Source organism: Alosa pseudoharengus, unplaced genomic scaffold (assembly GCF_046254945.1).
Source record: "Alosa pseudoharengus isolate Yale_2024_CS ecotype anadromous, Long Island Sound unplaced genomic scaffold, YU_APseudo_1.1 YU_APseudo_1.1_scf_7, whole genome shotgun sequence".
In the NCBI taxonomy this organism is placed as follows: Eukaryota; Metazoa; Chordata; class Actinopteri; order Clupeiformes; family Clupeidae; genus Alosa; species Alosa pseudoharengus.
Window position 1 is genome coordinate 33,028,781 of NW_027468859.1, and position 63,610 is coordinate 33,092,390.

Genomic DNA, 63,610 nt, shown 5'->3' on the forward strand with positions numbered 1-63,610 from the left:
TTTTTCTCAGAAATGCCAAGACCCAAGGCCAACTGTTAATGTGTGTCTGTGAGTTAATTATGACAAAGAATTACATCCTATTTGAGTCCCTGGAAACAACAGATCCTGTTTTACCACAGTTTTATAGCCTTGCATGTAAATTTTCCCAGACTCAAATTCTGTGGGCAGGGTAATTTATGGCTGGCTTTCAGACTGGGCTATAATATATTCAACAAACTTTGATCAATGGACCTCATGCACAGAGAGCTCTTAAGCCAGTTAATTTATTTCCGGTGGAGCGTTAGCGGTGTTGTAACGTCATCTTCTGTTATATTCGGCTCCTGACTTGTTCACTCCAGCACTGAATATCTGAAAACACACGCATGCTTCTACATCCATTAATCAATACAATTCATCAGTACTAGAGATGCACCGGTTTTTCATAGAGTTTGACCTGTCAATACCGATTTTAGTCAATTCATTTTAATATAGAAATTGAATCAACTTTTCAATAATGGAATGGCTGTTCAAAAATGTAACAGGTGAAGAAGACAGATTATTCTTCAAGTCTAACTTCAGCTGCAGTATCAAACTATAATGCTTCCCAGTGTGGGACATTGGGAACTAAATGCAACAACCATTTTCTTGTTCTCACATCCAATATCCAACTAAAAATACAAAAACAATTTCCATGAAGCATTTGAACATGCTACCATTGAACATATTTTCATATGCATTAATGCACATGCATATGCAAACAAAGGGGAGGAGGTACACTGCCATGTGTAGCGAAAAAGTCCGCCTGTTAAAAACAGATATCCAAATTCGGTTAAATGCGTCAATTAGAAAAACTTTCAGAGACAGCTGAATCAGTATTCAGAGCATCAGTTTTCTTCATTGTAGGCTACTATGTCAAAAGCAACTTTAACTTTGGTTTGCCTTTCTAATATCATATTTTCACTTTCACAACATCCACTTCCCAATCTGCTAGACTGGGTATTCCGTCATAGCTCTAGTCTAGCCTACGTGCAGTAAATAGTTTAAGAACTACTACAGTAGGCCATACTCTGTATGCACCTGGTGTGAAACAGGCCTTAGCCTATTCACTGCATACCCTCACACGGAGATGAGAAGGGTATGTATCGACTTATCTAACTCTGGGGAATAAGCTTAAGCCCCAAAAAGTCGGCTTGTTCCTTTAAGAAACATGTTAGCAACAGACACTAACACCCATAGGGTTTGGCCTCCTTGCTAGCACCCTTTCCTCCCAGTCGGTACTGTACAGGGCTGAGCTGTGCAATCGACACAACAATGCAAGTTACACCACTTTATTCTTTTTCAGAAACACATTTGGTGCAACATCTCCGCCTTTTATAGACTACTTGAAAGATATCCTTAGAAGATATCCAGACGGAGGACAAATATTAAAGGTAAGGTTTGAATTGTTTTGTGTTTAATGGCAGTATTGGTAATGACAATCTAACCTGTAATTCCATTATCTGGCGGATCTTTGAACAGGAGCTGATACAGAATGCAGATGATGCTGGAGCTTCTGATGTGGTGTTCATTCATGATGAGAGGACATATGAGAAGGACAGCCTGTTGAATGAAGACCTTGGAAAGTATCAAGGTACCTCATACTCAGTTTTGTGTGGTGTACAGTGGGCATTACTTCAAATTGGCCAGAAATATGCCTGCCCTGCCCTAATAAAGAAATATTTGCTTAACTGTGAGTGAATCCCGTTTGCAGCCGTAGAAGAAACGCAGGACGAATGAAACATGCCGGTTTTCTCCGAGTGCAACGATGATAGACAGACATCACTTCCTGTTACGTCCTGTTATCACGGAGTTACAGGCGATAAACGATTTTTGATGGTCACAAGTTTACTTCATTAGCGGTTTATTTTTTTATTATTAAAGAGTGTTTTTCATTTAAAGCTAATGTTTAATTATGCATGATTTATTTTGTTATTGAATTCGTAGGCTGGGATTCCTCTCGGCAACAAATATGTTTAAAGGTAGCCTCCTGCTTTTTCAGAAGGGGCGGCAGGCAGGCTACTGACAGAGCGATGTACAGTGGCAGAGCGACGCACAGTGACTGAAAGTGGTACTAAAGTTTCACGCAGCTTCACGCCGCGTAATGCGCGTCTGAAGTGGCCATTTGAAAATAATGCCCACTGTATTCTTACTCAGTTAATTTATGCCTTACACCTTTAAAGGTTTTTATTGTGACTGCCTCTAGTGCAATGCGGTCATAAAGTGTAATGCATGCTGACTCACAGGCCACATGCGGTTATAAAAAAATAAAGAATATTTTTTAAAGTACGAAATCAGAACATTAAGCACCAGAAGCCACATCTGGGCATCCCAGCATACCTTTCAAATACATAAGGGATAATGTATGGAATGCCAGTCGTTATTGGGAAAATAAGTCCCGACAGGGCGAACCGGACCCTGATGCGCTAGTGGAGGGGTCTTGCTTCACCATGAGCACGAAAAAATTAACTCCACATGATATGTCACTTTACATTTATTTGTTGTGGCTTTTGCTGAGAAACAAATAGTTTGCAACACACGCTGAACTGAAACATTCTTTAAAACACAACTGATCAACCGTCTGCTTTCACTTTTGAATGAAGTTCTATTGCAAGAAGTGACCGGACTACTTGTGGAGTGATATGAAAGACGTAAATCAGAAGCACAAAACCTGTTGCCATTGACAGTGGTCATTATATGTTTCAGCGGTAATTGCATGAATTTATTTTACCGTAGAACGTTTGGAAATCCCATTCAAGTCAATGGAGCATTCTACTAGCATTATGAAGAGCCGTATAATAAATCAAATTAAAATACTGCCTATATCTGCCACCACACCTGCTGCAAGAGAAGTGCACAGAGTGGATGAAGCCAGTGCCGACTTGGCCGTTTGTTTATTTATTTATTTTTCAGCAATTTTCTGTTCACAATTCTCGAAGCACATTAAACATTAAACTCCCGGTGCACATTAAACAGGGTGGGCATGTAGTCTCACTAGGCTGATAAGGAATAGACGCTTTTGGTCCCTATGAGCCACTACCCCTGTGCTGGGCCCCCTGGAAGTCAGGTAGACTAAAAAGCAGCTTTCATGGAATAACTCGAGAACCATTGTGCCCAAGATAACAAAATGTTTGTGGTATGTTGGTCTCAAGGAGCTGTATCAACCCAGCCCATTACAACTCATTTGTGGTGATTGGTGAAGGGCCACATAGTGAAAGGTATAAATGCAAAATATGCAAAATGCTAAAAATTGTCAATATCTTGTGCGGAAATTTGACATGTACCGTAGGACCTCTGCAAGTCATGTGAAAGTCATTGGTGGGCGCTGCAATTTCCATATGTCTATCTAAAGAACTGCTTGAGCTATGATTTTGAAATTTGGTGTGTATATTTGGCCACATCTCCTAATGCTTCATTTGGTTCATGTAAATGACAAATAACTTATTTGTTCCCATTGGCAACCTATTCATGCCACAGATATGATATCATAGTCAAGTCAAGTTTATTTATATAGCGCATTTCATACAATACACAGAGGTCATTCAATGTGCTTTACATAAACAAAACCAAACAATAATAACAAATAATAAGACAAATCATAAGATAAACCTGACTCATGGCTATTAGCTGTGTGCTCCAATGCAAACTTACTTCAAGCACACCTTCCACATTGCACGTCTGCATTCACTACCCAAATACAATTCTTTACCCATCATTGGGGTTCTCATAGATCCTTTGTGGCATTCACTAGCCTGGCCCCGCCCACCTAGATCTTCTTTCAGGAAGATCTAGTCTGGCACATCACAGTTCATAACCGTTTACCTCAGACAAGAAAAATGTCAGGCCAATCAGCGACGAGAGGGGAAGACGAAACTGAAACTTATTGTGATAAACAGAAGCAGCAACGCCTGCAAACGTCAAAAAATGCAGTTGGAAAAATGCATACATTTATTTACAGCAAAGGTACATTGTTTCCTGACTGTTGGTACTGTTTATTGTCAGTTTGTAAAGTTTAGGCGAAGTAGGAAGTAACTTTAATCTCTGATTGGTAAGGCTGGACCAATCATTTCAAAGTTAGTGCCCGTCGCGATGCAAGAGTTGCAAAGGTTTCCCAATCGAGAGTTCCCACTTCCCAGACTCTATTCACTTCGTGAAGGCATTCATAGCACAATCCTGTGATTGCAGTGACACCTTTCCTTGTTCACCAGTCTTGCCTACACTAAGAGGACATTAGCCAACAAGTTGGCCAAGTTGGAGTATGAATTAATTAATAAAGACCTTCCCCATTTAGACACGTGTAATGTTTTCGTCCTCCATTTACAGACGTGCATACATTTTTATAATTTTCACACCTTTGCAATAAAGTTAACTTATATCAAATGCTGTTTGAAGTTACACGACTTAATATTGTTATCTTGATCAGGTCCTGCCCTATATGCATTCAACAATGCTGTCTTTACTGAAGAAGACTGGCAAGGTATTCAGGCCACAGGACGAAGCATCAAGCGCAATGATCCAAACAGAGTGGGGAGATTTGGGATTGGATTCAATTCAGTCTATCATATTACAGGTGAAAATGATATGCCATGTACTGCATACATAAATAATATATGTTGTTTAAAACATTGTAAAGTGAAAGTCTTATATCATTAAATGATAATTTCCTATACTGTAGATATGCCATGTATATTCAGTTCCAAATACCTCGGGCTGCTGGACCCACAGGAGAAGATATTTGGAGACGGAAAGGGAGGTTTCAGATGGTCTCTGGATGATGATGAAGACAGAAATGTCCTTTTCACCTTGAGAGATCAATTTCAACCTCTTCGAGACCTTGTCAAACAAGTCAGTGACCGCACATGGGAGAAAACCATAGAAGAGGATCAGTTTTTCGAAGGGACTCTTTTTCGGTTTCCTTTGCGCTGTGAATCCTCAGAGATTTCCGATAACTTGTATGATTCAGACAAAGTTGTTCAGCTTTTTGACAGTTTCATTGCAGATGCAGACATCAGCCTTCTTTTCTTGAGACACGTGTCTAATGTCTCCCTGATGCACATTGACCCCTGTGGATCTGCAGTTGTAAAACTTAAAGTATCCTTGTCAAGCTCCCCAGCAAGTTTAGATTCAAGTGACACAGACGAACCCCTAGTGGGGTCAACAGTGTTTAAAAACATTTCTACTGCCTCACTCAGTGATGGAGAGAGAAATACCCAATGGCTTGTTACATCATACTGCTTGGAAGAGGGAGAGGTGGCAAAGATTGACTTGCTTGCTGAGAAGCTGTGCTACCAGCCTCAAGTTGACTTTGCTTTTCCCCGGTGAGCCAGTGAACTTTATTTCTGACGGACGACTGAGCTGTTTCCTTCCACTTCCAAACAATGAGCCAAACAGGACAGGGCTACCAGTTCATATCAATGCATGTTTTGGCCTGACTGATAACCGGCGCCATATTAAATGGCAAGATGAGGACCAGAAGAATGATGAAGCAGCTCAATGGAATGAACTTCTGATGACTGACGTTCTTCCTCACACATACTTGAAGATGATTCTTGATTCCATCCAGTGTTGCAGAAACTCCATCCTTCCTGCAACATCAGTGTTCCAGTTGTGGCCAGACATTATCCAAATGGAGCATAAGGAGAAATGGCACGGAATAGCAATGTATATCCTGGAACGTCTACTGAATAACAAAGCCGTGTTCTCTCTTGCTAAAGATGAGAAAGTCTGGGTGACCCCATCAGATGCTGTATTTCCAGATGATGATATTGAAGAGCCTGTCTTATCTGCAGTGGCCACAGTTTTGATGAAAGAGAATAAAAATCTGTCGATATGTCTCTTTACATTTTGCTGAGAAACAAATAGTTTGCAACACACGCTGAACATTCTTTAGAAAACAGCTGATCAACCATCTGCTTTCACTTTTGAATGAAGTTCCATTGCATTAAGTGACCGGACCTACTTGCGAAGTGATATGAAAGACTTAAATCAGAAGCACAAAACCCGTTGCCATTGACAGCGGTAATTATATAGAAAACAATTGTACCTCCGCGCTACTGCGGGTCACATCTAGCGCATCGACGGGAGTGGACCGAATCCAGTAAGAGAGAGAGAGTTCACCGGAGCGACAAATATGTGGAATTTAAGTATTTTTTATTATTTAAGGTGTCAACATAAGGACTAACGTTTCGACGTGTGCCACGTCTTTGACTCTGATGAAGACGTGGCACACGTCGAAACGTTAGTCCTTATGTTGACACCTTAAATAATAAAAAATACTTAAATTCCACATCTTTGTTGCTCCGGTGAACTCTCTCTCTCTTAAGCGGTAATTATATGTTTGAAGCGGTAATTACATGAAAATAATTTACCATAGAACAGGGGTTTTCAACCGGTGGTCCGCTGCCCCCTGGTGGTCCGCGGCGTCATTGCAGGTGGTCCGTGACGCATTCTGCGTAATTTCACAATTAACAATTTTTTCCATCATTCATTTTTCCAAACCATTTCCCGAATTTTTGCTCATTGGTGTGAATACTGAACTTATTGAAAATATCGAAAATACTATAGAGGAGATGAGATTCAAACTGACACAGGATATGCTAGCTTGTAGGCCTATAGGTCTATCCTGTGCTTTGCTAATGGTGTGTTTTGCGTCCCCAACGTCACACACGCACATTCATAAGGTAGGCTACAGTCTCTGCGCGAAATAGACCAGCATCTCGGACGGAGTTCACGTTAGGTTTCGTTGAAAATAAGCTTAATAGTTTGGTGAAATTTGGAGAGGAGTGGAGCTGTTAACTAACGTTTATAACTAAGGTGAAGTTAGCTACTGTAGTCAGTACCAGCACGGATCGCTATTTAGTAGCCTAAGGAAAGTAACAGATGTCAGGACAGATGGACAGGATTCTGCTGCTTGCTCTTCAGACAAAGTTCCAACTTCGGAGGAAACATATTGGAAACGAGAAAGAAAATACAGTGACGATTAAATGTTAAATATGGATTGTTAAATAACGATTGACAAAACTGGAGAGGAGGTACCACTGTTTCGTATGTTCAACGTTGAGGCTGAAACTACGGAAACTTGCGTCATATGGAGACACACAGTTTCTTGAGTAGCCTATATGCAACATATTTTGCTTGATGTCAAAGGACAGCCACTCATGAGAAAGAGTGCTGTGAGGTGTCTTTTACCCTTTCCAACAATACTTCTGTGAGAGCGGTTTTTCCACACTGACATATCTAAACTATCCCCCCCCCCCCCACACACACACACACACACAATAGTGGTCTGTGGATTACTTGTTTGTCAGGATGGTGGTCCCTGGCACAGAACCAGTTGAAAACCCCTGCCGTAGAACATTGGGAAATCCCATTCAAGTCAATGGAGCGTTCTACTAGCATTGTGAATATAAGTATAATAATGTTTTGTAAAGAATCTAAGGTTACATTTTGTTTGTTTACACTTTTCAGAGAATTGCTACCATTTTGCAAAGGAGCGTTTATATCTCAGGAACTGAACCTCAACAGCCTTTGCCACCTGAAAAATATAGCCACAAAAGGTTGGTTAATTTTGATACTATGAATAAAGAAATATCAACACGAAGAAACAAATATAACAGTAGTATTCACATTTAATAATTAGAATCTGTGCATGCATCATGGTTTTTCTCTCTAACATTAAACTCTCTAACTCTTGTTTTTAATAATTGTAGAAACATTCAACATCATCAACCTGGATGCACAAAATGTGGCTGATTTAACCAAGAAACATTTACCACATGAATGGAAAAATGAACTTGACCCTGTGGTGTTGGATAGAGATAATCCAGAACATCCTCCCAGGGGGTGGTTAATAGAGTTTTGGAAATATTTGAGTTCCAACTGGGAGGAGTTAGGCTACTTTGTTAATCTGCCATTATTACCTGTGGAATCACCCGAAAATGATTCCGAATCTGTGTTGTTGGCAAAGCTACAGAGAAAACCAACCCTGGTATTTCAGCAAAGCAAACATAGCAGCCTATCTAAAAACATTCAGAACGTAGTAAAGAAAGTTGGGGGAACTATCATACAACAAGAGCAGTACCTCAAACACCATGACATAGAAGCCTTTGTTCTTCCACCATCACCTAAAAGCCTGCTGAAGGTCTTCTTAAACCTGAGCAGTGATCAGGTCATCAGAGGAATCCACTCTGCATCTTGCACTGAAAAAGAGGAAATCAAATCCTTCCTCTCTTCTGTGGACTCTCTTTCAGATAAAGAGCAAAGCATAGTCTCTAAGATGCCTCTGTTCCAGTTGATGACTGGCGAGTATGTATGTGCCAAATTAAAGCATGCTGTGGTTTTAAACTCCTCACCGACCATTCCCTCTGACCTCCCTATTCCTAATTCTGTGGTCCAGTGCGCTACTAGAGCCGATCACAGACTTTTGTCAATCCTCAAGGTTCAACTTTGGGACACAGCAAAGCTGGCCCTTCATTTGGTGGAAGGCATTGAGGCAGGTTATTTTAATCAGCAGAATGAAAAGAAAGCAATGATCTGGATACTACAACATGGCTGTGCCCTCTTCTCTCAGAATGAGACATTATACAAAAAATGCAAAGATCTGACCTTCATTGAAATGGAAGGACAATGCCAGAAAGCCAAAGCTCCAAGCAATGAGGCCTTCAAAAAACTCTTTGAGCCAAATTTCTTTCCTTCTGCCGACTATGTAATGACAGAACAGATGCTCCAGAGCTTACGCCAACTTGGCCTGCAGTCAGAAGAGAAGGATATATCACCTGGTAATGTGCTAGATGATGTCAGAAGTCTTGAAAAGTCCTTCGGACATTCTGAGGATAAAGCATGGGAGAAAGCAGATGTTCTTCTCCGAGTGCTGAATGACAATGATATAATTTCTAAATTTGCTCCAAGCCAGCTGGAGCAACTACAAAAGATACAGTGGTTTCCTTGTGAGAATCCATATGCTGTGACCTGTATGGATTCAAGAGGAAAGAAGATCAAGAAAATCAAGAAGAAACAGGAAAACAGACATTTTTATAAACCATGTGAAATTAGACATTAAATTTACTGTACTGTTGTTGGGCATGTTATGCCAGTTGTTGCTGAGCTAAATGAGAAAGTATGCAAACAACTGGGACTATTGAATCCACCACCAGCTGAGAAAGTCATTGAGAATCTATCGGTACTAAACTCAATGTCACAAACTACACCTGACCTGGGCAAAGATGTCAAATTCTAAACAAAGTTGCATGACACATACAGATTCATGCAGGACCATATTGGGCCTTTCAGGGAGGTGTTGAAAAAAAAATCTGTGCCTTGGCTCTGGATTGACAACCACTTTGTACCACCTTGTGATGTGGTTTTAGCATATCCCCCTGAATTAGATCTGAGTTCTTACATTGAGAAGGTCCCAGAGGAGTACCTGCCATTTGAGGTCTTACTGAAAGAGTTTGGAGTGAAGTTAACCCTTTCAGAAGATGAGATTGAGAAAATACTTCATGATGTCAAGCAAAGGATTGATCAAAGAAATCCTCTCTTTGGAAAACCCACTGAGCTGAGGTTGTCCATAAATATCCTGAATTGGTTGCGCAAAGAGAAAAAATCTGCCAGGGATGATACTCCAGTACCAGTAATGGCTGAAAACCAAACATTCACTTTGCAGCCTGCCTCTAAGACTTTGTTCTGTGATATGAGTAAAGAGGGGTTAACAGACTTGAAGGAAGACCAAGAAGAGTTTTATGTCATTCATGAAGAGGTACTTCCTGTGATGGAAGAGTAAATGAGATGGAAAGTAAATACGGGCCCAATCCTCTTTCCGAAGTTGATCTAAATATCTGTCTGGACATACTGAGAAAAGGACTCCGTAAGTGTGAAGATGCAAGTTCACAGAACTATCTGATACAAACTCTGTACTGAGACCCAGCTCTGATCTTCATTACAATGACAGCCCATGGATGCCAGTGTCAGCGGATGTTACTTTGTGTCACGAAGAAATAGCAAGGAAAGTTGCATGCCATTTTGGTATCAGGACAACAAGGAACCACACACTACAAAGTCATTTAGTTGATGGTCCTTTATCTCACGCAAAAGAATTTGGACAAACTGAAAAACTAAGAGTACGAATAAAAAACATCATAGAAGCATATCCTTCCAAAAAGGACCTCATCAAAGAGCTCATTCAGAATGCAGATGATGCAGAAGCCACAGAAATACACTTAATTTGGGATAAGAGACAACATGGGACTGAGAAAACATTTGGGGAGAAATGGAATTCTCTTCAAGGTCCAGCTCTTTGTGTGTACAACAACAAGGCTTTTACTGATGCAGACCTGCAAGGCATTCAGAAGCTTGGGGAAGGTGGGAAACATGGACAGCGTGGAAAAACAGGAAAAAATGGTCTTGGATTCAATTCTGTTTATCTTCTCACAGATTGTCCTGCCATTGTAACAGGAGACAAGTGGCTTTGCATATCTGATCCACATGTGAAATATGCAGAGATGGCGTCCAAGCAGAAACCAGGTTGCATGTACTCATTGGAAGAAACATTTAAGACTGTATACCAGACATTTCTGCCCTCAGATTTCAGCCTTAAATCTGGAACTATGTTTAGGCTTCCTCTCCGAACAGAGAAAATGGCAGCTAAGTCTGAAATATGCAAAACAGGTGTCAGACCCAGTGACATGGATGAAATGTTACAAGTCCTTGCTGAAGACCCAGATGGTTTGATCCTCTTCCTGAAACATGTGAAGAAAATAGAGTTCCATACAATCAGCCCTGACTCGGACAAACTTCATACAGAATATTTGATTGAAAAGCAGTTATCTGAGGAGAGCAGCATTAAGAGAGCAAACTTCCAAGATCAAGTACAAAAGTCCCCTGTCCCATGCCAGGTCATCTATGACATGCATATATCCTCATCAGATTCAAAAGACGAAACATGGAGTCAATGGGTCATTGCAGAACAGTTTGGCTCCTTTAGACCCACCTCTGATCAAATCGATGAGGCGTTTGATGTTTCACAGACCCCGCAGGCAGCTGTGGCAGCTTGTATTGAATCAAAGCCCTTTGAGCTTGACTTCACTGGAAGGCTATTCTGCTCCCTTCCTCTGCCTGGGGAGACTGGTCTGCCAGTTCATGTCAATGGGAATTTTGAGGTTGACCCTTCTAGAAGGGACCTATGGAAAGAGGATGCAGTGAGTCCTAAGACTGAATGGAATGAGTCACTCAAGCTGGACATTATTTCACCCCTGTATGCGGATCTGTTAAAGCACAGACAAATGACCATTAGAACAGGAACCCCTCTGAATTTATGGACATTAGAATCACAGTTAGATTCCTCATTTCTGACATTTTTCCCATCTATCTCAGAAGACGTTAAGCAAGAATGGCATGCAATGATCAATCATGTATACAGATCTATACATGAAAGAGATCTCTCTGTGATACCTGTTTTATGTACTTCCCATCAGCAGTTGGCAGAGGAAACACCTTCAATGGCATTGAATTCAAAAAAATACACAGTCAACTGGTCAAATGTTCACAAGCACAATCCTATGGATTCTCCTCATTTTAGTGATGAGTTGGAAGCAGATCTTTTTGAAATTTTAGAGGACACTGGAATGAGTGTTGCTCCTTGGTCTCAGAAGATGAAGAAGATATCTACAGGTTTTAAGACGGCAGGTCTGGAAGTGATGATGCTGTGCCCCAAAACAGTGCGGGAGTACTTGAAGGCAAAACCTCTAAATGATTCTTCAAAAACATTGGCAGCCTTACCCTTACCTGTTGATCACACACTCATTAAAGAAAATTGGCGATGCCACTTACTCCTAAAGTTCTGTATGGAAGATATTGATGAGAACAACATTAACTCTATCAATGGACTTCCTCTTCTCCTTACTCAAGATCAGACACTAAGGGTTTTGAGGGACAAAGGGCAGTCTTTGCAGATTATCACATTAACGTATGGCACAGTGAAATACTTCAAACGGGTGGTTATCTTCAGAAATTGACAATACCTGTTGCATCAAAATACTTGATACCTGTACTGAAAGAGCTTCAAATTGAAGACAACCCCCTGCTTGGCTGAAGCACCTATGGGAATTCTTTGAGGAACAAATCAAACTAGAGGTCATCAAAGATGGAGAATCAAATGACACTTTCAGTGAAATCAAGAAAGCCTTCTTTGACTCTCCTGTTCTTCCAGTCATCAGCCTAAGCCAAAATAACAAACATTTTCTGAAACCAATGAAGGATCTTTCAAGGGTTATTTGGAAATTAGATGGGAACATTTCATCTATCTTAGTCAAATTAGGTCTCATAACATTAAACTGTTCATTTTTTCAATGTTTCAATGAAGTGCTTCATGATCATTTGGTGCCTGAGCTCCTCCAGCCAAGGAACAGCAATGATGTTTTGGAACAAGTTTTCCAGATTCCACACTCAATATTCAAGAACCTGTCTGAAGATGACTTGGTTGATCTTCAGGAATTTCTTCAAACTGGAATTAACACTTCCAAAAACTCCCAGGAATACCTGAGAAGGTTTAAGTCATTGCCACTGTTTCAGACCGTGCAGGGTGAGGGAGAGAGCATTGAGGGACAGGATGTGTTCGTCTTGAATACAGACTACAATACCACATTTCCAGATTTGTTTAATATTGATGTAGAAGGGCATGTAAAGGGTCTTTGATTGAAACAGAACCTGATCATCAGTATCTCATTTGGTCTTCCATGCCAATACTGCCCACAGACGAACTTTCTCAATATTACCACACTGATTTGGTTAAAGCAGGAGCTTTTCAGAAGCCACCCTGTGATTCAGTGGCCCAGAATCTGAAAAACATCTGTCGGTCAGAATGTCCAAACACTGATATGAGAAACCTCAGAAAAACAGTATTTCACCAATCATATGCCTACTTACAATCAATCAAAGATTTCAGTGGATCTCAACTTCAACAACAGCCAGTGGTTCTTGTTGAAAATGATACTGTTCTTGTGCAAGCCAGTCAAGCAGTGCTTCTTCTTGAACATTACAAAGAGTTCAGGCCGTATCTGTATAAAATCAGTTCACAGCATGCACTCTACGCTGAATTCTTTAAAAGGATAGGTGTGGAGGAAAGGCCAACAATTAGGCAGTATTGTAAACTCCTCAAGGATATTTACATGGACTCTGAACGAAAAGAAACTCTCAATGCAAATCAGCAGTTGACGTTCAAACGTGCTGTCCAGCACCTGTTCCAACTGATAAAAACACAACCAGAGCAAATACAATTCCAGGAGAATTTGTATTTACCATCAGCAGATGGCAAACTGCACGAGTCTACAGATCTCTACTTTAATGACACAGTCTTCCAGACAAAAAGATTGGAGGACTCAATAAAAGACAAGCTCAGCCTCCTAATGAACCTGGAACATTGTTATCTGGGTGAGGACATCTTTGAACATCAGAAGATGCTGTTGTTGCTGCCTGAAGACAGTCGACCCACAATGTTGTCTCATGTCACCTCTGAAAGCCTTGTGGGTAGTAGTGTGAAACTATGTCGATATGAAAACAACTGTGAGTTCAATGGTTGGTTTGAGAGACATTTAAACTCCAGAACATTTTTGGATGGCCTTACAAGTTTGATTATAGAACAAAGTAAAGGCACCATCTCTTCTGCTGATGCCATTAAATTATGTCAAAATGTCTTCGGAAAACTTCAAATTGTATGCTGTGAAATCCTTGAGACAGAGCTCTTCTTAGATCAAGATCCACTTGTCAATACTACCTCTGAAACACAAGTGTATGTTGCAAAAGAGACACAGGGTTGCACCCTCTACCTGAAGCACAGTGATGATATGAACATTAAGACAATGTATGAAGTGGTCATCAGATTAACCAAAGAAATTAATTCACTGCTGCAGAACACCCTCTGCCCAGATTTTCTGCTCTCTTTTGGCCAGCTTCTGTTATGTGATACCCTGGAAGAGGTTAGGAAAGCATTGGAAAAGTATGAAATTCGTAACAGTGCTAGCAAAGGAGAAAGGCTTCATCATCCAGACCCTGGAAGTCTAATACCTGAGGAATGGCATGATGCCCTCGAGATGAACTTCATAAATAATTATGAAAGAGGTGAATATGTTGGCTTCAAAAAGATGTCAGAGAATACAGAATATTACTATGCAGTGGTCGTTGAACATTTAGATACAGCAAGTAAAACAGGTCAGTATTGTTGTAGATACAAAATACAGATCAGCAAGGATGAGTTTGTTGAGGTAAGATCCATTGATCTTTACCAGTTTAAATGAGAAAAAAACATCTGCTTTGTTGAGAAATAACACTGGTGGAGGGACCTGTGCCATCACCTAAGGAAAACTTCCCTAAGAACTTTAAAAACATCAAAAGGGAAATTGATAAGTGCCTGAAAGAAATCTGGACCATGTCCAAACACAACCAACACCGAACTCCTGTATCTCAGATGGCACCCAAAAATAACCCAAGGCACGAGGCGCTTGCTACTGAGGCATTCAAGTACTTAAAAACAAAATTAAGGAATATAAACAAAATGGACAGAGTTAGACATCTTCAAGGAATTTCAGTAGTCTTGCATCATAATGGGATTGGACCTTTCAGTTGGTCATGGAATTTCAAGGACTTCTGGAATTCTCAAGCATCACGTCACCATCAAGGAAGAAAGAGATTCTACCACAACACTCACAGCTCCCAGTATAATTTTTGGTCGTTCTACCAGGAAATGCTAAGACCAGACAAAGAAGAAGCCAAGTGCTGGTATTTGCAAACCTAGTGTGACCATGATGCTGCTCACCATGACAGAGAGTTGAAGAACCGAGTAGTGTTTGTTCAGGCTGTGGAGAGGGCTCTGATAGCGGCAAAGTACAGAAGGAGCGGAAAACTCTCCCAACTGCTCCATTATCGCTTTGTCAGGACTTGTGGGTCAATTAAAACATTTGGGTGTGGGTGGCAAAACCCTACTTTTTTGTAATTTTGTAACTTAGTAATTTTCATTACTCATTCTTATTTTTTCATATTTGAGATAATGTTATGGTTGTATGTTTCTAACTTTCACATTATGTCCTGTATCATTTAGTACATGTTTTATCTGTGTATGTATGATTTTTTTTGTGATTTGGTTGCTTGGAGAGTCAGTACACAGTTAATCTCAAAGAAACATTAAGGGAATGGTGATTTGTTTTTGCCAAATTTGGACAAAATTTGGACAAAAAAATATATTGGTGTTTTTCTTTTTTTAAAATAAGGATTGTTTGGGAATAGTTTATCCCATAGAAAATTGAGGCAATGATGGCTTTATGGTAGATATGAATATTCTTCTGTCAGTATATATGCAGCTTTGTGCATTTGGAAGTGATGTTGGAGCCATTAGACACACATATACTAAACAAAATGTTGACGCATTAGTTTTCTTGCTTGAATTACATTAATTTACATGTTATGTTGAGAGAAGTGAAAACATTTTATTTCTTAAGAGATGTTTGATATGTTACATATAGTTTCAGTTAACCCCACTCCCCTTTGCTATATATCAAGAGCATAAAACAATTTATTCCGAAAGGGAAAAGGGTGTTTAGTTTGATGTGTAACTGCAACGACCAGCTCTAGAACATCCATCTCTTATGAGCCTCCAAAAGTAATTTCCACAATTTCTATACCTAATTACACCTGGATGTCTTCCTGTATACATGCAGTGGCAAAAGCACTCGGAGTATCAGGTCCTGAAAATGTTAAAATCAGTCCTCCTCATTCCACAAATAGTTTTTGTATTCTTGAAATAATTTATCTATGTCCATTTATCTGGAGAGAAGAAAAGAAAGTCTCTATATTCTGAGAATATACAGTAGCTGAATGATTCATTGAAGAACTCGATCCGGTTTCATCTATATCTAAAAATCAAAAAGACCAGAACAGGTCAATTTCTAAAGGAGCTCAATGTCCTTATAAAGAACATTATTACAAACAATATAATATGGTATATCCACTTATCCCATAGCAGACATACTGATTAATTAACCCTGTGTGTGAGTTATTGGTTTAACTGAATATTCATTGACAGATGTTTTTTTTAAATAATTACAGAAAAATCAGAAGTCCGTCTGTCATTTATTAAATGGCTTGTTTTTCAAATATATCCAGAAGGTAGGCGTTTTGACGGACAACGAAAAAGTGTAACGCAACCTCTGTTTGACACAGTCTATGGTAAGTGGCTAAGTACAGTCAGCAATAGATTAGTGACTTTAATGGACACCAAAGTGCCACGTCAAGGACATGAAAAACATTTTCCATGGGCGCTCCGACCTTCTGGATGCTGCTGTGGAGTGCCAAGAGAAGGACGTCCAACCTGGTCACATTCTTCAAAGGTCTTAGGGAAAAAAACAGTCCAACGAAATTATACGAAAAGGGTGTCCATAGAGCAGTTCAGCTGCAATAGTGTTGCACGGTGTATCGATACTAAAAAGGTATCGCGATGCCTTCACGCAAAAAACGATACGATTTCAGACGTTTTTAGAATCGATACTTTATTAAAATAATAACGTTCTGTGTCTGTGTGAACTGCTGTTCTCACTGCTCCTTTCACGCATCTAGGCAAGTGGGCGTGTCAAGCAGGCAGCTCTGAGTGAGTGAGTGCGCAGCCAACGTCATAGTTCTTTGCCGACAGTTCTAGGCCTTGTGGATAAAACAAAAGGTGCAGTGAAATCTGCAACTATTTCGGATACATCGCGAATTAAGGCAAGCCATCAGGTACACAAAGTCATTTAAAAGCAGTAGGCTACGCATGGAACTTGGCAAAACACCTCGCAGACATATCCCAACATTTTTAAAGAGTTCAAAGAACGACAGGTTAACGAATATGCTATAGAAAACACGACTACATGGTTAGTGCCAAGTTCTTCTCTTATGTTTTAGTCTAGCCTAAGTGAAACGAGTATGGTTCTCTGGGATAAAGCGAACCTTCCTTCATCAATGAATTTTGACGAGACATAACGAGCTGTAATCATTTTGACGAGACATAACGAGCTGTAATCATAGGGTGCTAACGTGATGAAAGCGCAATGTTCACGCCAGAATAACATTACCATAACTTGTAAACGATCTATTTCATGTTCGGTCAGTAGCCTACTACTGGTAATATTTGTCATGGCATGTAGACTGCAATTTGTTCAATAACTAGATGTACCGCGTAGCGGTACAAAATATGACCGCCGCTCAGTCCTGCACATCCATTCCGCGAAAATAAATCATATTAATGAATTTGTCTCCATCTTCTACTCCATCCCCCACTCTTGAAACTTTTGTGTATGCTTGTTTGGAATGTGTGTTTGCACACATTCCGCACACAAAGTAGCCTACTGGCGCTGCAAAGGTGAATAGATTTGTTTCTGGGCCAAAAAATCTGTAAAATTGTTATAAAACCTTTAAAATCTCTAAACAATCACAAGTAGGGCAGTTCATCACAGTCCATCCATTGCAACTGGACTGATGAAAGGTACACCTGTAGGCTACATTGTATTTGGGAAAAGCAGAAGGTAGCAGCATAATGTATTTATTTATTTATTATTAAACAAAAAAATCCCTGTCAGTTCCATGCAGTTTTCAACAGCTATCAAGAAGAGAGGTCATGTCATGGATTTTTGTGAATGTTTCTTCTTCTACATATGCATAAGTTTAGTCATCTAGTTCAAATGATATTCAGCTTTATTGTCAATGCACAAATTAAATACCAGTAGTCTAAAACAAAATGCCGTTTTACCCAGTGGTGCAAATAACTGACATGTCCAAAAGGGCCTTCATGAAATGCGTTGCGAGACTGTTCATACACATTTTAACGGGCAAAGTTGAAGAGCTACTCTCCGTTATTGTTTGTGCAAATAATATGCTGATTCATGTTCCCTTGCATTTTGCAACCATGAGGTCCATGGTTAAGCTCAATCTTTTGACGCAATCTTTTGATTTTCACCCAGCCTAGTCCATGGTAGGCGCCCGATAGAAATATTGTTTAATTTTGCGATTGAGATATCCACGCACTGGCGCCCCCCCTGCGACGTCGCCCCCCGGTTTTAGAGCTATTCTAAATGCAAAAATGCATAGAGGGAGTTATGACAAAACCGTGACTGTTAACAAACTATAAGCTATATAAGGTAGGCCCTATGCTAGGCCTATTACACAACACAAATTGTCACTAGGCTATGCTGGCGACCCAAATAAAATCTCCGTTGGAACCAATGGCTTACACCTTACAGTATCAAGCTGCCACCTCTTGGCGAAAAGTTAATAGTTTTGCATATCAGTAGTAATACATTTCACGTAGCTGTGAATCACGGAAAGGGCGAATGAAGTGGACACTTCTAAATGGAACCCAACCCACTGTACAGTAGCTCAAGGTCTGTGGCTAAAGCAGCCATAATGAAAGCGTTATCATTGTTTGGATACTTCACACACACGTGTTTTTTAATCGCATAGACTACAACTACCAAGCTGGAATCAAAGCACATCGACTCCCCTCTCACACCCTAAACACGCACTTCGAACAAACAAAAAGCGCCTCAGTCTCACGGAATAGCCATAGGCAAAACTGTATCTGACCGGTGTAACGTTGGTACTAAATCATCCATCGCAAAGAATGATTTTTGTAGCACGTGCAACAAATATGTGTAGGTACAGCCCTGCCCTGAATACATCTCAACGTGCGCTCTAAAACATCTGGTTTAAATGGAGATGTAGATCATCACGGGATCATAGACAGGTTATCTTTCAGGTAGCAGCTAGCCTATATATTTTCCATTAAAAAAACATCACGTAGCGAACGTGTTGTGGCTAACTCACTTAGCTCCTGTTAGTAGCCTAGGTTATGGTCATAAGCAAATGAGATGACAGTCGAAAGATACAATTAGTGCTGTTATCGATTTGCTTGGTAGCCTATAAACGCATTTATGGTTTTCTACAAATACATCAATAATCAAATTGGCCTCCATCACTCAACCATGCTAACGGTAACATTATTTTACCTACATTCTGCTATTGATAGGATTAACGTAGCCTGCCTACTGGACCTGCAGTAAAAAACAAGCATGTCCGATAAACATTATCAGATTTATTTCGGCTTCAAGAGGAAATGGGAATTACATGTCATGCAGAAATCATCCTACCCTTAGACGTTCTCTGCGGTAAACTAGCCTACAGTCTTGTCCTTGTAGGAAGCATAGTGTCTATCCAACCCACTTTAGATTAACTTCCAACAAAATTACGTCTCACTGCAACGATGCGCCATCTAGTGGACAAACGACTACTTATCGCCAATACTGGAAATGCAGCCATGATGATGATGATGAATATTTATTTTGGCTTTCTTTTAATCCTACTGAATTTGTAATTATGTATCGGCCGTTCTAATACCGATAGTATGTGGGTGCCTGTGTGTGTGTGTGCATGTGTATATGTGTGCACCACCATCTATAGGCCAATGAGTGTAGAGTCACTAAATGTACACATAACTTCATTTTTTAGACCCCCCCATGGATGAAATTCTACGAAACTTGGCATACCCCCAGAGAATGTCAGGTTAATCATACACATAAAATTTGGTGCAGTTCTGAACGTCTTTACTGAAGAGAGGGGCGATTAAAGCAGAATGATATTGCATTTTCATTTTTTACCGGGGGGGTGCAAATCACAAATGAGTGATTATGGGCTAAGTTGATGTGGGCCCTTGAGACCAACATACCATAAAAATTTCTTCATCCTCGGTGCCACGGTTCAGGTAGTTATTTAGGAAAAACTGCATTTTTTGGGTTTCGGGGGGCCCAGCGCGGAGGGGGAGTGGCCCCCGGGGACCAAACGAAATTTTTCCGTAAAAGTCTAGTGGGGCTACATACCCACCAAATTTCATGTGCCCCGGTGTTTCGGTGCCCCGGGTATCGTTGACCAAAATTTCAGGAAGTAGATGACGGGAAAAAAAAAAAAAAAAAAAAAAAAAACTTTGACAATCCCTATATGACCGCTTCGCTACCTTTGCTAGCGGCGGTCATAATTATTGCCCAGATGTAGGATAGGCTACCCGAAATGCGCTAATTAAAGCCCACAGCATAATACCACCAAAGCGTGTTGAGTCCTAATAATAATAGCGGCGTATTGTTACAGTACGTGCTAGCAAATCATGTTATCAAAGAAAAAGACGTAATGTAGTAATGCACACAGATATATTGCAACAGGTAATGGTGTAGGCCTATCTGACGAAGACCTGAGTGGTTGGAACGTCGTACTTGTACACTGGGCGCAAAGAAGACTATCCTCACATTTTCCCCTTTGCAACTGTCAAAGAAATCCCATGAACACGGGAAGGCCTAGGGTAGCCTATACTGTACATCAGATGGCCTAAAGATTAGGCCCCTCTGCATAGTATTCAGTGATTTGCATGCAGTAATTTGAACACTGACCTTGATCTAGCCTAGTTTGGCTATTTAAAGCTACTTTATTGCCAAAACACAACACAATGTAAATTAACTATAACAAACAATAAATGACTTAATCACAGAAAGTAGGCCTACTATTTTACTGACTATAAAAAAATAATCATTATGTAGGAAGTTTAGAAGTTTAGAACCCAGAATTGACCTACACACTACAAAAGTGCACCAAATTTAACACAAATGACTCAATACACTTGGAGGAGGTATGAGTCCTTTCTTCTCCAGATATCTTAGGATTTCGCCGTAGTATCGTTTTAGTATCGAGCATCGTGATATTTATGGCAGGTATCGTATCGAAGTCATAATTTTGGCATCGTGACAACACTAAGCTGCAACCATTAGAGGGAGCTAAAGAGTTACTTGGAAGAGGGAGCTGAGGTTGTTGGAGAGACAAACAAAGCAGGGCACAGAAACAAACTCCAGCCACCACCTCCCAGACCAAAGGCACAAGCCTAATCAGTGTCACAAATTAAAAGTGACATTTCCTGTTTTCTCTTAATTCCCTGTTAGACTTCATATGCATTTCCACCTCAGATTATACACTGCAAAAATTAAAATCGACAAGTGTTATTAATCTTATATTAGGATGAAAAAAGCATGTTGCGGACTGTATAAAAGGGTGCTAAGCAACCTGTCTCCCCAGAGAGTTACCTCTCAACAACTCAGCATAAAAAATGACAATATCTTTACACTGTATGGAGGGAAATTGTCAAACATCCCATGACCAGTAGACATCTTGGGAGTAAACGGTGCAAACCAAACCATGTTTTTAAATTGGTTGCAACTAATTGGGTCGAAGTACCTGATTAACTTCACCATGATAAGGTCAAAAGTAAGGTATTTATAAGGGGTGAAATTAAGGGGTTTGTTTCTTAGTGAGTTGACTGGCAGAGTATTCTAGGATCCTTGTCTACGATTGAGGTGTGAGGTGATGGCTCTGTCTACGGAGTGAATTCTATTCTACGATACGGATGATATCTCTGGATCATCCGGAAGGACAACATACTCTACGACTGCACTGTCTGAGCACTACTCTGATCCAGTTTGGTTGATTTGTAAAAACACATTTATAATGCAGATTGAAAACAACAGTGTCTTTAGAATATCCTGAAGTGATGCTGTTTTTGCGTGAGAGTATATTCAGGGCGTCATTTTCTGCAATTTTTTTAATAATCATGATGACGAATACTATCTATCCTCTTGTGATTTTAGTGATCAATAAAGCATATCATACTAAAGATGACATCTCACTTCTTGAGTCATACCTCATAATGCATGGTTATTGAAAATGCACAGTTGGCTCATATACAATACAGTCATTCGAAAAAGAAAGTAGACTACACCCTCTTAACATTGTGAGGAAACACAAGACATCTGGTGTCATTTTACTTCTAGGGAGCTCTAGCCTGGCGGGCCATCCTATATCATTGAAGTGTAAAATGAATTTGCCGCCGCTAGGGTGCGTCTAGATTTCTAGGCTAAGGGAGCTCTGCAATGACCAAAAATGTGTTTTGCCGTTTTGGACGTGCGGTAATGCACATAACTTTTTACCTGTATGCCCAATCTTCAAAAATTAGGATAGAGGGGAAATTGACAATTTATGTCCAATAGCTGCCCAGCAGAAGGGAGGAGATAAACCTTGTTAGAGAAAATGCTAACTGCTGAAGGTTATGTTCACAGTCTATTACTATAATAAATGAATGTTTGAGTTTCCCTCATGTCAAGGTTAACAAACAGGTTTTTATCAACACTCGCTCACTGGAATACTCTCCTGTAGAGTTATACTGAAGTTTTGGAGTGTGAATACTTGCAGGCATGTGGCGATAAGAGCTGGGGAGATTGGTGCCTCCACCTAGCCACTCCACCTGGTATGGTTGTTGCAGGAGACTGTTAAGACAATGGGAGAAACCTTGGGTATGAAACTACACTGCAAAATCAAACCTTCAGCACTGATCTAGAAAATATAATTTTACACAAAGGCTATTCAATGACATTTATGGTCTCTCCTCCAACTCACCGCACAGCCTAAAGCACTGGTGGACGCATCTTACCACACACACTCAAAAAAATAATCAAGCCTAAAACGTTGACTTTATGTAATTTAATTACATGACAATTTTCCACGTAATTATATTACAAGTTGAATGTAAAGAGTAAAGTTTAATGGTATGGTTTTTATCAGGTTGAGTAAATGTGAATGGATCAAATTAATTATAATTAAATGGACACTTGATGTTAAGGTGAACTTTTAAATAAACCTTAGGTGTTCATGTGTAATTATTGATTAAAGTTAAGGTGACCTTTTATATAAACCTTAGGTGTTTATATGTAATTATTGGGTAAAGTTAAGCTGAACTTTCACATAAACCATATGGTTTCCATCTTTTGTAATAACACACAGTTCATTTAGTTCAGGAACTTTATTGCCAGATCCATTAATAACAGATACACATGGCCAATACCAACAAGCAGGAACTGACTTACTAGGACCATTTGGGCACAGACACAGGCAGAAACACAGTACATACACACACAGTACACACTCAGGCTTAGATACACAGTACATACTTGTGTGTATGTACTGTGTATCTAAGCCTGAGTGTGTACTGTGTGTGTATGTGTGTGCCTAGACACACAGTACATGCACACAGGCTTAGATACAGTACACGCACACGGGCTCAGATACACAGTATACGCACACAGGCTCAGATACAGTACACACACAGGCTTAGATACAGTACATACACACAGGCTTAGATACACAGTACACACACACATTACACACAACACACAGACCAGCCCAATCACAGCAAACTGGGAGAAATTAGAACCCTAATTTAGGACAGGAAGTTAAGAAAAGAAAGGGTGACCCAATCAAAACGGAGATATGGCCTTAAAAATGTTACCACTGAACTTAAACTGATTTTCCTCTTGACAACAAACAAAAAAAAGAGACTATGGTCCCCTTTCTTATTTCTTGAGTTGTTATGAATAAAGAAATTAACAGACATTTTGTTTCAATAGAGGGATGCCTGAATGTCCAAATGTAAGAAAAGCGACAAATTTGGGCTGCTGTCTAGGAGGGGAAAGAATGGCGCTCGCAGTGGGAAATTAGGGAGAATATCATTAGTGGCCACTGGCCATCACTCCTGGTCTTATCACACACACACACACACACACACACTCCTAGACAGATGAATAGGGCCAAACACAGCAAGCTGGGGGACACTACAACCCTAATTTCTAAGGGTGTGTAAAGAAAAGAAAGGGCGACCCACTCAAAACTAAATATGTGAGTTTGAAAACGTCAAAAAGTTACCACTTAACTTACCAGAACATTAGTGCCCATCACCCCTGATCTGGTCTCATCATACATAGCACACACGCAGTACCGTTTTTTTAAGGTCCCATTCAGATGGACCAGCCCAAACACAATACAACTTGATCTCTACAAACTTAACAGGGCACAGTTTTGATTTACACGGTTAATTGAAACTAGGCTAAATAAAAAGGTTTATAAAAAACAAGACTGTATATAAAACAAAATAGAAGAAAAATCAAAGCATTGTCCTACAAGTCCAAATCACTTACTGGAGCATCTTGATCTTAAGGGGTTGGACCTTTAGGGACAGTTTGTTTCCATCCAAGTTCATCAACACCTTCTGGAAGAACTCAAATGTATACTTGAGTTCTTGGGGATAGGTCGAATTAAGAGCATAAATGAGTCCAAAACACATGATCCACCCAAATGCAACACTTCTCAGCTCCGTGAGCGGCTCATCCTCTTCATCAGAGCCTACTTTGCGAATCTTGTAAATCCCCATGGTGGTCTGTCCGATCTCCCTCTTCGCCTCCTCACTGTTGACATCCTGATAGTGAGGGGGAAAGGATCATTAGGAGGTGGGAGAACACAAAAAAGCAAATCATTGTACAATTTATTTTTTTTAATGCTACTACTGACCAAATATTCCTTGATTAATGTACTGCTGTCTTCCTTGAGGTAGACACACAAACTTCTAATTACACAGTCCCTCTTGATTTCAATGGCATCACCCTGCAAAAGGAGGCATTTCAAATATTATAACACATTTAAACACATCTTTCAGGACAACCATCTTTCTCACCCCAGCTATTACTGTTTACAAGTTTCTTGTCTCCGCAAATGCTCATTTACATGAGTGAAATACTCACGATCATTTGAAAGCTCGGGAAAAGCACACAACTGACATGACATCAGATAGCTCTGAAGTCTTTGAAGATGCTTGAATTTTGTGACTACGGTATATATGGGTTAAGATTACTCCATAATTTAAATGAGCAACGACAATCAGAATATGGACAATGATGCCTGAACCTGTTCCCATAGTGGCCATGTTTCAGTTTACAATGTTTAAGTAATTCATATCTACTCACTACTGATATTCCACACACACCCATTCACATATTTCATCTAGAAAACAAAAACAGAAGGGCACAGTGCAAGTCAACAAACATTATTTTGTAACAACAAATTGAGTAAATAATTAGCTGTTGTAATAGTTCTGATCAATGTCTTCACATGTACTCACCTAAATTTGAGAGGTTGCCCTCAAGACAGGAAATTTTTTTGCCCATATGATATTATACCTAAAAGTAAAGAAGAATTGTTTTCAAACATATGTTGTTTAAATTATTTACCATTTAAAAATAATGAACGCTCTCTGCTTCTTTTGCTTTATTCTCAAACTAGCACCCCCCCCCCCCCCCCAAACTGAAACGCTGTGCTGTTCTTCATCCCGCCATCCCACATCAGCTGCATGTGGAGACTTGTTAATGACTAAACAAACCTAAAGTTAACCACTATGATAACAATACTAGTACAGCTACTTAGCTGTACTAGTATTGTTATCATAGTGGTTAACTTTAGGTTTGCATTTACATTTAACATTACAGGAGGGCCTCCATTTCATTCTGCAGGTGCAGACAACACTCATCATTCTCTCACATGGATAATTAATAAAAATGCATAAATGACTCTTGAATTCCTCAAGTAGGCTATACGCCTGTGGCACCAAAGAATCGATTTCGATAAGGGCCGATAAGGGCCGCAGCGCTGTAACATTAAACTTGTCTTGGTTAAGCAAGTCGAAGACTTAACTTTAAAGTGAACTGCTAACGTTAGCTAATGGTAAGTCAGCACGACACCATAGGATAGCAATAGCATTAAGCAGCCTAAGCGCCAGTAAAGCAATGCAGTCCACCTCCCTTGTAACCGAACAAGCACTTTTCAGAACCACCAGCCAAGGCTAAGTTAAGGTTATTTCAGCTGGAGCTGCAAACTTGTTCTAAAAAACATAACGTATGGTTAACTAACTAGGCAGGTGGGAAGATGATTCCGTGCAGACACGTGCTATCCTTGAACTAAACTTTTGTAAAAACATGAAACATATATAGATATATTCTCAAAAAATATCAAATGGCATATTTATTGTTGCCACAAAAGATGGGAAACTATTGGAAAAACTTACCAAATCTGTTTTTTCATTTCTGGTCAGCCAGTTCAATTATTTGCGTGTGGTAAATCCAAAAGGAAGATCTACAGGGTCTCCTCATTAATCCATGCTCATCAGGGCCTTGTTCTGGTTCTGTATAGGTCAATTTCTTTAAGTTAGTGCATACCGCCACCTACTTTATGGAGTGTCACGCACATAACTGCCCTAAAGGATCTAGTCAAATAAGGTGTACCTGATTTGTTTACATTCAGTTTACATTGAACACATTCACCTTGTGTTTATGTTTTTTGCTTGAATAAACTTTTGACTTAATACATTTCAGTTACATTTTACTTAAAACTATTTTTTAATGTTTATTAGGACCAAGAATCATTTTTTTTGAGTGCAGCATCTAAAGGACTGGCATACACATCTCACTTCTGTCAGATGGTCCTCAAGTTAGAACCTGAGAACCTCAAGAATACTTCTGTGATTCGTTATGCGAGACAGTGGATGGCCGTTATGTGTAACCCTGCCAGGGTCCTGAAACGCTTTTACAGGGATCGTGTATAGGGCAGGAGTCAATGCAGGAGCCATGACCCTGAGGCAGAGTCCTGCACGGGTCCAATTTTTTAAATCCCCAACCACCCGTACCCGTCATGTTTAAAACCGCATCCGACCCGTTTTCCGACACCAGAGCTAGTTAAAATCCGTACCCGACCCGACCTGCATTAAATAAAACTGACACCCGACCAGTACCCGAGTTAAACAGACACGTTTAAGGAACTAATTACACAACCATTAACATTGCAGATCCAACTTCAGCTGAAGTTGACAGGCATATCCTACATGATGTATTGTGGTAGCCTGGCTACTTTTCAACACCCGAGTGATAACATTTTAACACTTTTCAAGCAGATGCGTCTACAAGGCTATCGCCACGCAAATGCCTAATTTTGAATTTAAACACGGCTTTGCACACACAACTTATTAACAGCAGTAGTAGGCTAGCCTACACAATAACACGATATAATAGCACAATGATTCGGTCATAACCTAGCTACACCGGATTATGCATTAGCCTGTGAAACTTTATGGAAATAGCCATAAAACGTGTGACACTATCCCGTTTATTTGAGTGCAAGATTGAATGGGAAAAATGTGGCCTACCTTTTCCCACGCATAGGATAAATCTCGCTCGCTTGCAGGGATGTCAATAGATCTCACAATCTAGACAATATTGGGAATTAAACGAGCATGCTCTTTCCACCATGACAACATGTCAAAAGAGTCATCTTTAGGCGTTTTTTAATCAATGTGCAGCCACTTTGTTCTGAAAGACTGCAGGCAGATCCCACGCATGTGATTTTTAAAAGTGAAAGTAGGCTATAGGCGCCTGTTTTGGGAAGGCACGTACGAAACGTGCATTTCAAATGCTTTTATCAACTTGAATTGCAGGCATATTATTTAGGATGTGTTACTGTAGAAAATATTGTTACATATGCACGTGATGTTTACGAAAGGCCAATTCCGACCCGTGTCACCCCCGACCAGACCCGCACCCGCATCCGACACAGTAGAATATTTTTCACCCGTTTCATCAAAATGTGCGGGTCACCCGTCGGGTACCCGCGGGTACCCGAACCCGTGCAGGACTCTGCCCTGAGGTCACACAGGAGGACTCTGTGGAAGTCCAGTCTGGATGCTAGCCATGACTCAGAATACAGTGCTGAGGGGCGAGAGACTGGTGAGGTGGAACTAGTGCGAAAAGATGGTCAGTGTCCAGGAGGATGAGCCTACTGCTGCAGACGAGGCTGAAGTTAGCACCACTTTCATTTCCGCGGGGGAAGACCACTTTCAGATCGCGGGGGAGTTAAGTTTCCGTTCCACCTTAAATAATGCAATTTTCTACCTCGTCCACAAGGGGCCAGTGTTGACCGCAAATCCGCGATAACACAGGCATGTGCCTGTTGCAGATGAACAGGCATTGTTCACAGACGTTCAAAAGCCTGTATATCTTTTTTCTGTTAACTCCACTGCCGAATGTTTTGAGAAATGTTGCCTTTTGTGTTCTATTAAATAATTTGGTAATTTAGAGGGGGGGGGGGTTATGTAGAGGGTGGCAGATTATGTAGTTTTTTCTTTATTTTCTGTGCTGGATCTTTTGATACATGTTGTGTTATGTTTTTTTCTATTAAACAATTTTGTTCATTTTACACTGGGGGGGGGGTGGTATGTAGTTGGTAGCAGATTTTGAAGTTTTTCTACAGTAAATGTATTCCCTACGGCCTACATGTCATTTTGCATCGGACTTTTCAACACATTCTGAAACTACACTCTCTCCTCTTTCCAATGACACCCCACTTGTGAAATTCTATGGTTGAAAATTCCCTTTTTTGCCCCTCTGAAAATATAATATGTATTTGTGAAATTGCAGAATCTCAACACGAACAGGGACAGATAGCCCATGAAGGATTTTGCAAGGGATATTTCACCACATTCTATATCTACACTTCCTCCCCTTTCCAATGACACCCCACTTGTGAAATTCTATGGTGGAAAATTGGATATTTAGCCCCTCTGAAAATATAATATGTATTTGTGAAGTTGCAGAATTTCAGCACTTGAACAGGGACAGATAGCCCATGAAGGATTTTGCAAGGGATATTTCACCACATTCTGAAACTACACTCTCTCCTTTTTCCAATGACACCCCACTTGTGAAATTCTATGGTGAAAAATTGGATATTTAGCCCCTCTAAAAACAGTATATATTTTGTGAAATTGCAGAATTTCAACACTAGAACAGCGACTGATGTCCCATGAAGGATTTTGCAAGGGATCTTTCACCACATTCTGAAACTACACTCTCTCCTCTTTCCAATGACACCCCACTTGTGAAATTCTATGGTTGAAAATGCCCTTTTTTGCCCCTCTGAAAATATAATATGTATTTGTGAAATTGCAGAATTTCAACACTTGAACAGGGACAGATAGCCCATGAAGGATTTTGCAAGGGATATTTCACCACATTCTGAAACTACACCTCCTCCCCTTTCCAATGATACCCCACTTGTGAAATTCTATTGTGGAAAATTGGATATTTAGCCCCTCTAAAAACAGTATATATTTTGTGAAATTGCAGAATTTCAACACTAGAACAGCGACTGATGTCCCATGAAGGATTTTGCAAGGGATGTTTCACCACTTTCTGAAACTACACCTCCTCCCCTTTCCAATGATACCCCACTTGTGAAATTCTATTGTGGAAAATTGGATATTTAGCCCCTCTAAAAACAGTATATATTTTGTGAAATTGCAGAATTTTAACACTAGAACAGCGACTGATGTCCCATGAAGGATTTTGCAAGGGATGTTTCACCACTTTCTGAAACTACACCTCCTCCCCTTTCCAATGACACCCCACTTGTGAAATTCTATGGTGGAAAATTGGATATTTAGCCCCTCTAAAAACAGTATATATTTTGTGAAATTGCAGAATTTCAACACTTGAACAGGGACAGATAGCCCATGAAGGATTTTGCAAGGGATATTTCACCACATTCTATATGTACACTTCCTCCCCTTTCCAATGACACCCCACTTGTGAAATTCTATGGTAGAAAATGCCCTTTTCTGCCCCTCTGAAAATACAGTATATATTTGTGAAATTGCAGATTTTCAGCACTAGAACAGCGACTGATGTCCCATGAAGGATTTTGCAAGGGATATTTCACCACATTCTATATCTACACTTCCTCCCCTTTCCAATGACACCCCACTTGTGAAATTCTATGTTGGAAAATTAGATATTTAGCCCCTCTAAAAACAGTATATATTTTGTGAAATTGCAGAATTTCAGCACTTGAACAGGGACAGATAGCCTATGAAGGATTTTTCAAGGGATATTTCACCACATTCTGAAACTACACGCCCTCCTCTTTCCAATGACACCCCACTTGTGAAATTCTATGGTTGAAAATGCCCTTTTTTGCCCCTCTGAAAATACAGTATATATTTGTGGAAATTGCAGAATTTCAGCACTAGAACAGCGACTGATGTCCCATGAAGGATTTTGCAAGGGATATTTCACCACATTCTATATCTACACTTCCTCCCCTTTCCAATGACACCCCACTTGTGAAATTCTATGGTGGAAAATGCCCTTTTTTGCCCCTCTGAAAATACAGTATATATTTTGTGAAATTGCAGAATTTCAGCACTAGAACAGCGACTGATGTCCCATGAAGGATTTTGCAAGGGATATTTCACCACATTCTATAACTACACTTCCTCCCTTTCTAATGACACCTCACTTGTGAAATTCTATCCTGGAAATGTGACCTTTCCACCCCTTAGAACATATAATATGTATTTGTGAAATTGCAGAATTTCAGCACTTGAACAGCTACACACATCCCATAATGTCCTTTGCATCGGCTGTTTCAACACATTCCGAAACTACACTCGCTCTTCTTTCCAATGACAACTCCCCATGTGAAACCCCCATCGCATAAAATGGCTTTGTTTTCAATTAGAACTCCTATGGCCTATTTCTCTCATTGCAGTTTTTATACACTAAAATTTGTCCCTATTGGTCAAGACTGATTTGTTGCAAACAATTCCACCGTATATGAATAGTTGAGTGTGTCCTCTTTCAATGACTTCCTTCATGAGCAATTCCATCCAAGAAAATAGGCTTTTTTAATTTCAAAATCCTCAAGCTATTATTCTGATTGTGGCTTTCAACACTACATTTTCTCCCTATCACTCAAGTCATTTGGCACATTTCGGTCATTTTGGGGGCCAAGCAGTGAAGCTGCGAAGCATCATTACTGTTTCTACCTTTTCTTATTGGGGGCCAGTAGCAAAGCCCAATTGCATATTTACGCTTTCCTATTATTCGGGACCAAGCAGTGTAGGCACCCATTGTGTTTGTACATTTTCCTATTATTGGGGGCCAAGCATCGAAGCTGCAAGGCACCCACTGTGTTTATATGTTTTCCCATCCTAAGAACACACAATGTGGACTCTTTTTACCACTGTGGGGGCGCTATAATCACAGGATGTAGGCTCATATATCAGCAATGCTTTCGCGTACCGAAACAAAACTTATTATATGGACTTAGGACCCCATCCCGAGGACACACAATATATTTGGTGACCTTGGACCACTAGGAGGTACTAAAGTTACAGGAAATGAGCTCATATCTTGGCAATGCTTTCTCGTACCGAAACCAGACTTGGGTCATGGATTCGCCACACAATAATGTTGGTGATGTTTGGTCACTAGGGATAGATTAGATTAGATTGGACTCAACTTTATTGTCATTGTGCAGAGTACAAAGTCAACTAAATTCAGACACTGCTCTTGCTTGCTTGCCTGCCGGTTCACACTTCACCCCTCACTCTCAGTGCAACATGCACCTCCACCATCAAAGGCTGATGCACCCCTCCCCCACAACGTGATCATGAACAATGCGACTACACTAACGCTGTTCACAAGCCACCAGTCTACAGCCACCAAATACCCCTCATCCCCCCTCCTCTGGACAAGGGGAAGAGTGCTGTGAGTATCATGTTCCTTGACTTCTCCAGTGCTTTTAACACCATCCAACCCCTCAGACTGGGTGAAAAAATCCTGCAGATGATTGTGGATGCTCATCTGGTATCCTGGATTGCAGACTACCTGATAGAGCCACAATTCGTCAGACTGAAGAACTGCCTCTCCGACACCGTGATCAACAGCACTGGAGCTCCACAGGGAGCAGTGCTCTCTTCAGTCCTTTTCAACCTGTACATGTCTGACTTCTGCTACAACACAGAGTCATGCCACATGCAGAAATTTTCAGACGATACTGCAATTGTGGGGTGTATCAGGGATGGGCAGGAGGAGGAATATAGGAGCCTGGTGAAGGACTTTGTGCAATGTCCGGAGGTCTAAGCCCGTTCTGCTCCCAGTTACCATTGAGGGGGTCAATGTGGAGGTGGTAAGCACTTACAAGTATCTGGGGATACATCTGTACAATACACTGGACTGGTCAGTCAACACTGAAGCACTCACCAAAAATATGAACACAATTCCCCCATCCTAGCATCTTTACACTGGCTACCTGTTAAAAGTCTCATTGACTTAAAAATATTACTTCTAACATACAAAGCCATAAATGGCTGGGCACCTATATTAAAGATCGATCTTTTAGTACCATATTACCCACCTAGACTGCTACGATCACAGAATACTAGACTTCTTGTAATCCCAACAGTAGAGGCAGAGCTTTCTGCTACAGCGCACCCCTCCTCTGGAAATAACTCTCTCCATCAATTTTATTAGCAGACACCCTCCCTATTTCCAAGTCTAGACTTAAAACATACATCTTTAGTGCCTCCCATAGTTAGGTATGGTGTAGTGTGGAACTTCCAGGTTTTTATTGGAATGGACCACCTCTGCTGTGTCCTCATGTGACTGGCGCCCTAGTCATGCGTGTCATGGTGGCAACTGACTACCCTTCACCATGCCTTAGGTATGCTGCTGTAGCATAGCGCTGTCATGGACTTTTCATGTGTCACGCCGTACAACTCTGCTTCTTTCTCTCTCTCAACTCCCCCTCTTACCTCTTGTCTTTGTCTTGCCATTCAACTCCCTCTTCTCTCCTAGGCAAGTTCAACTCCCTCTTCTCTCCCTCTCTTGCCTTTTGTCTCTATAGTATTACACTATATAATACCATTGATATACTTATTAATACTAACCATCATGACTTATAGTAATACCTACTATTTATCTCTCTTTCTTCCCTCTTACCTCACTTGTGAGATAAACTATTACCAGTCATCAGCCATCCTTGTGTTTGGCCCTCATCGCACCTGAAGTCCCATCCCTATGATGACTGCCCTATGTGATGACCCTGTGCCACTTCAGGCCTTCTCCTGTCAGTGCACGGGCAGGGCTGGGCCTGGTTGGGCTAATACCCTCATTTATTACACCTATGGTTAGGGTGGGGCTATATTAGGGGTTCCCTATCTTTCTGATTAGGCATTTTTCTTACTTCTTGCAGGCACTCACTTTGATTCTCTCATACTTTGCTCTCTCCCCTCATTTTTAACTCTACATCTCTTTCTCTTTCTTTGTCTTTAGGCCTACTTCACTAGCTTCTTTGCATCCATACATCCATACACTCATACACGCACGCCACCACTCCCATTCATTTCCCCCTAGACATTTTGCTATTGGTAACCTTGTGCTTTACTTTAATAAATTAATATATTTGGTTTGAACCTTGTTGTCCGTGTCCCTCTTTATGTTTCGGTCTGGGAACGAGCTGGCCGTAACACTTACCATTGCCTATTGCAGTCCCCTTGTCTGGATTCCTGGCCCATGCAGCCTAGCTACCCAGTACTTGACATATGACAATTCCTAATCCCTATGGACAATACATGCCCTACATTGGACTATTTGAATTTCCTGACACTAAATAGGATTCATGCATACATCGTACAGGTTATGTAACCATTTTAACTCTTTGTAACATACCTCAGGTTGTTGTTTTCTATTCTGTACACCTAACTAACCTATTCATTTATTATGTATACAGTACAGACCTTACTGCCCTGTAACTGACCCTAGGCAGATGGGTCAGGCCCTTGAGTCTTGTATCCACTCAAGGTTTCTTCCTATATGTATCTCCAATTGTGGAGATACATATAGGTGTGAAAAGTGGCCTGAAGTGAATAAGTGGCCTGAGTAGAATAAGTGTGCAAAGTTTGAGCATTTTACTATGTACATTTGTATGTGCTGCCATGGACTCCCATGGCACTACAAAGAAGCATAATAACAAATCCTACTAGCCCTATAGGGTCCCTACGCAGCTTCAATGCTTGCCCCCCAATAAGACAAGGTAGAAACACTAATGGCCCCAAAAATGACAGAAATGTGGCAAATGACTTTTAAGTGATAGGGACCAAATGTAGTGCTGAAAATGTATAATCAGAAAAATAGGCCAAAATAAATTTCCCATGACAAATGGGAAGTCTAGACCAAATCTAGTGCTGAAAATAATACATTTCTCAAATACATTTTATTTTCAAGGGCCATTCTTAACGATAGAATTTCATATAGGGGGTGTCATTGAAAAGAGGAGAGGGTGTAGTTTCAGAATGTGGTGAAACATTCCTTGCAAAATCCTTCCTGAGATGAGTATGGCTGTTCAAGTGCTGAAATTCATAAATTTCACAAATACATACTATATATTCAAAGGGCAAAAAAGGGCATTTTCCACAATAGAATTTCACAAGTGTGGTGTCATTGGAAAGAGGAGAGAGTGTAGTTTCAGAAAGTGGTGAAAGACCCCTTGCAAAATCCTTCATGGGCTATCTGTCCCTGTTCAAGTGTTGAAATTCTGCAATTTCACAAATACATATTTTATTTTCAGAGGGGCTAAATATGCAATTTTCCACCATAGAATTTCACAAGTGGGGTGTCATTGGAAAGGGGAGGAAGTGTAGATATAGAATGTGGTGAAACATCCCTTGCAAAATCCTTCATGGGCTATCTGTCCCTGTTCTAGTGTTGAAATTCTGCAATTTCACAAAATATATACTGTATTTTCAGAGGGGCAAAAAAGGGCATTTTCAACCATAGAATTTCACAAGTGGGGTGTCATTGGAAAGGGGAGGAAGTGTAGATATAGAATGTGGTGAAACATCCCTTGCAAAATCCTTCATGGGCTATCTGTCCCTGTTCTAGTGTTGAAATTCTGCAATTTCACAAAATATATACTGTTTTTAGAGGGGCTAAATATCCAATTTTCCACCATAGAATTTCACAAGTGGGGTGTCATTGGAAAGGGGAGGAAGTGTAGTTTCAGAATGTGGTGAAAGATCCCTTGCAAAATCCTTCATGGGCTATCTGTCCCTGTTCAAGTGCTGAAATTCTGCAATTTCACAAATACATATTATATTTTCAGAGGGGCTAAATATCCAATTTTCCACCATAGAATTTCACAAGTGGGGTGTCATTGGAAAGGGAAGGAGGTGTAGATATAGAATGTGGTGAAATATCCCTTGCAAAATCCTTCATGGGACATCAGTCGCTGTTCTAGTGTTGAAATTCTGCAATTTCACAAAATATATACTGTATTTTCAGAGGGGCAAAAAAGGGCATTTTCAACCATAGAATTTCACAAGTGGGGTGTCATTGGAAAGGGGAGGAAGTGTAGATATAGAATGTGGTGAAATATCCCTTGCAAAATCCTTCATGGGCTATCTGTCCCTGTTCAAGTGCTGAAATTCTGCAATTTCACAAATACATATTATATTTTCAGAGGGGCTAAATATCCAATTTTCCACCATAGAATTTTACAAGTGGGGTGTCATTGGAAAGGGGAGGAAGTGTAGATATAGAATGTGGTGAAATATCCCTTGCAAAATCCTTCATGGGCTATCTGTCCCTGTTCGTGTTGAAATTCTGCAATTTCACAAATACATATTATATTTTCAGAGGGGCTAAATATCCAATTTTCCACCATAGAATTTCACAAGTGGGGTGTCATTGGAAAGGGGAGGAGGTGTAGTTTCAGAATGTGGTGAAACATCCCTTGCAAAATCCTTCATGGGCTATCTGTCGCGGTTCTAGTGCTCAAAATCTGCAATTTCACAAATATATACTGTATTTTCAGAGGGGCAAAAAAGGGCATTTTCTACCATAGAATTTCACAAGTGGGGTGTCATTGGAAAGGGGAGGAAGTGTAGTTATAGAATGTGGTGAAATATCCCTTGCAAAATCCTTCATAGGCTATCTGTCCCTGATCAAGTGCTGAAATTCTGCAATTTCACAAAATATATACTGTTTTTAGAGGGGCTAAATATCCAATTTTCCACCATAGAATTTCACAAGTGGGGTGTCATTGGAAAGGGAAGGAGGTGTAGATATAGAATGTGGTGAAATATCCCTTGCAAAATCCTTCATGGGACATCAGTCGCTGTTCTAGTTTTGAAATTCTGCAATTTCACAAAATATATACTGTATTTTCAGAGGGGCAAAAAAGGGCATTTTCAACCATAGAATTTCACAAGTGGGGTGTCATTGGAAAGGGGAGGAAGTGTAGATATAGAATGTGGTGAAATATCCCTTGCAAAATCCTTCATGGGCTATCTGTCCCTGTTCAAGTGCTGAAATTCTGCAATTTCACAAATACATATTATATTTTCAGAGGGGCTAAATATCCAATTTTCCACCATAGAATTTTACAAGTGGGGTGTCATTGGAAAGGGGAGGAAGTGTAGATATAGAATGTGGTGAAATATCCCTTGCAAAATCCTTCATGGGCTATCTGTCCCTGTTCAAGTGCTGAAATTCTGCAATTTCACAAATACATATTATATTTTCAGAGGGGCTAAATATCCAATTTTCCACCATAGAATTTCACAAGTGGGGTGTCATTGGAAAGGGGAGGAGGTGTAGTTTCAGAATGTGGTGAAACATTCCTTGCAAAATCCTTCATGGGCTATCTGTCCCTGTTCTAGTGTTGAGATTCTGCAATTTCACATATTACATTTACATATACATATTATATTTTCAGAGGGGCAAAAAAGGGCATTTTCAACCATAGAATTTCACAAGTGGGGGAGAGAGTGTAGTTTCAGAATGTGTTGAAAAGTCCGATGCAAAATGACATGCAGGCCGTAGGGAATACATTTACTGTAGAAAAACTTCAAAATCTGCTACCAACTACATACCACCCCCCCCCCCCCCCCCCCCTGCACTTTCACAAATACATATTATATTTTCAGAGGGGCTAAATATCCAATTTTCCACCATAGAATTTCACAAGTGGGGTGTCATTGGAAAGGGGAGGAGGTGTAGTTTCAGAATGTGGTGAAACATCCCTTGCAAAATCCTTCATGGGCTATCTGTCGCGGTTCTAGTGCTCAAAATCTGCAATTTCACAAATATATACTGTATTTTCAGAGGGGCTAAATATCCAATTTTCCACCATAGAATTTCACAAGTGGGGTGTCATTGGAAAGGGGAGGAGGTGTAGTTTCAGAATGTGGTGAAACATTCCTTGCAAAATCCTTCATGGGCTATCTGTCCCTGTTCTAGTGTTGAGATTCTGCAATTTCACATATTACATTTACATATACATATTATATTTTCAGAGGGGCAAAAAAGGGCATTTTCAACCATAGAATTTCACAAGTGGGGGAGAGAGTGTAGTTTCAGAATGTGTTGAAAAGTCCGATGCAAAATGACATGTAGGCCGTAGGGAATACATTTACTGTAGAAAAACTTCAAAATCTGCTACCAACTACATACCACCCCCCCCACCCCTGCAATTTCACAAATACATATTATATTTTCAGAGGGGCTAAATATCCAATTTTCCACCATAGAATTTCACAAGTGGGGTGTCATTGGAAAGGGGAGGAGGTGTAGTTTCAGAATGTGGTGAAACATCCCTTGCAAAATCCTTCATGGGCTATCTGTCGCGGTTCTAGTGCTCAAAATCTGCAATTTCACAAATATATACTGTATTTTCAGAGGGGCAAAAAAGGGCATTTTCTACCATAGAATTTAATTTCATACCACCCCCCCCCCCCCCTCCCCAGTGTAAAATGAACAAAATTGTTTAATAGAAAAAAACATAATAGAACATGTATCAAAAGATCCAGCACAGAAAATAAAGAAAAAACTACATAATCTGCCACCCTCTACATAACAACCCCCCCCCCCCCCCCCCCTCTAAATTACCAAATTATTTAATAGAACACAAAAGACAACATTTCTCAAAACATTCGGCAGTGGAGTTAACAGAAAAAAGATATACAGGCTTTTGAACGTCTGTGAACAATGCCTGTTCATCTGCAACAGGCACATGCCTGTGTTATCGCGGATTTGCGGTCAACACTGGCCCCTTGTGGACGAGGTAGAAAATTGCATTATTTAAGGTGGAACGGAAACTTAACTCCCCCGCGATCTGAAAGTGGTCTTCCCCCGCGGAAATGAAAGTGGTGCCAACTTCAGCCTCGTCTGCTGCAACAGGGATGCTACACTGAACTCACATCTCACTTCTATTAGACTGGAGATGAAATGCTTCTAGATGCAACCATGTTGACTGAAACTCCTTCATGTTTTGGAAGAAGAGTTTATTGAATGAAGTGTGGGTTTTCATGTTTCAGTAAACAGTCCTGGCAATAGTTTCTGTGTGTGATCCCCACACAGACTCACCAGCAGGAGGAAACACAACTGCAATTTGTTACAAAATGTACTATATGAACACATTTTTGATCATTTTCAGATTGCTGATTAGATCTGTTGTACCTGTGTTGAAGTATGACTACTGGGCAAAAGTTTGTGATCATTAATGTATGTAAATGGTGTTTCCTTATTAAGGTTCCCTAAACAATTAATGATATTCTGACGAGACTTCCCTCAACTGTGTGTTACAGTAATATGGACTAGCCTACTGCAGGGGCAGAGCGTGTGGCATGGTCGTGGTATTAAGTGACAGTCCGTCAACCTACCCTGCCTCGTTTGTGACGAGGACAGACCCATTTTTTTCTGTATTTTTTTGTAACACATTGTTCATTAGGTGTATTTTATCTTCCACTGACGATGCATTTGCACCACACCCCCTGTCGTGGCATGGAGGCATGGGTATTTCTTATGGCTCCTGCATTGACTCCTGCCCTACACGATCCCTGTAAAAGCGTTTCAGGACCCTGGCCAGCCGCCAAAATCTTGCATCGAACATGCGTATTTGCTGACAAATTCAGCAGTGGAGCTCGTGTATAGCCTGCCCTAGGCTAGCCTCAAGACAGTGTTCTGGCAGCAGCTGATCAACACAAATATCGTTATGTAGACTCACTGTGTAATGACTGCAGCAAGTTAAATTAGGCCAACAGAGGGCGACTAACAAGATTAAGAATATACCCCCACTCCTTCCCAGCAGGACGCGCTGTTGTCTTCAATTCTCTTACACCCCTCAGGTGGAAGACACGTCTTCACTGAGGAAGTCTCTTCGCTTACTGCAGTTCCTGGTAGTGCGTTGTGTTGTATTTATCTGTTCAGGTGATATTTTTAGTCGCGTTACCTCCGACTTTACTGTTAATGGGTGAGGGAGGTTAGAGTGAAAGATGACCAAGCCAAAGGAGAAAAGCCGAGAAAAAATAAGCGTGGCCAGTGAGGTTAGTAACGTTTGTTTTTATCAGGTCATGACCGATGAATGAACAGAGTGAGCATGCTGCAGTGTTTTGAATTCTGACTTGACTGAACGGTAGCCTAGTTCTGATCTCGGACAGTCAGTCGTAGTCTTTTCATTGTAAATATCTGATTAGAGTGTTGTAAATTATTGATCTCCACTGTCAACATGTACTGACGTATCCTATAAATAACCAGACACTGAAATGAAGTAGGCTACTGCATCATTTCTGCTTTTGTGCATCGTAGATCGATCGAGTAGAAGAGCGCAAGTCGCGATGCAACGGCCTCCTTGAGAGAGCCGAGTTCAGACGCAGAAAAGAGGAGCTCTCCGATGAGGACAGGTAAATGTGATGGTGTTCTGAGCGGTCAAAATGAAATGTCCCATGCGTTTGGGCCAACTCTAAAGCCTTGACTGTCTTTCTGCCCCGGACAGTAAACTTTTGGAGGATGAGATGACACTTATGACAGAAAGAATACAGAAATATGGTGAGAGCCGTTCCAGTAGGCTACTTATCAAGTTTGCAAGATTAAATAAAATAGCAAACAAAAAGCTCATAACTCATTAATAGTTCAAAACTGCACCCAAGTCGCATAACCCACGTTCACCCATGTCTGTCTCAGATCGCGAACTGGAGATCCTGAGGGGAGAGAACAGGAGGAACATGATGCTCTCTGTCGCTCTGCTGGCCATCAGCGCACTGTTCTACTACACCTTCATCTACTGAGAAACATCCAAACATTCTACTGCACCTTCATCTACTAAGGGAAACATCCAACCACGATGCTCTCTACACTTCCATCTTCTGAGGGAAAACATCCAAACATTTTATGCACCTTCTTCTACTGAGGGAAAACATCCAACCATTCTACTACACTTTTATCTACTGCAACTACTTGTATAATTGCCAACTTCTCTCAGCCTTACAGAGCAATTGTCTCCATCTCCTGAATGCCATTTCATATGACCACTCGGAGGACTTCAGAAGACCTCCCATCCATTTGGACAAACTCCATTCTCTTTAGTTTTTTTCCTCAGAAGCTTTTTCCTCTGACATTTCTGACTCCCACTGACCAGACTAGTCTGAACAGACAATGAGTTCTGATTCCTCTGCCAAAGACCAGAAGAGAACTTGACAGTAGCACACACCTTTTTGTGGCCTATAGTATGGTATTCCCATACCCAGTCATTTGTGCCAAAATATAGATTCTATTTTCCCAGAAATATGGCTGAAAATGGTTTGCCAGAAATATCAAAAATCCTCTAATACTGAAATTTGGGCTTACACAGTGACTGAACTGTATAACATTCAGGTCTCCAGAATACATAAATATTTTGCACATTTTACTTTTTGAAAGCATGCAGCCACTACAGACATCATCTGCCTTCATCGCCTCCGCAGCTTTTCATTTCATTTCTGATCAGACGAGGATTAGATATGTAAGCATGTCCATTTTTGTACTGACTGTGTTGTACTGAATGTATTATGAGTCTTGTTGTATAATTTACTGAAATATCCAAATGTTTCCTATGGGTACATACATAAATGGGATAGGTCAAGTTTTACGAGACATATACCACAACAAAAGGAGACTTTTTGCATGTTTATTTTCCGTGGACTTGGGCATCAAGTCCTTAACTACATCCTGCTCTGGAATGGAATCGCTCCACTCAGCATAAACAGACTCTCATGAGGGAAATAAAAACAGGGAAAAGTTTAACAAAATCAATCTCCTTTTCTTTTATCCTCAATAATTACCTCTATTATAATTATTACCTTTATAATTCCCATTAACCGGATTAAAAACAAAATGGCCGGTGTGATGCAGCTGAAGGAGAGTAACACCAGATGAACTTGTGTGAAAATGAGATTAAAGGCCATAGGAGCACAGGGGAGAAGACACACCTCAGACACACCTCACTGCACAGACAGCAGAGAGAGAGAGAGAGACCACCTCACTGCACAGACAGCAGAGAGAGAGAGAGAGAGAGACCTCACTGCACAGACAGCAGAGAGAGAGAGAGACCTCACTGTGCACAGACAGCAGAGAGAGAGAGAGAGACCTCACTGCACAGACAGCAGAGAGAGAGAGAGACCTCACTGTGCACAGACAGCAGAGAGAGAGAGAGACCTCACTGTGCACAGACAGCAGAGAGAGAGAGACCACTTCATGCAGACAGCACAGAGAGAGAGAGAGACCTCACTTCACAGACAGCAGAGAGAGAGAGAGAGAGAGACCTCACTGTGCACAGACAGCAGAGAGAGAGAGAGACCTCACTGCACAGACAGCAGAGAGAGAGAGACCACTTCATGCAGACAGCACAGAGAGAGAGAGAGACCTCACTGTACGCAGACAGCACAGAGAGAGAGAGAGACCTCACTGTACGCAGACAGCACAGAGAGAGAGAGACCTCACTGTACGCAGACAGCACAGGGAGAGACCTCACTGCACGCAGACAAGGCAGAGAGGGAGAGAGACACCTCACTGCACATATAGAGATACCTCACTGCACACATACTGGGTAGAGAGAGAGAGAGACACACCTCACTGCACGCAGACAAGGCAGAGAGAGATACCTCACTGCACACAGACAGGGGGGAGAGAGAGAGACCTCACTGCAAACAGACAGCGTAGAGAGACATAATGAAGACAGACACCTCACTGCACGCAGACAGACTACTGTCTATTCCAAGAGGGCGTCATTAACAGAACAGACTCGTGCATGTTAAGTAGGTAGACAAGCACATGTACATGTCCAAACTAGCTCTATAACACGAAACAGAGTCAACAACAATAAAATGTCTTCGTAAGCTCTTCCTAGAACAGTCTCTCCATGCTCCCTTGCACACACAAAGAAATGAAGTCGAGCTTCGTGAACGGCAGATGTTTGCTGACTGACACTAAAGCACCAGGCTACAGGGCCAGGGTAACACATCTGACAAAGCTGGACTGACAAGCACACAAACAAACAAACAAACACACACACACACACACACAGACAGTCAGTCACACAGAGAGACACACACATACAAATGAATACAAAGTTTCTGTCTAACATGGTGGGCTACAAGCAAAGGCAGCATGCATCACTAAAAGGGTAACTCCTTTTTTCAGTTTAAATGATGTTTAAAGATCTCTGCACACTGCACTCTACACACTGCATGTATATGTTTACTGGTGTGTGTGTGTGTGTGTGTGTGTGTGTGTGTTTGGATGGAAATCAGACAAGTGTTTTGTTGCTGTGTTTTCAGTGCTGGTAATGTTGATGGATGAACTCCAGCAGATGTTCTTTGGAGAGCTTCTCAGGGTCGACCCGTGTCTGGGAATCATGAACTTTGACCCCTTCCTCCCATGCCCAGAAGATTCTCTCCTTATGGCAGACACTGAAAGCGACACAGAGACAAACACTTATACACGGAGAACAAAAGAGCCTTGTGGTGAAAAGACATTCTATGCACATGCTGTAAACTAAGGCAGTTTTAGGTTCCGATGAGAAACTAATAATGTTTCAGTTGCAGATCAAATTATAGCTGAGGTAGATTTCTGTATGCGGTGTGCTGCCGTAACAACAGGTTTGTTTATCTTGGTAAGCTGACACATCTGGCTACTCCCTCCTGTCTGTTCATGTTTATGAGGTCTGACTCCAGTAGAATGCAGGGTAAAGACCGGGCTATTTGGACAGGTGAGAGGTGATTAAAGGTGAGGCCGTACTGGAAAGGGGCGACTGAGTCGCCTGGCAGGTCAAAGGTTGAGTGGTGGGTCGTTTTGTTGTAGAAGTACTTCCTCTTTGAGCTTTTACTGTAGGCCATTGTCCAGGGGTCTACAGTAGAAAGAAACAGGGGGAAATGGGAGGCAAGGAAGATATTACAAAACATATATTATATTATATTGTATATACAATATTATAAATGCACACAATGCATATGCATGTTAATACTCAAATACTTTGTCATGAATGGGTATCAAGACCAAGGCCTGTAAAATATTTCTAAAATATTTTAAAGAAATATTTCTGATATTATTTTTAGCTCTTATAGCTGTTTTCTGTTCATCAAGTTACTGTGCTGCCAATACCTTGTAAAAAATATATTTACAGGTAAAACTATTAAACATGTAGACAGCCTAAACATGTAGACAAACTTTGCAGACAATTTAAGATGGTGCAGCTAGTTTCCTGGATTCTGTCTGATTTGACACGAAATGTTTCTAAATATTATTCTTGCACATGCAGTTCTATTTCATGCGTATATCTAATGCCTCCTTTATACACAGACAGAACTAGCCAATCTTTAACCTCCTTGTTCAACACACACACACACACACCGTTTACAGTCTTGATTATGTGGAGGCCGCTGGGCAGAAAGTGGCGGTCGTCTCGACCCGTGTAGGACAGACGGGGCATCCCTCCCGAGCCTTTTGTAATCTTCATCTCCAACCTAAGGAGGAGGAGGAGGAGGAGGCAGGATTAAAACTCACACACAGATACACACCGAGAGTTTCAGATACTTGGGCTCAAAAATGCTGGTCCATTAAAGATGCAATGGAGTTTTTTGAAAAAAATAAAAAATATATATATCCAAAAATGAATTGCAACAGAATGTGAAGAAGCAACCAGCCTATGCACTGTGTCATCCACATATCCACTGAAGTTATCAGGCAAATCAGCTAGTGTCTGTCTTGTAATATCATGTTGTTCGACCTGTGGGTGATGTATTAAATACAATGTAGGTCAACGGAAGAGTGCCGTGTGGTTACGTTCAAGACAACTCGAAATCCAAAGGATTTCACAAAGCTCCTTTAATGTATAATCACAGTACTAGAGGTGTTGAAATTAATCAAATAATCGATGCATCGGGATGTGGACATGGACGATGCTGTATCGATGCAGTGGCCGACCATAATCGATTATCTGTCTGTCAGATTGTCTGCTGTGTTCACACTTTGTTAAATAAAAAAAATTGTTTATACCTTACTACTTGTATTTTTGGATGTAATATTGTAATAAGTAATATTGAAAAATGTATTATATTAAAATATACAGTATCTTAATGCATTCGGTCAAGTCAAATATCCTATATGGCTTTAATAGAAAAGTGCATTTGATGCATCGTGATGCATCGAGATATCGAATCGAAGACATGATAATCGTAATCGAATCGAATCGATCAGGGAAGATTCACAACTCTACATAGTACCTCTTCTGTAACATTCATCTGCTACATCTTTTCACCTGACATATGTTTATGGTTCTAACCAGACCTCACTCCAATCCAATCACATCACTCCAGAGAAAACACATTGCAGAACTGCTTGTAATGTATATGGTGGTATATGGTTCTGATCCAAGGGCTTTTAACGGAATGTGGAGCCATCAGATTGGTTGTGTCTGATGCCACACCTCCAGCAAATCAATTACATTCCAACCAACACTTTCAGTCTCTCTAATGGTGCCCTTTCTGATTCTCGGAGAGTGCCGACGTGGGCAAGTTCGGCTGGTGCACCACTCAATATCAGAGATCAAGCAATTACCTGACAAAGATCTTGTCCATCTCCTCCAGCCTGTACACCTCCTTCACCCTGACAGGAGAGATATTGAGTGAGAAAATAAAGATGGTGAGAAATTCCCAGATCTGAGACAGAGAGAGAGATAGAGAGAGAGCTAGAGGCTAGAGAGAGAGAGAGAGAGAGATAGATAGATAGATAGATACTTTATTGATCCCCAGGGAGAGAGCTAGAGACAGAGACAGAGAGAGAGAGCGAGCTAGAGAGATAGACAGAGAGAGAGAGAGAGAGAGAGAAAAGAAAGAAAAAATGAATGAAAGAAAGCCAAGCCAAGAGTGGAAGTGGCATACCGGATTGGGTTCATGTCAGGTCTGCTAGGTTTAGACACCGCCTTCACAAACTTCTCAACCATCTGGATCCTGAGAGACAGCCCATAGTGGTCCAGACAGACAGACAGACAGACACACACAGAGTTATCCTTCTGTATGTACAAATATAACTAACAACACCTGAAAATACAGACAATATAGTTAGTGACAAATACTTAGATGCTGTACTAATATACTGTGCTGAAGATCTCAGATGTGCTATACATCATCATGTAGCAGATAATATACAACACAGCCACAACAGCTGATCACTTCAAATCTAATGACAGCAGTGGTGTTATCATCTCACAAGAGATGGCAGCCACATGTGAGATGTGGTGAGGGTGCAGAGGTCATATTCACCGCTGGTTGAAGTGTTGCACTCTCACGTCCGTCCCGTTTAACACCAACGCGTCCAGAACATGGACCGCATTTATTCTCCGTTGGGCCTTTCCCTGCGAGCACGCACACACAGACAGAGACAGACATACAGACACACAGACACACACACACACACACACTAGGTTTTAACCATGACTGCAGCTTTATTGCAGTTCTCCTACCTCGCTTTCTTCTGATCCCCCTGCTGTCAATTTCCCAGAATGCCTGTCTATCTGTCCATCACTAATGTGCAGTGTTGCCACAGTTACCTTGAAAAAGTAATCTGATTACTGATTACTGATTACTCCTTTAAAAAGTAACTTAGTTACTTTACTGATTACTTGATTTTAAAAGTAACTAAGTTAGATTACAAGTTACTTTATTAGTTACTTTCAGCAGCTGCCGACAACACCCCCAACGCCTCAACATAAAAATGATAACTGGTTTTGCCAATACTCACTATACTGGAAGTGCATTTTAACAGCAATGTATAGCAGACATCCCAACCTAACCTACTTAGATACTGAAATTCAGATGTTTGTTCAATAATGTCTAAGTACACCAAATAAGGAAGGCCTATTGATAGAAATTGTTATAGTAAAATATGTAGATTTTTTTTCATGTAGCCTTGGCAACTAGCCATCTTGTAGCCTATAGGCCTGAGTAATATGCAAATGAAATTACACTTGTTAAACTCACCTCAACAAGTCTTTTGCAATCATTTAACCCGCCGTGAGCAATGCTAAAGTTGCTGTTACAAACAGTGCAGTGTGCAAGATTATCATTATGTTTTAATCTTTTGAGATAATGGGTACACTTTTGTGTAGTCTGATGTGAAATGGGTCTTAAATCTAACTTTTTGAGGGGCACTGACGCTGCCATGACGCTTCTGTTCCTAGATACACTGACTGAACTGATTAATTATGTTTGGGAGAAAAGAGATATAAAGCACTTACACTGAAAACGGATTGGTTGATTTAGCAAAACAGACCAGGATGCTCTCTGTCTTGGATGCGCTTCAGGCACAAACGCACCACTCCTCTCTCTCTCCCTCTTTGTTGTGTGCGCATTAAGCTATGCACACGCGATTTGAAGCAAAGATTCTAGAATCTTTGATTTGAAGTCCGGTCTGGCTTGCGTGCTCTTGTTCGCTCTAGGTTCCGGGAGATTTTATGTAATTTGCGGGCGTCAGGAAGCCGCTATCAATATGTGGGAGACTCCCAAAACTTCTGGAGACTTGGGATGTCTAGCTAGACAGCACTTTGTCGCCAGCACAGAATGTACAATGTACCTTAATGTTGTCATGTTTAGCTGACACAAACTCAAAGTAATGACTGATGAAATGTGCATCTCTCTCTCTCCCTCCATTGTTGTTTACGTTTGTGTCGCTGCACGTGAATTGTCCTCATGCTGAAAACGTGAGCATAGCCTACATGACATTAATCCCCAAGACAAGAAGAAAGCAAAGAATATATCTTTTTATTAAGGAAAATGACAAAAATAGTAACGCACAGTAATTTAGATAAGTAACTTTAATCTGATTACTGGTTTGTAAATAGTAGCGCGTTAGATTACTTGTTACTGAAAAAAGTGGTAAAAATAGACTAACGCGTTACTAAGTAACGCGTTACTGGCATCACTGCTAATGTGTGCATGCACAGGGCTTCATACAGCCATCTCTGTCCTCTCGTCTCATCACCAACCCTTTGACGAGCAATAATGTGATCAGAATGTTTAGGTTCCGTTTCAATATGCAATAATGAACTCGGGCGACTTTTGAATGGAAGTTATGTACACTCTAGATCTATAGGGTATTCTGGAATTATTTGATAAATAAGTACATAAAAATACATATAAAACACTTCACTCATCAAAGGGTTAATCTTTCTCCTGACTAGGGCTATGCAATTAATTGAAATCAAATTTCAATGACTTCCAATGATTATGAAAATATAATTGAGATACAATTATTTTGCCATATTCTGTTTTGCAACTACATCTATGTTATCGTTTTTGTCTTGAACTTTTTTGAAAGTTTTATATTGACCAAAATAATTGTGATACTGATTTTTGCCTTGATCAAGCAGCCTTCCTCCTCCTTCTCGATTGACCTGACCCTCTCTACCTCTCTCCTCTGGGTCTCACCTCCCCCTTGAGCTCCTGGACGATCTCCACGCTCAGCAGCGTGTCCCTGGGCAGCTCCAGCTTGTTGACCGTCTCCAGCTTCTTCCAGCGCAGGGGCATCCGCCCGTCACAGGTGTAGATCTGGGACCTCTGCACAGTGTGGAGTGGGTGGAGAGAGGAGAGGGAGAGGAAAGGTGGAGCAGAGAAGAGAGATGGAGAGAGAGAGAAGAGAGGAAGACGAGAAAAGAGAGAGACGACAGGAGGGACGGGTGGAGGGAGGAGAAGAAAGGAAGAGTAAAGAAGAGAGATGGAGAGAGAGGAGAGAGAAAGGGAGAGTAGAGAAGAGAGATGGAGAGAGAGAAGAGGAAAAAGGAGAGTATAAAAGAGAGGTGGAGAGAGTGAAGAGAGGGAGAAGAAAAAAGAGATGGAGAGAGAGAAGAAAGAGAAAAGGAGAGTAGAAAAGAGAGGTGGAGAGAGAGAAGAGGGGAAAGGAGACATGATGTATAATATAAGACTAAAGACATAAAGGGCTATCTTACATTATTCTCTGGAGTTTTGTTTAATGACCTCATAGCGATCAAAACTCCAAAACATTATGTTTTGTGTAATGAGCTGTGAGGTAGATGTGCGATATCACTGGGCGACACCGTGAGGATCATAAACAATGTCTGTGTAATGTCTGTGTAATGAACAACTAGTATGGGGGCTTGGTGTTCCCAAACAAAGCAAAAGACAATCTACTGTTCTCTGTGTACCCAAACTATCTATTACCTCCCCAGCTGCACAATTTGAGGCAATACCAGATAGTTGATTCCCTTTAAGATGGGCGTGCTTCAGACTTGGCTTGCCTGAATTGATAATACGTACAGTGCATGCCTCGTCTCCGGAATCATGACCAGTAGGCTCGACTCTTGACACTAGAGGGCTCTGGACAGCCATGGTCAATTCTGCCACATTTAAAAATAAATAAATAAATAAAATGAAAACAGCTGTTGCTCTTACCCCAAGCGATAGCAGAAACAACTGCTCTCCTCCCCCCACGATGCACCTGTGGTCGAGCACGTGCTGCACCTTATCCAGTGTGGTGGCGGTCAGGGGCGTTGGCTTCAGGCTCAGCCAGTCTATGTCTAAACCCTACACCAATGGCAAACTCACATTTCACAACAGTTCCACACTCAAGGCAATTTTAACACATTCTAAAATACAGCACATACTGTGTATTCTCAGCCCCCTCTGCCTAACATTGACATAGTACAAGCAGATCTATTCAACCATATTGTTTGTACAAAATGTTACACCCCCACATCTAGCCGGATTCCGTACCTTCATAAGTTCATAGAATTTGCTTTTAGCATCTGATGGTCCAGGAGCCACCCTGGCTTTATCAGGGATCTGGAATCAAAACAAGAATCACTTATTTTACTAAACTACACTAGCAGTCATTACAGACAACACACATTGGTAGACAGTTATACACTAATAAATGCAGCTACAGACCTCTGTGGGTGATTACAGGAAGAAATGTACGATGGTGTTACTAACCCCCCATGCTTTGAAGCACTCTTTACGGATGTCAGCCTGGCGAGGCTCTGACAGAGTACTGAGAGAGAGAGAGAGCGAGAGAGAGAGAGAGCAATCCATCAGGAACATAGTTCAACATGTTTACACTGATATTAAACAGGAAATCTTTAACAGAAACACACACACACACACACACACACACACACACACACACACCTCTTAAGGTGCATGAATAAGTACCCACAAACACACACACACACCTCTTAAGGTGCATGAATAAGTACCCACAAACAATCAAACTCCAAGTGACCAAAAATACGTACTGTATGATACAAAAGACACACAGAGAGAACCCAGAAAGAACCTTTGTGTAACAAAGCAACTCACTTGTCCAATACGAAGGCGTGGATTTTAGCCAGGGCTTTGACCTGCACTGCACAATGGCTGGAAGAGCATAAAAATATAAGTTACATTATTTAGAACGATAGACAGATAAATAGACAGCTAGATAGATAGATTATTTATCCCGAGCGAAATATTTTTGCATTTAGACTTTTTTTTTTTTACTTAAGTATGTATGGGAAAAACACTGCTTGACTGAATGCATGTGCATAGGTGTGTTTACTGTTAGGTATAAGTATATATAATGTTTTGATCCCATGAGGGAAATTTGGTCTCTGCATTTATCCCAATCCGTGAATTAGTGAAACACACCCAGCACACAGTGAACACACAGTGAGGTGAAGCACACACTAATCCCGGCGCAGTGAGCTGCCTGCAACAACAGCGGCGCTCGGGGAGCAGTGAGGGGTTAGGTGCCTTGCTCAAGGGCACTTCAGCCGCTTCCTACTGGTCGGGGTTCGAACCGGCAACCCTCTGGTTCCAAGTCCGAAGTGCTAACTAGTAGGCCACGGCTGCCCGTTACCGGTTGTTGTGCCGGTATGTATGTCTGTGTGTATTTCACTTCTCAGGTGTGTGTTGTGTTTGTAGGTATGTCTGTGTGTATCTCACTTCTCGTTGGAGTGGATCATGTGGTGGAGGAAGTCTGTGTCCGATCTGATGATGTCCAGCGGAACGACCTCGTTGACGTCCAAGTCTTTGTGTCGCAGCTGGTTCAGCTTGATGTTTACGGTGAACAGGTATTCCCGCACCGCGTCCGAACCCGGCTTCAGGCCTTGACATACAATATACCTGCAGTACAACACAAACACACACACACACACAATTATCTATGGGTAAAATATCTTTACCAAGTTACTGCTTATAGTTGTGGCAGGATTATTCCTTTATTTCCCTACTGATCTTGAACTCTAGCAACTAGTTCTCCAAACATTCCCAAACATTCCTCAAGCCTCGTCCTCGACTAAAATCTGTGTCCATGGAAACTCTCCTAGAGCTTTTCTTTTAGTCTAAGACTAGGCTTAATCCATGCAGGGGACACTGAAGGTAGAGGTCATCTCATGGCTCTCACCTCTCGGAGTTGGCAGGACGGCTGGTGACGGGCTTGAAGAGGGAGACCCTGTCGAAGCAGAGGTACAGCAGGTAGATCAGCCCCACGCTGAAGGGCGTGAACAGGTCGAAGGTCTTACACACAAAATGGCCACCTGGAGGGGGACAGGGAAGGACCGTCATATATTAAAGAACTTGATTAAAATGATTCCATTCTGTACGATATGGACACAAAGAATCACAAACACACACACACACAGATAATATCCAAGCGCGTTACACAGGAACCCATCTGCTTTCCTTCTTACAGGGAGGGCTGTTAAACAGGCGACACCAACTGAGCAATTAGCCATAAAATCACCCTGAGGTGCACTTCAAAGAAATGGCGGCAGGGAACATCACCAGCCAATGGCTTTCTAAAATTAAGCACATCACGCTATCACATGCTGCACACAAACACACACACATGCACACACACATGCATGCACACAACACACACACACACGCATACACACAACAAACACCAGTGTTTCCTCCACGTTTATTTCAGCATGGCGGCCCGCCACGGTTTAATTAATACTCCCACGGTATCAGAATCAGGGCAGACGCACAATGTAGTTGCAGTTGCTTTTTAAATAATCCTGCAGACGTACAGTATCCTCCCCTGCTGGCTGCCGCTCACATTGCAATTTAACTATAAGAAGCCTAAAACTAGTCAGAGGTTATTATGGCCCGTCCAGTTTCACTTCACATATTATATATTGTATTGATGTAGCCTATTTAAAACATTAACTTTCTTCTCAGTGTTTCCTCTTCATTTAGTGGTGCCACAGCTACAGAATTAGGGGAGACGCAAAATATTGTCTGGAAGCATAGTAGGCTAAATGCCCTCCGCTGGCTGCTGAAAATTGCAGTCTAACAAAAAACAGCAATGCTAATCCGAGGTACCTGTCTAGATTTATTCCATAAATATATTGTTTTTATAGACTTTAGTGGCATGCGCAATCAAGAGCTTCCATGTGCTACGCATGTTTGTCAACATCGCAAAAACTACAATTTTCGCACAACTTGGTGGAAAGGTGTAGCACACGCTAAGGTAAACCCATTCATTTCTGAAGCTGATCGTATTGAAAGTACATGTATTTCCCATATAGCTCGCTCGTAACAACAGCAAAAATGAAACTGGAGAGTGGATGTCTCCGCGAAGACATCGCTGTTACATTAGATGCGCACTCAAACGCGAATCGACGCAGTAAAAAAGCAACGACTGGTAGTAACGAATTTAAATGGCAAAACTTAGCCAAAAACATTTTGTATGCACTCGTGGTGATGGCCCAGTAGGCCTAATGTGAATCGCGGACTATAAAGTTAATGAGATTTGCACCAAATAAAGGCAGTGTTGTGGGTTGTGTTTCTACAACATTGGCTCAAAACTTAATTTCTGTCATAAACGAAGTAAGCTAAGCGTTTCTCCATTGTCAACGTGAACTACCGGTAGCCCATGTTCAAGCGTTCAAGTCAAGTGACATGTGGTTTAATGCATTGTTAACGTGACGCTGCCGCCACTGTTAAAAAAAAAAATCGAGTGGAAACACTGAACACACACACACACACACACACACATGCACACGCACACACGCACACACACACAACACGCACTGAATCCCAAGAACTCAAGCGTGCACACAGAGACCCACACACCCACTCACCTGTCCTGACCACGGACAGTGCCGTGAGGAACTGACAGAGCAGGAGCTGCTTGCTGAGTATCTCCTGGATGTTCTCCTGGCCCTCCACAGAGAAGCCCTGTGATGGGGGGGCAACACACACCACACACATCAGACAGCCCCTCCACAGCCCCAGCCTCGGCCGCTGGTACGGGCACCTCTCAAGCACAAGCAGCTGGCCTTGCATCACTCCCCGCGTTACTCTCAAAAGAGAAGGACAGAAGAATGACTGAGGATCTTACTCCATCTGCCATGAGGAAGTGCATGCCGCGGCGTTCTGTGTTCTCCAGGACAAAGTTCCGGAACGCTGTGATGTTCTCTGGCCGCGTGATGTCACCATCACCATCCACGCCTCCCTCACCTGAAAGAGAAAGCGACTGGTGAGTGCAGCCAAGTGATGAAGAGATATATAGAATGTAAAAAAACACAATGAAATGGATTAGCTGAGAAACAGAAATAACATCACCAATGAGAAAATGGTATAGCAGTGTATCCCATACATTGACTTATTTGTGGCAGCCCACCACAATAACATTGACCACCACACAATGATTTTCCATGTTGTACTATTTCAATTGGATGGAATTCTTTCATTGTAGAGCTATGTGCACCTTTGTAAAGCCTCTCCTTGTTTCTCTGTCTCTCAACGAACCTACATGCATGTTTAAAGACAACATTAACAGGCATAGAAGACGACTAGAAGGCTAAATTGTGCTTAAATCTGGTTAGCATCATAACCCCGCTGCGCTAATTTGTTAAAAACTTTTGCATTTAAGTTAATTCTGCAAAACTACCACCACAAATAGAATTAAAATCTGTGGGAAACACTGTATAGTGCCACAAAGGTAAACATCAATTTTGAAGAAACTGGCAAACTGTCAAACTGAGAATTTATTGACTGTATTTAAAATACTACTAATGACAGTTTTCCCAAGACCACCACTGACATGAGCATCCACTGCTTTTGACTGCAGATGGTAATTCTATCATCTGACACCTTTATCTCTGTCTGACAAATATCTCTGCATTAAGTCACTATTAGCCATCAACACCAGGTCATGTCCACCCCAGTCTCACTCACTGGCCTCTGCTCCAGGCCTTACCGTAGTAGGGCTCGAAGAGCTCGCTGGGTGCGGCGTAGAAGTCCTCCAGCTTGAAGTCGTTGGGTCCTTTGATGGTCATGCCGAAGCCTTTGGCGTGCCACTTCCTCCTCCAGAGGACGTACTCCGAGAAGCCGCCAGGGCCCGCACACACGTCGCCGAAATACAGCAGCTCGCCCTCCTTATCCCGCGTCAGGGGTTTCTGTGAGAGAGCCCAAACACATGACCGGTTAGGGGTTTATGAAGATGTGTCTTCTCATCACACACTCACACTCACTCTCACACTCACTCTCACTCTCACTCTCACTCTCACTCTCACTCTCACTCTCACTCTCACTCTCACTCTCACTCTCACTCTCACTCACACTCACACTCACACTCACACTCACACTCACACTCACACTCACAGACACACACACACACACACACACACACACACAGACACAGACACAGACACAGACACAGAGACACAGACACACACACACACACACACACACACACACACACACACACACAAGCACACTAAAAGTTCAAAGAATAGAAGCGTGAAGGCCTTGTCCTACCCCTTGTGAGTCTTTTGGGTTGGTGAACATGTAATCAAAGACATGGTCCATGTTTGCCATCTTCATTGCAGCTCTGAAAGAGCACGAGCAGAAGAACAATTGGCAAACAACTCAGATGTTAGCTGAAAAGAAATCTTCATTGTTAAGGTTTGTCATCACAAACTTTGAATGAAACAATAACTAAGCTCACGGTCATACATGCTACTGTGTATAGAGTGAGAGAGGGGAGTGTATGTGTATGTGTGTGTGTGTGTGTGTGTGTTCACTAACATATGCAGACCACAAGCCTGGTCACACATATTTGAATAGTCCTACATCAACAGTCGTGAACACCACAGTATAGCGGAGAAGGTGTGTGTGTGTGTGTGTGTGTGTGTGTGTGTGTGTGTGTGTGTGTGTCGTGTACTGTATTACCTGTTAAGGAAGAAAGCCCCTCGTATAGTTTCATACGGATTGGAGCGGGTTCGTGCCCTCCTCATCTCTTCACCCTCTAAATCGTCAAAAACATTCTACAAACACACACATACAAGGACATTATCCACTTCCATTAACATCACGGTATAGGCACGCAATCATTTATAAACACACACACAATACTTGCCAACAGAAGCATACCAATCAAAACCACTACTTATCATACAAAAACAACTACAGCATTTCTCATGGACATTTACAAACACACACACACGTGGATTACATAATACACACAGTACACACCTTACAGCGGAGAAGAAGATGCAAAAGATTTTCAGAGCAGAACTCGGTCTCATCCTCAATCTTCAACTTCCTCTGAGAAATCACACAAACACATGTGATCTGTCAATTATAAGTAGTGTAGGGGCAGTTGTGGCCTACTGGTTAGGGCTTCGGGCTTGTAACCGAAGGGTTGCCGGATCCCCGACCAGTAGGCACAGCTAAAATTGCCCTTAAGCAAGGCACCTAACCCCTCACTGCTCCCCGAGCGCCGCTGTAGCAAGGCAGCTCACTGCTCTGGGTTAGTGTGTGCTTCACCTCACTTCACTAATTCACGGATGGGATAAATGCAGAGACCAAATTCCTTGTATACGCCAGTATACTTGGCCTAGAAAACTGATTTACATTTACGTGTTGCACTTCATCTTCAATTCTATACATCATTGTTTTTTTACAGGTGGATAAGCTGGTTCCTCCAGCTGTATCTGAATGCTTGTTTGTATGTACTGTATGTGGCACTGACTCATAATGTATGTGAGCGTGGCGGTTTGGTGTCAGTTTACCTCCCCGATATGCATCCAATCCTTCAGCTCATCCGAGTCTGGAATCTCTGTGGAACATTCTGGAAACCATTCCACCGACTCTGTTGCGCTGGGCTGAAAGAGTGGCACACGAATGCAGTATATGAGAACAAGACACAGAGAGAAAGAAGACCAATGCAGCAATGAAAAACAGATAGATAGATAGATAGATAGATAGATAGATAGATAGATAGATAGATGCAAAAAGATTAGAGAGTCAATTAGGACAATAGAAAAAGTGTGTAAGACAAAATAGCAAAATGCTCTCAATAACATTGCATTAGCAGGACACGTTTGTAAAAGTACATCCCCAAACTGTAAACAGTGGGAAAGAAGAAGGAAACAGAGAGAGCGAGAGAGACTGATGTGTGTGAAAAAAGAGCAAGAGAGAGAGACTACTGTGTGTGAACAGAGAGAGAGACTGACTGTTGTGTGTGCTAAAGTGTAGAGAAAGAGGGTTCATGATCGCCTGTGTGGTGTGTGTGTGTGTGTGTGTGTGTGTGTGTGTGTGTGTGTGTGTGTGTGTGTGTGCATAAGAAGTGATGATTACATCCATCTTTGTCATTGTGCAGTGTACAAATACAATGAAATACATTTAACACTTAACGGGAGGTAAAACTGTGGTGTGTATTATTACTTTGTAAGAGAGAAAAAGACTGAAAGTGATTGAAAGGGACAATGGAATGGAAGAGCGTCCTGTACCGCTGGTTCGTCCCTCCAGTCCACGTTGAGCTCCCCCTGGAAGCCCTTCAGCATCAGGCCCAGACCCCTCCTGCCCCGCTGGGTAGACGCCTCCACAATGTCCTTCCGACCCTGGCCGAACTTACCCAGACCTTCGCCCACACGAAAGCCCATTTTAGCCTAGGGATTGAAACAGAGGTTATAGTGTCAGTGTCACTGTAAATACATTTTCTACTGGTCCACTCCACTAGTTCTGTACCAAGCACATTTATACCTGTCTTGAATGCAGATGCTCTGAATCAGTTTAATAGCACCAAAAAGGGAACCAATTACATTGATCTACAGTATGCAGTTATGCACTGCATTGCTTGTCATCACACTTGGTCTGTACAAGCATATATGATATGTATGAAGAATGATTTACCATGAGCTTCTGTGAGACGCTGTTGTACATGGCGAACTTGCCAGCGGACGATTCCTGACTGTCTGCCTGCTGGCTCTGGGAGGGCCTGGAGAAACTAGGCCTGGCCTCCTCAGCATCGCTCATAGAGTCACTCTGACTGGAGTCTATGCACAGATTCACACAACAGTGGACACACATTTAGCTGTTGATGCAGCCTCACATGCCATTATTACACATCAAACCCCAAAGCCCACAGGAACACATGCTCATGTGGAAGACAATAAGAGTCTTCCCAGGTAAATGTTGTGCTGATTAAGTCTAATTCATGGTCTGTCCCACCATCCTACCTTGGCTAGTGGTGTGTTGAGCCGACTCTTCATCAGAGCTAGCCTCATCCCGCCTTGGCTGCTTCTTTTTCTTAGACGGCTCCTCAGCCGCCACGAATTTTCTTTTTATCATGGCTAAAAGGCCAGATTATTTCAATCAACATACTATTCAGATAGACCCAACATAATACATCAATATAATAATCAGTTCAGAGTTTGTTTGACTGGCAGAACTCACATAACCAGACTTATGATTCATGATAAACATTTTAGGACACCCCTCCCGTGCTTAAGAACATAATCTTTAAACAGGTAAAATGATGGGGAACTTTGAGGTCTAACGTTACACTTTGCATGATTTACAGACTCCAATCAATCAAGTGAGCAACATAACATTTATAGTACAGCTTTAGAGTTTGCAATATTGCAAATGGAGGTTTCAAGAACAATACAGGGACATGAACATACTTGGCTGAAGTTTATAGTGTCAGATAATTGTAGTACATTCCTGTCCTCTTCAACCTCCTATCCGAAAGAAATGCGCCAAAGAACAGTTTGCCAAAGATCGATGTCAATGACGAGTTTACAACAAGAGATATGAATACGAAACAAAACCTAATAAGCAACGCTGTTAGGTTTCGATTTCAAACCCAGCACAACTGGCCACAGCTAGCTAGCTTGCTTGCTAACTCGACTTGTTTACTTGTAACATGCAATCGTTCTCGTCACAGAAAAGCTCACTGACGAAAGTCTCTGGTCCTCAGGGATGTAGGAGGGTGAAAATGCTTCAATGCAATTTTGCTTTCAATGAAAACTATTCGCATAAAACCATTTTGCCCCTACTGTTTTGAATATGGGATGCTGACCAGTGTTGACCCGCGTTGAATTTCAGAACTGTCGCAGTTAGGGTCCTTACGTTTTTGGCGACTCGATGTGACGTAATATATAGTAAGACCTTATATTGCCTGTCTAAAATATTGTGGCACTGGTACATTTACCCATGTGTAAACATGTTAACATGTAAGTTGAAAGTACCTTGTAAAGACATAATAATAATAATAATAATAATAATAATAATAATAATAATAATAATAATAATGTCACCATCATCAGCATCATCATCATCATCTTCATCAGGAGGATATCTTATTGTAATTTTCCCAGTTTGTAAGGCCACATCTTACCTAAATAGTTAGTCCAAAATATTTTACACACACTAGGACACTTCATACACATAGGCCATGGCAAAACAAAAGTGTGTGTGCTTTAGCTTTTCTTTTAATTGGTATAAGCTTCATAGGCATATTAGCCTGGCATTTATGTTTGTGCATGTGTGCGTTTTAAGGCCACGCACACAAACATGTTGTCTGACCGTGTACTGGACATGCTGATATTGTCCCTACTAATGAAGACGTTTGCTTTTAATGGGATGCCCCTGATTATATGCAGGGGTTTGGCAGTTTGACAGCTTGGCACAAAACCACTTGTGCATATTGTAATGTGCATGGTCTTACACCAATTATTTAAATGGATTTACTGCATGTAATTGATTTGAATCTAAGCACCAAACCAGTCTTCCAACTGGGCAGATCCTATTTGCGACCAGTAACGACACAGTTAATGTCTCACTAAGCAGCTTTAGGGTGACCATCAGAGATGGCGTAGGGCACTGATCTGATTCTCATGGGCATTTGTGTCATACTGATGCAATGGCCATGTCACATGGCTGGGAAAGGGTCTTGAATGATGCAGATCCTTGAGAAGTAGCCGACGGCACTTGAGGATATAGGGTCTTTTTTCCTCTTTCTTTCACTGAGGGAATATCTTGGTTTAAATTAGGCATACAATGTTTGTGCTGTAGCTGTGTACCAGTGGTCAATTGTCCACTTAGTGGTCAATTGTCCACATAGTGGGTAATAGAAAAAGGTCAGACCTTTTAAAACATCAAGTCTCTAACCACCCCCCCCACCCCCCCCCCCCCCCACCCCCCGTGTTGTGCAGTAACGCATAATCTCATTCACCTCTGAAATCCACCTGACCTGTGCTCCTTCACGAAACCTTTCATGCAAAGTATTCTGAATGGAATACTTCCACGAAAATCCGAAAAGGAGCCTATAGATAACATCTTCCCCTGCAGACCTACTTCCGAAAATATAGTCTGTTTACATTTTAAGATGTAAAATGAACTATTTTACACAATAAACATTATCATGTATATAGGCCTACACATGTTATAAAGATATACAACTTGCTTGACTATAATAGCATAGAAAAAAATACCTATATTTTCGGGATGAAACGCTTGTGAAACTCTGGGCTGAGATACCAATGTTAAGAATATTAATTTGTCTAATTGTTTGTTTACTCAGTTTTTGTTGGTAGTTATAGCCTTTAGTGGCAGGAAAACAAAGATAATCATTATAACAAAAAATACTGAACAGTTTTCAAGTCTTTAAGCCCTTCATAGTGTTCTATCTGAATGTGCCAGCTCATGCACAACACAAAATATAGCTTGTGCAGAAGTGATGCAACATAACAGATGCAGGTCATCTATTACCATTGGTAAGACTCATACTTGGAAATATGACAATACCAGTCAACTAGACAAATATCGACAAATACAGATAGGACGATATATTGATGTATCTCTACATTTACACTTCTTTCTTCCTATACTGCTTTCTTCTTTCATCACTCAAGTGGGATGGACTTATCTTTTTTTTTCTTTTTTAAATGAGTGAAGATGGGGTTTCAGTGTTCTAAAACAATTTGTAGCAACAAACACAGCCAATTTGTTTATTGTTTGTTTGTTTGTTTGTTTGTTTGTTTGTTTCCTTTCTTTCTTTCTTTCTTTCTTTCTTTCTTTTTTTCTTTCCTTACTAGTTTCTTTCCTAATGTCTCTAGCCTACAGAGCTTTATAGATTTAATGACTATTAATTAGCTCAAATGAATGATGTAGGTACTGTTCAGCATACGGTCTTGGTAACTGTGCCTCTTGGACTTTTGCCCCGGGCTCCAGAGGGCAGGGGTATCTGTGGCCCACCTGTACAGACAGAACAAAAACAGTCTCACAACATCCCTGTCTCTGTCCACCAGCCAGCGGTCAGAATAATCCTCTAACACACACACACGCACACAGAGATACACAAACTTGACCTCACATGTGACCGTTGCGCAATCCTCCCAGGCTTTATATATCACCTGTGGGGTGGAGACGGTGGAGAGGTGATCGGCAGATTGGACAAAGAAGGCAGTGTGCTCCAGGCCAGGTGTGGCGAGGGTGTGTGGGAGTCTATGGGGGTCTGTGTGGGTTGGTGCCCATCGCTGTGTGTATGACAGGAGACAGAGAGTGTCGCGCACACACACACACACACACACACACACACAAACACACACACACAAGAGGCAGCAGTGAAGGGCCTGTGTGAGGAGCTACAGGGAGAGAAAGAAGACATACAGAGCCAACAGGTGGGCTGAGGTCTGAGACTTCGGGTGAGCAGAAAGAGAGCAGAGAGAGACTGCGCTCTCCAACATGTTCTTCAGAATCCCACTACTGACTCCTGGGTACATCAGATACCTACAGGTAAGTCCATCTCCATTATTGATTGATAAATGTTATAAATTGAATTTCATAATGATTCTGACTGTGAGTTGTACTGGACTGTGATCAACAGAGATTAAGATCTTTCCCACAATAGTTGCATAATATTATATTATTACAGAAACTTTTAAACTCTTCTATTGTGCACATGACACCTTATGATTTTTCAAACGTCTAGACCATGTCAACACGTATGTATTCAATGCATTTAAGCATGACACCTTGAGGCTTTACAATGACACCCTATGACACAGCAATTTCCAGTGTGTCTGAGTATCCTTTGAACTGTCTGTTATTCCATGAGGATTACTGAGGACATAATCTGTGTGTGTGTGTGTGGTTCTGAATGCAACTCGCAACGGCTTGGACGTCTTTGGGGTCAAGTTACTGTCCTCTAATAGGATCAATGGTCAGTTGGCATGAGAGGCATGGAATCAAGCAAGTGTTTTTTTCTGGGACTTGCAGCAGCCGGTTTTAGCTACATGACCTCGTTTATTGTTTTTAGGTGATGAGTGTCAACAGTAATCATCAAAGGGCTCTACAGGTGATAAATAAGCTGATTTAGTGAGGTAACTAGCGCTCTGGGAAATGCTGTTGGCAGAAACACCCGGGAGGTGGTTGATTCTGGGATTGCTTTGAGGGGATTTCCACTTAAGAGTCCTGTTTTGGACGCACCCAAACACTCTCTCTCACACACACACGTACGACAATAGCCACACAATAACACAGGCTCTCAGAATAGCTTACAGAAACACAAACACGCCCCTAATACCACAAGGAAAAATTACTCTTGGATAATTCACAAGAAGTGTCCTGAGGTCTAAGAACAATGTTTTTTTTTTAAATATATTTCCCTGTAAAGAAGTGTTTTCATCATATCTTAAGTGGCAAACAATCAAGTGCTGTCTTAAAGATGATGTAGCAGCATCATGGCTTCATTATAAGTTGTATCTTTCCTTTCTCTTCTTCCTTCCCAGACGCAGGCCACTCAGGTGGTGCTGCACAGCCGGGAGAGCCCCTACTCACCGCGACTGGCCATGTTCCTGGGGGTGATGGGCATCGGAGTGTCCGGCTATGCCTCGCGCCAGCTCACGCTTCACCACAAGCCCTGCTCCAGACTGCTCCGCTGACAGCCCCCCGAGATTCTGCCCGCCCCCCCGCTGCCCGCGTAGGTGGGCACCCGCAAACAACAGCTCTCTACGAGGAAGCACTGGACTCTCTCTCTCTCTCTCTCTCTCTCTCTCTCTCTCTCTCTCTCTGCTAAAGTTCTTCGCCAGAGAAGAAGAATAGTCAATAGCCCCCCTCTTGCTCCCTCTCTCTGTCTCATATCACCAGGGGGGGTTGACAGAGTCTATTCTCAGTTTGCTGTGCTTAGCTCGTCTAGATGCTGAAGCAGAAGCGTGAGTTTGGCTAGACAAGTTGGGTTTCTTTAAAGTGACCTTAACACTACGCCCCCCCCCCCCCCCTAAAAAAAAAGTGCCCCTCCATTTCCGCAAGCGATCCACACATCCGAGTAAAACTTTAAGGTTTTCTCTTTATGTTGTATCTACCACTGGGCACAGCGGGAGTTGTACGAAAGCAAGATGTTTAAGCTGATGCTGTTGGCCTTGCTCCGTGGATGGCCACTTCTCCTCCAGCTCAATCAGTCGCTCCCTGTCATGTTCCCATAACCTGTGCCTTGAGGAGCAGCTACCTGAAGTGGCAAAGGTCCTTGATTACTAACCACTCAGCTTCAACCCTCTCTGGTTGTAGGCTAAAAATGCGATTGAAAAGCAATAAAGGCGCTTGCAAGCTTATGCTAGATTTCCAATAGAGTTCCACAACAGAAGCTGACAAAACAAAGCTCCAAAGCTCTGAGTCTTTCCACTGAAGGCTTATTGAGGCCTGAGACCTTTGGCTGGGAGGATGTGGCATCGCTGCAAAGCCTCCTTGTGGTTCTGAGGGTGACCTGACGAGGCTGTCCATAGCCCAGTATGGTGCCAGCACTGGTGACTGTGATGCCAGGATACAGCTGGCATTTTTGGCGTGGCACCCCGGCGAGCCCTGGCAGAGCTTGAGCCATGTAAACATAGAGCCATTGATGCCCATGTTTAAAAAGCTCGCTCTCCTGCTGATAAGCCAGAATGGCTATCCATGGCTCCGCGCCATGGTACCCCCTGAGGTCTTGTGTGGCACTCTTGGCCAGGCGAAGCTTGCCTACCGATTAGGGCGATAAACACAGAGCTCACAGGAGGACACTCTCCGAGAGATGCAGTCAGTGTTGATGAGGACATTTATTTACGGACAACTCGTGTCAGTGTAGTCCTGGTGCACCTGCACTTTCAGTTTAAATGGTCGCTTGGTAAATGGTAGACAGATGCTGTTTGAGAAGGTAATTTGTTCATAAAAAGACCCATAATGGCAGTGGGTAGGTCAAGCACAAGCGGGATGTTGTTGAAGTTGTATTTACCCAGTGTTGTTCGACACTTCCTCAGATGAGGGTACTTCCTTTGAGGATTCATGCAGAGTCTGGACCTGCAGTTTCGGAAGATGGCCCAAACAAGCCACCTTTCAGGCGCTGTCAGCTCTGTGTGTCTCTCAGGAAGTCTAGCTAAAGGGCTTTATCTTTATTTCAAGCTAGCAGAAGCAGATGGACTGAAGACATCACATTGTGAAAGAAAAGGGCATAACTGAATAGTCTTAAATAGATATGTAGTTAGTTTTACTGTAAGATTTACTGTAAGTCTTTCAGTAAATTGCAGGTGTTTTTTTTAATGCAAACATTTGTTTAGGTTTGGTTTAAGGGTTTGAGGTTTGTTTGCTTTACTCTGCTCTTCATTGGAACAGATGTTATTATCACCTCTCTCAGTTATGCCCTTTTGAAACAATACAGTGTGTTTCCTTTATTAACATCACTTTTTAACAGCTTGATAAAGAGAAAGCACAGTTCTCAGGTACCATGATTTTTTAAAGATTGCTCCACTGAAATCATATAGGGGGTGGATTGCCCTAATGTGGGACATTTTTACGCTTTTCGGACTTCAGTAGTAGGCTATATAGTAGTAGGCAACCGTGGCCTACTGGTTTGGGCTTCGGGCTTGTGCTTCGGGCTTGTAACCGAAGGGTTGCCGGTTTGATCCCCGACCAGTAGGAAAAATGTGGGCGGAGAAAGTGGTTGAGCACTGCTCTCCCATGCCACATCCACGGCTGAAGTGCCCTTGAGCAAGGCACCTAACCCCTCACTGCTCCCCGAGCGCCGCTGTAGCAGGCAGCTCCCTGCGTCGGGATTAGTGTATGCTTCACCTCACTTTGTGTTCACTGTGTGTTCACTGTGTGTGCTGAGTGTGTTTCACTAATTCATGGATTGGGATAAATGCAGAGACCCAATTTCCCTCACGGGGTCAAAAGAGTACATATACTTATACTTACTTATATATTATGCTGAGG

At 41.6% G+C, this 63,610-nt stretch overlaps 4 protein-coding genes and 2 pseudogenes across 7 annotated transcripts; 5 read left to right on the forward strand and 1 right to left on the reverse strand.

Moving 5' to 3' along the window:
• Window positions 1-498: 498 nt before the first annotated feature.
• Window positions 499-5,866, forward strand: LOC143109293 (sacsin-like; annotated as a pseudogene).
• A 1,457-nt stretch (window positions 5,867-7,323) lies between these two features.
• LOC143109294 (sacsin-like) lies at window positions 7,324-9,785 on the forward strand. The gene is made up of 3 exons (XM_076271948.1): window positions 7,324-7,363; window positions 7,485-7,571; window positions 7,725-9,785. The coding sequence occupies exons 1-3, from the start codon at window positions 7,324-7,326 to the stop codon at window positions 9,071-9,073; spliced, it is 1,476 nt and encodes a 491-aa protein (XP_076128063.1). The 3' UTR covers window positions 9,074-9,785.
• A 13-nt stretch (window positions 9,786-9,798) lies between these two features.
• LOC143109295 (sacsin-like) lies at window positions 9,799-12,684 on the forward strand (annotated as a pseudogene).
• Window positions 12,685-12,695: 11 nt separating this feature from the next.
• On the forward strand, window positions 12,696-14,515 carry LOC143109841 (sacsin-like). The gene has a single exon (XM_076272631.1). The coding sequence runs from the start codon at window positions 12,744-12,746 to the stop codon at window positions 14,298-14,300; it is 1,557 nt and encodes a 518-aa protein (XP_076128746.1). The 5' UTR covers window positions 12,696-12,743; the 3' UTR covers window positions 14,301-14,515.
• A 24,470-nt stretch (window positions 14,516-38,985) lies between these two features.
• Window positions 38,986-40,631, forward strand: ccdc167 (coiled-coil domain containing 167). Its single transcript, XM_076271733.1, has 4 exons — window positions 38,986-39,148; window positions 39,411-39,505; window positions 39,598-39,650; window positions 39,786-40,631. The coding sequence occupies exons 1-4, from the start codon at window positions 39,098-39,100 to the stop codon at window positions 39,887-39,889; spliced, it is 303 nt and encodes a 100-aa protein (XP_076127848.1). The 5' UTR covers window positions 38,986-39,097; the 3' UTR covers window positions 39,890-40,631.
• Window positions 40,632-40,753: 122 nt separating this feature from the next.
• Window positions 40,754-57,482, reverse strand: cmtr1 (cap methyltransferase 1). Of its 4 annotated transcripts, none has more exons than XR_012983822.1 (25): window positions 57,052-57,482; window positions 56,605-56,718; window positions 56,279-56,421; window positions 55,876-56,034; window positions 55,156-55,248; window positions 54,617-54,688; window positions 54,314-54,408; window positions 53,900-53,972; window positions 53,340-53,538; window positions 52,479-52,597; window positions 52,219-52,315; window positions 50,532-50,664; window positions 50,072-50,251; window positions 49,448-49,504; window positions 49,082-49,139; window positions 48,863-48,931; window positions 48,542-48,673; window positions 47,561-47,689; window positions 45,398-45,489; window positions 45,017-45,085; window positions 44,694-44,741; window positions 43,488-43,600; window positions 42,876-42,984; window positions 41,540-42,547; window positions 40,754-41,502 (listed from the first exon to the last, which is right to left on the reverse strand). XR_012983822.1 is itself a non-coding variant. In XM_076271731.1 (24 exons), exons 2-24 carry the CDS (start codon window positions 56,714-56,716, stop codon window positions 42,412-42,414), a joined length of 2,487 nt encoding a protein of 828 aa, XP_076127846.1. In that variant the 5' UTR covers window positions 56,717-56,718; window positions 57,052-57,482; the 3' UTR covers window positions 40,754-42,411. The 4 variants fall into 4 exon arrangements, 2 of the variants coding, with proteins under 2 accessions (XP_076127846.1, XP_076127847.1); XR_012983823.1 differs by having other exon boundaries at window positions 40,754-41,362; window positions 41,402-42,547; XM_076271731.1 differs by having other exon boundaries at window positions 40,754-42,547.
• Between the last annotated feature and the right edge of the window lie 6,128 nt (window positions 57,483-63,610).

Coding starts and splice junctions, on each gene's coding strand:
- LOC143109294 (XM_076271948.1), top strand. CDS start 7,324: ATGGTGGTCCCTGGCACAGAACCAGTTGAAAACCCCTGCC. Junction 7,364..7,484: donor ACCAGTTGAAAACCCCTGCC/GTAGAACATTGG, acceptor CACTTTTCAGAG/AATTGCTACCATTTTGCAAA. Junction 7,572..7,724: donor GAAAAATATAGCCACAAAAG/GTTGGTTAATTT, acceptor TAATAATTGTAG/AAACATTCAACATCATCAAC.
- LOC143109841 (XM_076272631.1), top strand. CDS start 12,744: ATGCCAATACTGCCCACAGACGAACTTTCTCAATATTACCACACTGAT.
- ccdc167 (XM_076271733.1), top strand. CDS start 39,098: ATGACCAAGCCAAAGGAGAAAAGCCGAGAAAAAATAAGCGTGGCCAGT. Junction 39,149..39,410: donor AAATAAGCGTGGCCAGTGAG/GTTAGTAACGTT, acceptor TGTGCATCGTAG/ATCGATCGAGTAGAAGAGCG. Junction 39,651..39,785: donor AGAAAGAATACAGAAATATG/GTGAGAGCCGTT, acceptor TGTCTGTCTCAG/ATCGCGAACTGGAGATCCTG.
- cmtr1 (XM_076271731.1), bottom strand. CDS start 56,716: ATGATAAAAAGAAAATTCGTGGCGGCTGAGGAGCCGTCTAAGAAAAAG. Junction 47,690..48,541: donor TGTTTCTGCTATCGCTTGGG/GTAAGAGCAACA, acceptor CACACTGTGCAG/AGGTCCCAGATCTACACCTG. Junction 45,086..45,397: donor GTGCAACACTTCAACCAGCG/GTGAATATGACC, acceptor GCTGTCTCTCAG/GATCCAGATGGTTGAGAAGT.